At 41.9% G+C, this 71,304-nt stretch overlaps 2 protein-coding genes and 2 long non-coding RNA genes across 6 annotated transcripts; 2 read left to right on the top strand and 2 right to left on the bottom strand.

Moving 5' to 3' along the window:
• Nucleotides 1-12,961: 12,961 nt before the first annotated feature.
• Nucleotides 12,962-20,549, bottom strand: LOC114030567 (ly-6/neurotoxin-like protein 1). Of its 2 annotated transcripts, XM_027845437.1 has the most exons (5): nucleotides 20,428-20,549; nucleotides 18,194-18,364; nucleotides 15,673-15,816; nucleotides 14,885-14,986; nucleotides 12,962-13,343 (listed from the first exon to the last, which is right to left on the bottom strand). In XM_027845437.1, exons 3-5 carry the CDS (start codon nucleotides 15,725-15,727, stop codon nucleotides 13,147-13,149), a joined length of 354 nt encoding a protein of 117 aa, XP_027701238.1. In that variant the 5' UTR covers nucleotides 15,728-15,816; nucleotides 18,194-18,364; nucleotides 20,428-20,549; the 3' UTR covers nucleotides 12,962-13,146. The 2 variants fall into 2 exon arrangements, with proteins under 2 accessions (XP_027701238.1, XP_027701230.1); XM_027845429.1 differs by lacking the exon at nucleotides 18,194-18,364 and having other exon boundaries at nucleotides 20,428-20,548.
• LOC114030580 lies at nucleotides 19,648-38,108 on the top strand. Of its 2 annotated transcripts, none has more exons than XR_003567635.1 (4): nucleotides 19,648-19,912; nucleotides 35,327-35,412; nucleotides 37,225-37,345; nucleotides 37,965-38,108. It is a non-coding gene; the product is annotated as an uncharacterized LOC114030580 (long non-coding RNA). The 2 variants fall into 2 exon arrangements; XR_003567632.1 differs by lacking the exon at nucleotides 19,648-19,912 and adding an exon at nucleotides 19,923-20,115.
• Nucleotides 38,109-38,371: 263 nt separating this feature from the next.
• Nucleotides 38,372-39,587, top strand: LOC114030599. Its single transcript, XR_003567637.1, has 3 exons — nucleotides 38,372-38,471; nucleotides 39,123-39,237; nucleotides 39,439-39,587. It is a non-coding gene; the product is annotated as an uncharacterized LOC114030599 (long non-coding RNA).
• A 27-nt stretch (nucleotides 39,588-39,614) lies between these two features.
• LY6D (lymphocyte antigen 6 family member D) lies at nucleotides 39,615-49,111 on the bottom strand. Its single transcript, XM_027845453.1, has 3 exons — nucleotides 49,003-49,111; nucleotides 41,201-41,299; nucleotides 39,615-40,538 (listed from the first exon to the last, which is right to left on the bottom strand). The coding sequence occupies exons 1-3, from the start codon at nucleotides 49,052-49,054 to the stop codon at nucleotides 40,324-40,326; spliced, it is 366 nt and encodes a 121-aa protein (XP_027701254.1). The 5' UTR covers nucleotides 49,055-49,111; the 3' UTR covers nucleotides 39,615-40,323.
• Nucleotides 49,112-71,304: the final 22,193 nt, after the last annotated feature.

Genomic DNA, 71,304 nt, shown 5'->3' with positions numbered 1-71,304 from the left:
GGCCATAGATTTAAAAAGAAACAGAGGCCACCCAGTCTTCGTCCCTTCTTCCATTTGCAGATGAGAAAACTGAGGCAGAGAGGTCAAGTCACTGGCTATGACCAAATAAAACATGGCCCCATCTCTACTCTCTAGTCTTACAGTTTACATCCCTCCACCCACACCACCATCCATACACCGGCCTCCTTGCTGTTTTTGACACATGACACTCCATTTTCCATCTCCGTGACTTTGTGCGGCTTAGAATCCCCACCTCCTTCTCTTAATTCCCTTTGTGTCTTTCAAGACTCAGACCAAATCCCATCCTCTTGAAGAGGTCTTCTCCTCTAAGATCACCTCCCATCTATCCTGCATACATTTTGCAAGTCCTCACTAGGATATGGGCTTCTTGAGGAAAGAGACTGTGTTTCTGTCTTTCTTTTTATCCCCAGGGCTTGAGATAGTGACTGGCATACATCCAGTGCTTAATAAATGCTTATTAACTGACTGATTGGAGCATGGGTGGGGAACCTGCGGCCTCAAGGCCACATGTGGCCTTCTAGGTCCTTGGGTACGGCCTGTTGACTGAGTCCAAGTTTTACACAACAAATCCTTTTATTAAGGGGATTTGTTCTGTGAAGTTTGGATTCAGTCAAAGGGCTGCACTTGAGGACCTAGAGGGCCACACGTGGCCTCAAGGCTGCAGGTTCCCCACTCCTGGACTAGATGATCTGAGGCAGAATTTAAGCTCACTAGCACTTACTTCATGCGACTTTACAAGTTTTCTCCTGTGAAGAAACTTCTCTGGACCCCACTGATTCCAAAAATAGGACCCCAAATTCAAATTCAATGCATCCACTTGAGAGAGCCCAAAACTGGGGTAGGCACCGCAATCTGCCGGGAATGAGGCCCCACCCCAACAGCAAGGAGATGATGAATTCCATCACCACAGTGGACATGGATCCTTCGTGGCCAGGCTTAATTTGGGTCAGTCTGCTGCTGAGTGGGGGTTAAGGGTGGAGTTTGATGCTGGGACTGAGGCTGTCCCAGCTGAGTCACTTTGGTGACTTGTTTTTAATCACTCTAATAGTCTTATTTAAGATGAGTATGCAAGCATCCCTTTACGGGAAACCAGCAGGGTAAGGAATGAAGAGGGAGGAGGTCAGGAAGCAGCTAGGTGGTTCAGTGGATAGAGTCCCCAGCATGTAGTCAGGATAAGACCTGAGTTCAAATCCAATTTCAGACACTTACTAGCTGTGTGATCCTGGGCAAGTCACTTAATCCTGTTTACCTCAGTTTCCTCCAGTATAAAATGAACCGGAGAAGGAAATGGCAAACCACTCCAATATCTTTGCCAAGAAAATTTCAAATGGGGTCACAACCCAAAACTGAACAATAGCAACACCAGATCTAATAATACTTTTAAAATCTAATAATAGCTAGAATACTTTAAAATACTTAAATACCTTAAAAATCTATTAATAGCTACAATACCTTATTTAAATATTCTAAAAATCTAATTATAGCTAGAATTGAAATAGAGGTTTAAAGTTTGCAAAGCACTTTTTCAGTTCCATAAATATTTAAAAGTGCCTTCTATGTGCCAGGTACTGTGCTAAGCTCTGGGGATACAAATAAGAAAAAGAGACAGTCCCTGTCCTCAAGGAGCTTACAATCTAGTGGAGGAAAACAACATACAAAAGGAAGCTTTACAAATATTATCTCATCTGATTCTCATTACAACCCATGAGAAGGAAGTGCTATTATTAGTTACATTTTACAGAATGGGAAATTTAGGCTATGAAAGCTAGCAGCTTATCCCAGCTCACATGGGTAGAAATTGTTTGAGGTAGGATTTGAACTCAGATCTTGACTCCAAGTCCAGGACTGTGTTTACCACACCATCTCTGTTTTTCTGGGACAATGTTTATAGAATCTAGATTCCTTTTCCCTTCCTAAGGGACCCGCTAAAATTCAGTCCCTTGGATTGCCTCTCATCTAGGTTATTAAAAAGCAATGGAAAGGCAACAGTGTTTTGGAGTCTTAGGACGTGGGTTTGGATTTTGGCTCTGCTACTCCAAGCAAGTCACTTCCCCACACTGGGCCTCAGTTTCTTTTTCTGTAACTAATTATATTTAGGAAGCTAGGTGTTGCAGCCTATAGTTATGGACTTGGAGTTTGGAAAATTTGAGTTTGATTCTTACCTCATGAGGGAATTAGAGAGGATTCGGACAGCAAGGGGTTAATTGTGGGAATTTCGTGAGCCACACTGTCTATATCTTGTGACTCAATTCTGGAGTTAGCTCAGTTCCCTTTGTATTCAATTATGGATCTAGTCCAATTTCTGTCTTATGAGAAAACTATTTAATTATGGGAATTATGAGAAAACCTTATTGCATTGTTTGAACCTAGCTTTGTGTGGCTGGGAAGCCGGACCACCTCTACCGGCTGCTTAGAGACCCTTAACTGAGGACCTGGGTTACACTGACCAGAAACTCAGTCAGACCCAAGATCCATGCAAGGAGTTTCCTCACAGTTGTACATCTCAAGCACCCATATGTCTTCTCTGAAAACTGGCTCTGGGCTCATCAATCAGTTATCGTTTCTATGTTCCTTTAATTGTTTACAGACACTTGGGGGAAGTGGAACACTTCCTTTCTTGAACTCAGGGAAAATTGCACCTGTTGGCTTTCCTCCCAACTCCCAATTTGGAAAGTCCCTAATCTTTCATCCAATTAGAAATCAGATTACCTAATGTTGTAGTGTTTCCTTTTAGTTAATTGGCCTTATTTGATTAATTATTTGTAATATATAAAACTCTGCCTTCCCCTGTATTCAGGATCCATTGCCAAGGCTGAGAAAGGCCCCTGGTCTTGATTTGTTTGGCAGTTGGCAAGCATTACTTAACAAATCGAAATGCTGGGAAGCTTGAACCATTTTTTCCTCCATCATTTCATCTTTCACCCATCATACTTAGACATACGCTAGCTGTGTGACCCTCTTAATCTCTTTCTGCCTCAGTTTCACCATCTGTCATATGGAGATAATAATGAAAGCACACGCTTCACAGGGTCATTGTGAAAATCTAAAGAGTTAACATATGTAAAGTACTTTGCAAAACTTAAGACTCTATATAAATGCTAGGTGTTGTTGTAGTTATCATTATTAAACTGAGATACAGCATTACATAGAAGTCAGAAAGCCCTAGGTAGGAGTCTTATCTTTGGGTGATGGGGCAAGTCACTGAGTCTCTCAGAGTTAGGGCAATTTTCTAAGACTATAATTTTCAGAGGGGATATCCATCCATTAGGAAAGGGAATTTCCTTGCCAGGAGTTCCCTACCAAAGAAATCATAGGTTGGGCTCTGCCCAACTCCCAAACCATTAATTAATTGATGTTACTAGTAATCTTTAGTCTTTCTCAGATTGGAAATATCTCTTCCACTAAAGTTCTCCATTGATGCCTCCCCCATTATGGGGGGGTGACTCTGGGTTCTCCAAGGGTCTGTCCCCTGAGAACATGTTCAGGCAGGCCCTGCCCTATTGGAAAGACTCCATGGATAGGCCTGGCCACTGACTGTGTCTGCTCAGTGCAGAGCACCTCCTCATGTGGCTAGTGACCACAAGGGACTCTGGCCGCAGGGACTCTAGAAGGCTTCACCAATTCACCCAAGAGTGGTGACCTGCATTTGTGGAGTTAGTAAGTGGACTAACATCTATTAAGCACCTACTATGTGCCAGGCACTGTGCTAACCTCAGATGGAAAGGCATAAAAAAGGAGCTACCAACCCCATGACACAAATCACAGACCCTCAAAGACCTCTGCCATTGATCACCTGTGTGACCTTAGTCTGGCACACTGTTCACTTAGTCTGGGCCTCAGTTTCCTTATCTGTGAAATGAAGAGGTTAAGCCAAAAGACATCTGAGGACTTTCTTGCTCTCTGTGTTCTATGATCCCACTTTGTAACTGAATCAATGATTATTTGTCAATAAAGACAGTATTATTATTAATAAGGATTTGGAGGAGTTGCCACCTTGAAGGTGAATACTCCTTACAGGGGTTCTAAAATGTGTTTTGTGTCACGGATCCCTCTGACAGTCGGAAAGAGCCTATGGACACTACTCAGCATCATGGTTTTTAAATGTACAATTTAAATACACTGGATCAGAAAGGAAACCAATTACATTGAAATGCAGTTATCAAAATATTTTATTTTGACTAGGCAATGGGGTTAAGTGACTTGCCCAGGGTCACACAACTAGTAAGTGTTATGTGTCTGAGGTCGGATTTGAACTCAGGTCCTCCTGAATCCAGGGCCAATGCTCTATCCACTCTATCCCTGCCACCACCACCCCCCCCCCCGTCTCCTTACAGAAGCCTTGAAGTCTCCTGCCCTGCCTCCCCACACTTTGCCTTGTTTCACTCCTTCCCTCCCCAGACCTCATCGGGGAATGAATGAGAAGCAGGCACCAGTGGAGTCCAGGAAGGGCTGATACAAATGTGAGCCTTGTCTGTTTCCTGGAGCCAGCCAGGGCTGCTTCCTTCTATATGGCGCCTCTCGTGACTACATTGGCGCCCTTTGGTCACTGGAGTTGGCTTCTCTTTCTGGAAACTTAAAACTATTGCATCATTGATTTAGGACTGGGAGGAACTTTGTGGAGGTGGGAGGGTCATAGAACCACAAATTTGAGAATTTGAGTACAACCCACAGTCAAAGTGATCCCCATAATAACAACAGTCATCAAATCCAGCCATATAGCATTTAAGGAAACAGAGAGGTTAAGTGATTTGCTTAGGGCTACACAGTTAGCCAAAGCAAGATTCAAACCTAGATTTTCCTGATACCAAGTCCAACGCTCTATCCACTATACCAGACTGCCTCACTGCTCTATAACTGAGTAATTAATAGATTTCAGGATTCTCTATCCAGCCAGCCAGCCAGCCATTCCTCCATCAATTCTTCCTTCCTTCTTTCCATCTATCCATCCTCCCAGTATTCCTTCATCTATCCACCCACCCACTCTTTCTTCTTTCCATCTATCATCCATCCACCCATTTGTCCATCGATCACTCCATCAATTCCTTCACTCATGTGTCCTTCTTTCCAATTTTCCATTCATCAGCCATCCATCCATCCATCCATCCATCCATCCATCCATCCATCCGTCCATTTTTGGCAACTCTCTAATGCACTTATCATGTAATATCATGTATTACATGTTGGTCTGTGAATATCTGTCATCCTTCAACAACTGTTAGCTTTGTGAACACTGTGAATGAATGAATGAATGAATGAAAAAGCAATTATTAAGTGCTTGTTATGTACCAAGAACTGTCCTAAGTGCTGGGGACCCAAAAACAAAAGCAAGACAGTCCCTGTCCATAGTTCAGCACAGTTCCTGGCACATAGTAGGTACTTGATAAATGATTGTTGATTGATTGAATGTTCCCAAGGAGTTTACATTCTAATAGGGTAAAGGCATAAGGAAACAGTGGCAGCCAAAGAGGGATGTTTTGGTTTGGGAAATCACAGGAATGATGAAGAAAGCCATAAGGGACTTGTGAATTCCCTTACCACCAACAAAAGCAAAATTGATTTGATTACTTTTCAAGAGGTGAAAAGCTAGAGGGTGAGGTGGAGGGCAAACATGTCATAAGGCAAAAGGCAAGAAGTGGACCAGAGTGGGATATAAAGCATAACAAAGATAGCTTAATGAGTGAGTAATATGATTGATGCACTTATCAGTCAGGTAACTGGAGGCCCTATGATGGGGGTTTCTGAGCTGACAGCATATAATCCCAGAGGGTAAGGTCTCTGGAAAGCCCATGGTTGAGAGGGTATGGCAAGGCAGACTGCAAAATCTTTGAATCTGGAGAGTGCAGTGATTAGATCCTATCTAAAATCTCTCTCTCCAGCACCAAAAGATGGTCTGCACTCTTAATAAATGTTTGTTGAATGAGTGAATGATTTAATCTTGACTTTTCAGAGATGCTGTAGAGGAAGTCCTCATTCAGATGAGTTTTGGATGAAAGCCTTGTCCTTGAGGTCTCTTTTTACTCTGAGATTCAATCATTCTTCCCAACTCTCCACAGTAGAATGGATCTCTTCCACAGGGAATAAGTTGGTTGTCAACGAGCATTTAACGGAAGCTCGGTGACCACTTTTTGGTGAAGCTGCAGGGGAAACTTGTGCAAATATTTGAGCTGGAAACCCTCTGAGCTCCTTCTGATTATGAATTTCCATGATTCTATGAAAGGCATAAAATAAACCTTTATATAGCAGAATATAAACTCCTTGAAGGTAGGATATTTTTTGGTTTTGCCTTTGTATCCCCAGCCCTATCACAATACATGGCACATATTGGTGTTTAATAAAAGCAGAGTTGAAAGGTGGAGAAAAGTGCTGAATGTAGAGAACCTGAAGCCAAATCCCAGATCTGACAGTACCTAGGACACCTTGAGCAAGTCACAAACTGTTTGGGCCTAAGGCCTCATTATTTTTTTAATGAGTTTGGCCTCTTAGGTACCTTCTTCCTCTAGACCTATGATCCTCTAAATCAATTACTTTCCTGTGAACTGAATTTAAAGTGTTTCAGAAGTTTTGTAGTAGTAGTAGTAGTAGTAGTAGTAGTAGTAGTAGTAGTTCTTCTCCTTCTTCTTTGTGCTTTGTTTTCAAAGAGGACCAATGCCATCACAGGGTGATGTCTTAACTTGTGAATGAATTGGATTTAAGTGAGGCAGAGTTGCACAAAGTCGTCTAAAAAATGGCAGACCACTTCTGATTGGGGTTGTCATATCATAATCCTAACAATAAAGATAATAACTCGCATTTCTCTAATGTTCTCAGGTTTATAAAAAGCTTTCTTTTTAACAATCCTGAGACAGATAGTGCAAGTGTTATTATCCTCATTTTATAAAATAGGAAACTGAGGCTTGCAGAGGCTCAAGTGCCTGTTCAATTGTTACACGGTTTAGGAAGCATTGGAACTAGGCTATGAAGCACGGGATTTGGGAATTATTTTGTTTAACCCTCTTATTTTAAGGCAGCGGTTTCTCAACTTTATGTAGTAACAAATTGTGATACTTTTCATAAAGCCATCTACAAAAGCCATATTCTTAGTTTATATTTTATTCAAATAAAAGTCATTATTCATCACAATTTTCTAACAGATTTTTAAAATAGAATAGGAGTAATGTAAGAGATATCATACAATTGATAAAATCCCTTAAAATGTTTATATTTATAACAGACAGGTCACAAAAAGAGTTTTATTTCACTCAAAATATTTAAATATAATTATTGAAACATTCTAATGATATGACTCCTGAGTCACTTTAATTTTTTAAAAGTTGCAAGGTTTCTCTGTGTGTGTGTGTATGTATTTTAAAGAAACTGGCTTATTTTTCTATGCTTACCAAAATAAATGACATTGAGAAATACAACAGATTTTTCCATGACTTGACTTTTTGGAAATGCTATGAGGCGAAGGGGTGGAGGGAGGGATGAGCAGGAGGGGAGCCCCATTCAAGTCAAGTTTAGACTGGATGCCAGGGAGCATTTTCTCACAAAGATTGTGTAACCTTCAGGTTCACATCCTTCACACTCAGTTACAAAACAACACAACTCATCAGTCTCACAAGTGCCCACATCAGTGAGCTCTGATGGATCAAAGTTACCTGGAGATGAACTGGCCTCACCTCCAATGTGACCTTGTTTGAGTATGCCTTATTAAACACTCACTGTACCACTGTCAGTTGGAGATAATTTACTCTATTAGCCTTGGTTTTGTTGACTTGGATTTGCACCTTTTTCTCATGGACAAAAATGGATGTATTTAGTTTATTTATGCAAGAGTTGAGCTCAGTAGTCCAATCATATGGGCCATTTCTTCACACCCCACCCAAGTTGCTCTTACATCGAGGGGTGGGGGTGGACAGTGTATTCCCAAGACTAGGAATCTATTTCCAGGTGAGTAAACTATAATGCCAAGGACCTTAAAGACAAATCCCAAGTGATCCCATTTGCTCATTGTTATAGAAGAGAAGTGACTTAATAATAGCTAATATTTAAATAGCATTTTAAGGTTTGCATTGTACTTTTAACATATTGTCTCATTCAATCCTCACAATAATCCTGGAAGGTAGGTGTTATTTTTATCTTCCCCATTTTATAGTTGAGGAAACTGAGGCAAACAAAAGTTTAGTGACTTGCCCAGGATCACAAAGCTAGTAAGTGTTTGAGGTTGGATCTGAACTCAGGCCTTGCTGATTCCAAGTCCAGCACTCTCTCCACTGTACCACCTGGCTACAGGTCATGGAGTAGTTAGTAGCAGAGACCAAATTTGAACTGAGGCCTTCTGACTTCAAAGCCAATACTCTTCCCATTATACACTGCCCGAACAAGTATGGGTGATAAATCAGACATAGAAAGATGTTTCTTTGAATTCAGTAAATATTTATTTATCACTTCATGTATGAAGAACATTACAATAGATATTCAGAGTAATACAAACTTTAGATAATATTTTACATTTTTATAAGCTTAAAGGTTTACAAAATGCTTGTTATATGTTTTATTTGATCCTTATAATGGCTTTGTGAGGTAGGCAGTGCAAGGGTTATTATCCCCATTTTACAGATGAGGATACTGAGGCTAAGAAAGACAAGCCAGCAGTGAAGAGTCAGATAAATAAAGCAGCCAGAGTGGCAAGTACAGTACCTGGGGTGACATCCAGGTCTTCTGACTCCAAAACCAAGAGCTCTCTCTGATACACAGTATTGCAAGACAGAGTGCCTGTCCTCATGGAGCCTACAGTCTAGTATAGGATATGCTAAAGTAGTAGATAACTGGTAAACTCAATAATCATTGGCATACTTAGCTCATGGATGAGCTAGGTGTCCCAGCATCCCCTAGGGAGGCCCTCCTAATGGTTCTTCTCTTTCTCCTGAGGAGAAGGCCCAATGAGAATGCTCAGCTAGGATATACTCATACACTTACATCAATAATTCATGGTAGATCTATAAGAAGGTGCACCAAAAAATGTTTGGTGGGCCCCCAGGGTAGATCAAAGAAACTGAAGAAATGAGAAACCTTCTGAGAGGAAGTGGCAGTTAAACTGCTTTAAATTATGATGAGGAAGTACTAGTCTCTCCAAGAAATCCCCCATACATACATAACTCTGAGTTTATCCAAATACAAAATCTCTCAAATTTGTCTAGCTTTATTTTGGTTGTAGTATCTACAATGCCCATCTGAGCTCCAGTTTGGGACAGGGATGGGCCAGAAGTCTGGGAGACAGGCTGAGATTGTACCTGCAGGCACCCAGGTTGGTTGCTCCTCCCTTAATGGGATTAATAGATTTCTACCTTGGGAGAGAGATAATTGGGGCTGGTCTGCCATTCTCTTCCATTTAGGTGCCAATTCAGGCACTAGAGAGTGGAGAGACAGGGAAAGAAAGAGGACTGTCAGGGACAACACGTGACCTAGGTGAAGGGTGGGTGGGTGGGTGGGCATTCAGGGAAGAGGATGCATCTGAATTGGACCACAAAAAATGAAAGGAGAGGGTCTTCACCAGATGGAGATGGGATGGAGGAGAATGGAATGGACAAACACACAGAGATGAGGATGGTCAGGTTATGAACAAGGGATGAAGGATTGTCCAGTTTGTCTGGAACAGAGAGCTAGGGAAGAGAAGTAAAAGGAGATCTGGCAGGACAGGTAGATGGGAGCCAACTGGTGGGTGAACCTTGAATGACATTGGGAGTCTATACTTTATCCTGTCCATAATGGGAAGTCATTAGAGGTTTCTGAATAAAGGTCGTGATCAGAGAAGCTCATTAGGAGAAGGATGAGCAGAAAAAGAGGATGTGGCTGCCAACAAATGATCAGGGAAGTGAGGGCATCTCCAGATTCCTCATTCAGTACTCTTTCTACTACACCCTGTTTCCTCTCAAACATATGAATTATTATTTTAACATTATTATGATTATCATACTCAACAGGATTTTTGGAGAGTTCTGAAGTGGGTAGGAGCACTTTGGACTGGGTAGGTTTCAGGTTAGTGGCCAACAATGGACCATACAGATTTAGGATGACTAGATCTCCCCATTCCTGAGAGTATTCAGGCAGAAGAAGGAAGTCTATCTTTCAGGGATGCTTTTGCCAGGGAAGCGGCTTCTTTCCTGGGCATTCTATCTCAACTTAACAAACATATTAAGCATCTATCATGCACAAATCATGATGTGGGTACAAAGATGAAGACCTGAGGCATGCCTGACCTGAAGGCAACCCTCAGTTTACTGAGGGGGACATAAGAGGTACACAAAGGAACAGAAGGGGATGGAGGGAAAGGAGAGAGGCAAAATGCTCCAGGAGAAATCGGTGGGGGGGCACAATACTTTCAGCTGAGGGGGGGAGGGGGGTTAAAGTTGAGGATGGGGTAGGGGAAGAACCTGGGAACAATCTCACTTGGAATGTCACAGATAAAAGAGATCTAGTCCATTCTCTTCATTTTTACAGGGAAGGCAACCAAGGCCCAGAAAATTGAAGGGATTTCCCCAGGCTCACACAGCATGCAATGTCGCTGTTACTGAGTACAATGTTTTCCTGGTTCTGCTATTTCACTTTGCATCACTTCATACAAGTCTTTCCAAGTACCTGGGCTCACACAGATCTCATGCAATAGAGCCAGGAGAATGCATCTCCATCTTGGCCTTGAGTGACAAGGATTTCCCCTGGAGAACACGGAGGGTCTGTGCATTCCAAGCATGAGGAATGAATGGCCTGTGTGAATGCTGAGTTTATAGAAACAGGAGAGGGTGGAATGAGAGAGGATGAAGGGTAGGATGGTTGAGCTGGCATAAACATGATTTAGATATCAGGGATAGGGTTAAGAGGTAGGGGACAGACTTCTTAGAGCTATGCCACTGATAAAAGAGAATGGTTCCTCTACAAGCCTTGGCCACAGAACCTCAGAGTTGTTGGGGGAAAGAGTATTGATTCTAGGATTGGAGGCCCCTGGGTTCAAAACCTGTCTTTGGTGCTGACTGCCTGAAAGGTACTGACCTCTAGGGGAATCAGTTTCCTCATGTGTAAAAGGAAAGGGTTGTAAAAGATGTTTTTTCAGGTTCTTTCCTGCTCTATGATGATCCTGTGATCAGTGTACCTAGTTCAACCTGTACCTGACAAGAGGTTCTCAGCTCTTCTGACATGATTGCCTTTAAAGGCATCCCACTCTACATTTGGTTGGATCTGATTATTAGGACCTCCCCTCCCTAATTTATGTCAGCCAGACCTCTGGAGGATGCATCATTGACCTCAATAAATGGTGTGTGTGGGGAGTGAGGGGAGCCTTATATATGACCACTAAGTTCCTTTCCAGGAATAAAAGACAAAGTGCAGAGAATCTTGAATTTGGGGGTCAGAAGGAAAGAAACAAGCATTTATATAGTGCCTACTATAAACCAGGCACTGTGTTAAGTGATTTACAAATCTGATATCATTTGATCCTCACAATAACCCTGGGAGGCAAGTGCTATTATTACCCCCATTTTACAGGTGAAAAAAACTGAGGCAGACAGAGGTGAAGTGACTTGCCCGGGTTCATACAGTGAGTATCTGAGGCAAGATTCAAACTCAGGTCTTCCTGACTCCAGGCCTAGCACTCTATCCATTGCTTCACCTAGGTTCTGGTCCATGCTCTATTTATTATTTACTGTTTAGCTGTACGTAAACTTGGGCAAGCCTCTTTTCTTCTTTGGACCTCAGTTTCCTCAGCTATAAAAAAAAAAAAAGATGAGGGGGTCTTTGACTCCAGAGGATGGACGATGAAACATGTTACCTACATCCCCACAGGTAGGTGATAGCAAGGGGGGCAGCTGATCCCTTAGACCCTCAGATCTGTAGCCAAAGAGTGGTAGGTCTGCCAGTAGTATGACTGGGCTGTTTTAGCCGGCCTCCTCTTCCTACAATCTCAGTCTCTCCTATTTCCCTTGGAAGAGGTAACTGGAGTAAACAGTCATATCTGCCCTTTCACAATGGAAGGAGGGGCAGGGAGAGATGCCTTGAGGGTAGAGGCCATGTTTTCCCAGTCCAGGGTTGTATAGGGCAGCTAAAAAAAGCCCAAACGGTTCTGTTCCCTCCAGAGATTCTCTTTCAGGGCCAATGCCAGCCTGGCTGCTTTCCCTCTGCTTTCCCTTTTGTAGAAATAGCCTGGGGTGACATCTGCCAGACCAATAAGCATTTGAGACTGCGGGGGTAGAGCCACTCCAAGAGCAGCTATTGGAGTTCTGTATTTATCGCCCCCTTCCCCTCCCCACAAGGGGCAGGAGGGATCCAAGAGATCTTTCTTCTCATTCCCCTCAGGCATTCTTTAAGACAGTCCTGAAACCTCAAAGTAACTGGAAAGCCACCCTGGAAGGGGGTCAGAGACTGGGACTTTTTCCACAGAGAACAAACTGTGATGTAGTAGAAAGACTCCTAGATTTGAAGCCAAAGAACCCGGGTTCAAATCTTACCTTTGTCACTTCCTACCTGTGTTAGACAAGCAGGGATTTTCTACAGAGGAGAGGCTAAAATAAGATGATCTATGAGGTCCCCTGCCATACAAGGACTGGTTGAAGGGACTGGGGAGGGGCGTTGGGGTGTATTGTAGCTTATAAAAGAGAAGATTTACAGGGGCAGAGGAAGAAGGGAAATAATAGCTGTCTTCAAACATGTGAAGGCCATAGTTTCGAGTTGGTTGGCTTGGTCCTGGAGAGCAAAATTAGGAAGCAGGCCTAGAAATTGCATAGAGGGGATTGCTGCTCAAATGAAGGTTGCATGGGATGCTGTCTGGGGTCCCTTCCAAGTCTGGGATTCTGGGATTCCCTTCCAAATCAAGATCTTATCATAAGAGTCATCCTCCACCCTCACCCCCAGGTATCAGGAAGATTGCCAGGTCTCTTCTACTGATAGGAAAATCAGGACCCAAACAGAGACATACCAGTAAGGGGGTGGAACGTGATGGAGGTGGGGCTGGAAGCTGCCCAGTGCTCTGTGTGGGGTCTAGTGACAAAGGGAGGATGGGAACAGTCTCGCTCTCTCACCTGGGAGCCAGGCTGAGCTATAAGTCCAAAGGAGGGGAGGAAAGTTCATTTATCCACCTGTGTGACGGCTAGTTATAGCTCAGAAGCCAAGAGTAAAGAGACCCCAGAAGATGCTGAGGAGCCCAGTGAGGATGAGACCTGAGGAGCGGGAGGCAGCCCCATTACACAGGTCTGTCTGGCAACAGGACACCTTGGCATTTTGTTTTATCTGGATTTCCTCCACGCCATCTTTGGTGCAGCTGGCCGCACAGGATTTGTAGACCACAACTGGAGAGTCTGAACACAACCAGAGAGGGAGGAAAGTCAATAAGCGAACAGATCCCTTATTTGATAGCCTCAACATTGCATTCTTCGTATCAAATATAGTTGTGCACACATTCCCTCTCTGCCTTTTAGACTGCCGACTACTTGAAAGCAGAGGTTGTATCATTTTTCATCCCTGATGTACTAGGGCAGAGCTCATGATCCAGAACATGGTAGGCGTTTAATAAATGCTTGTTACATTGAGTTGAGTCATTGGCTTTTGCTTTTAGCCACTACCTTTCCTTTCCCTCACTGCCACTTTGGTCCTCCCTGGTATTCTATCCACTGACCAATCTCGGGATCCTTGGGACACATAACCCTCAGACTAGAGCTCATGTCTTTTCTCTCAGGCTCAACCCCTTCCTGGGCCTCCCCTCCCTGGCTCCCCGCCTGTCCATAGAGTAAATTTCCAAACCCCCTGCTCACTGTTCAGGATCTTCCAATCTGGCACATTGAACTAGAATCTCATTAGTGAGGACCTTAAAAGTCACTGAATCCAACCACTATACAAACCATGAATTTTTCAAGTCAAGAGAACCTGGATCTGAACCCAGGCAAATGAGAGCAGGAATTAGGGTCTTTGAGACCATTTGGTCCAAACCTCACATTTTATAGGGCCTAGGGACCTTAAGTGACTTGGGCAAGGTCACAGAGCCAGTAAGTAACAAGCCCAGATCTTAGAATTCTAAATCCAGAGCTTACCCCATTATGTCCAGCAATCCTCATCTGCAACACGGGGCTATGACAAGCCTTTACTCACTTTAGAAATCAGGGGTGGGGAACCTGAGGCCTTGAGGCCATATGTGGCCTTCTAAATCTTTAAATGCAGTCTTTTGACTGAATCCAATTAAGGCAAACTTAAGGATCTAGAAGGCCACATGTGGCCTCAAGGCCTCAAGTTCCCCACCCCTGCTTTAGATAATATCATTAGTATTATAATTAATAATATTCTTGATTTCTTAGAACATTTTTTTTTTAGTGAGACAATCAGAATTAAGTGACTTGCCCAGGATCACACAGCTAGTAAGTGTTATGTGTCTGAGGCCACATTTGAACTCAGGTCCTCCTGATTACAGGACTGGTGCTCTATCCTCTGTGCCACCTAGCTGCCCCTGACAGAACATTCCTTCAAAAATCACATTCACTCTCTTCTCATTATCTACTGTTCTCTCCCCATCCTTCCTTCCACTGCTTTGCCTCATCTCATCAAGGAAGCTTCTGTTTTATCTCTCCCTGTTCATTAGCTCATTCAGCCTAATTTCTTAACCTGTCTCAGATACTAGAAGCTGTGTGACCCTGGGCAAGTCACTTAACCTGTTTGCTTCAGTTTCTTCAGCTGTAAAATGGACATTATAAGAACACCTACCTCACAGGGTTGTCATGAAGATCAAAGGTGATAACATTTGTAAAAGTGCTTAGCACAGTGCCTGGCACATAGTAGGTACTATATCAATGTCTATTCTCATTATCTCTACCCTCCAACTTTCCTAAGGGGAATCCAGGAGCTAACTTACAGGCCCGAATGGTCTTGCAGTAGATGGATAGTCCTGGACAGTGCACTGGGTTTGAGCAGTCATTGTCATTAGCTGTACAGACATGGCAATCCAGAGCTTGCGCTGAAAGAGGTCAGATAGAAACCACAGTGTTACAGATGATCCGTCATTGGAAGCCATTCTGCCCAGTATCCCCATCTCACCTTCTTTCTGCCTGGAGACCCAGCCAGACCTGAGAAGGGGAAAGATGCTCCCTTCTAATGAGCCTTCAAGGGTACTGTAGGGCTCTGACCACAGCTGTTCTCATCAGAGAGAAGGCCCCTGGGCAGACTTTTTTTCCATCGCAATCCCCAATATCTCCAGTCAAATGGCAGCACCCATCTTGTGTTCTCTGCCACTCCCCACCCTCCCACCCCATCAAGGACTTAGAACTGGTACTTCTCCCATAGTTAAAAAACAAAACAAACAAAACATCGAATCTCAAAGTTGAGACTTCAGAGGCATCTGGCTCAATCCCCTCCATAACATCCTTGACAAATGGTCCTCCACCTCCATGTGAACTCTAGTGATGGGGAACTCACTATTTCCTGAGGCAGCTCATTCCCCTTTGAAACTTCTCTGAAGTTTTCCCTGATGTTGATCCAAAGGAAACCACCCTAGATTCTTGGCATCCCTTTTTGAGAAGGAGTCACCAAAATGAGGTAAGATGGGAGGGATCAGAATCCTAGCATATAACCTCCTTGCCCACTTCTGAATGTCTCATTTATCCCATCTTGACCCCTGGAAGTCAAAATATCCATCCCCCTTACCAACTTGCTTGGTCATGATGATGATTACAAAGAACATGACTAAAAAGGACTTCATGATTGAAGGTGCCGGGGAGTGTAGAGGGTGGTGTTGAGCTGGGGCAGGAGGTGGTAGCCACAGGCAAGATTGTTTCAGCCTAGGGGATGCTGTAGGGAACAAGAAGAAGGAGTTGATAGGGAACTTAAGGACTGTTCACCAACCCTAATGCATTCCCACTTCCGTTCATACCCTTTCCCATTTTCCCCATGTCTATCAAAATCCTCCTTCAAGGCCCCAAACCTACAGGTAGGTTTTCTTTGAACATTCCAGGCAAGAGTTACGACATTTAGGGATAGAAAGGATCCTTTCATTTTATGGATGAGGAAATTGAGCTCCAGAGAAGTTAAGCAATTTGCCCAAGCAAATCACCCAAGGCAATAAGTAGTGAGCCAGACTTTGAAGCAAGGTCCTAAATCTCCACTGTTGCTGTTTAGTCATTTCAGTCATGTCTGACTCTTTGTGATCCCATTTGGGGTTTTCTTGGCAAAGATATGGAGTGGTTTTCCATTTCCTTCTCCAGCACATTTTACAGATGAGGAAACTGAGGCAAAGAGGGTTAAGTGACTTGCCCAGGGTCACACAGCTAGTAAGTGTCTGAGGCAGGATTTGAACTCAGAAAGATGAGTCTTCCTGACTCTAGACCTGGCATTCTATCCACTTGCACCAGCTAGCTTTCCAGTGTAATCCATATCTGAACTGATAGTGGGTTTCCCACCATTCCATGTCTTCAAGTGAAGACTGACTGACTATTGATTATGTTCCTTGTTCAATGGCCAATCAGTCTTCTCTTGAAGATACAGAATGGTGGAAGTTTCCTATCTCCCCTATATTCCCAAGGAAGATCATTTGGACAGCTCTAATCATTAGGAATATTTCCTAACATTAAGCCTAAGTCTGCTTCTTCAGGTTCTATCCATCTTCTCTCTTAGTTCTGCCCTTTGGGGCTAGGCTGAGCAAGTCTATTCCCTTTTCCATATGATATCCCTTCAGATACTTGAAAATAGCTCTCATGCCCCACCCCCAATGATTCTTCTTTTCTTCAGGCTAAATATTTCCAGTTCCTTCAACCAATTTTCATAAAGTATGACCTTGAGACCTCTTACCTTCCTTTGGACATTCTCCAGATTATAGATGACCTCCCTAAAGTATGGCACCCAGAACCAAGTACAATAACTTCAAATATGGTCTGATCCAGGCACAGTATGTGACTATCACCTCCCTAGTCCTGCATTCTGTTCCTCTCAGTATTGCTTAAAATTAAATTAATTTTTTGGTGGGGTGGGAAATACATCATATTATTGATTCATATTGGATTTGTAATCCACTAGACAAATGATTCTCTACCCTACCTCCTCCATCTTGTACTTATAAAGTTTATTTTGGAACCTGAGTATAATGCTTTATATTTATGTCATGTTAGTATTTGATAATACCGATCAGTAGTCTTTTTCAGTATTATCAGACTGACCTGTAATCTCTTTGGGGCAGCTGGGTAGCATAGTAGACAGAGTGCCAGGCCTGGAGTCAGAAAGACCTGAGTTCAAATCTGGCCTCAAACATTTACTAGTTTTGTGACCCTGGGCAAGTCACCTAACCTGTTTGCCTCAGTTTCTTACTTTGTAAAATGAGCTGGAGAAGGAAATGGTAAAGCATTCTAGTATTTCTGCCAAATGGGGTCACAAAGAATTGGACATGACTGAAAAATGGCTAAAAGAACAAGGTAGGCTCTTTGGGGGTTATGCACATGGATTGAAATCTGTTCATAATTGAGTAAATACATGTTCAAGGCTAAGCCTGAGTCCCATGGAGGTTAAGTGACTTGCCCATGTTCACAAAGCTAACAAATGTCAGAAGTGGGATTTGAATCCCTGTCTGCCTTACTCTAAGTCCACCAAGCTATCCTCCACTCTAAACTGTCTCTCTAAGGGCTTATCATTTAGATTTAATCACTTTAGGTTTGGTCTAGTCTTCTAGCCTTTGTAGAATGTTTTATGCCCTGACTGTCATCTGTCAAGATAGCAATACCCTCAACCTTGTGTTATCTGCAAATTTTGTAAGTATGTTATCTATGCCTTCATCAAAGTAATTGAAAATAAAATCAAACAGTAAGGGCCAAGAACAGATGTTGAAAGCATTCCAGAAGTTTCCTCTCAAGTTCACATGGAATCATCATCCCTTTGTGTCTAGCTTTTTAACTGCTTTTGAATTCACTTAATTACACTGTCTGTCATCCCATATCTTTCCATCTTGTGTACAATAATAACTTGATAGACTTGGTCAAATGGGTGTTGGAAATCCAGACAAACTGTATCTAAAAAACTCCCCTGATTTACCAGTCTACCCTAGAAGAAAATGGAAATTAGGTTCATCTGGCATAACTTGTGTTTGATGAAGTCAGACTGGCTCTTTGTAATTACTTCTTTTTCAAATCATCCCTTTAATAATATGTTTTAGAACTTAGCCAGGAATCAAAGCCACGCTCACTTGCTTAGAGTTTACAGATGACAATCTCTATGCTTTTTGAAATTTGGAACATTGGCAGTTTCCCAGCCCTGCCATACATCTCCTGTTAACAGGGATCCTTGGATGGTCACTGGAAGTGGCTCCCCAAATCTGTCCACCAACTCATTCCTCTGGGATGTCATCCATGTAGACCTAGAGACTCATAAAAAAAAGCTTTCTTACTATTTCCCCACTTATCTGGGGCATCAACTCCCAACTGGCCATTTTTGTCCTCCTCTTTCCATTCCAGAGGTCATTCACCTTGGTAGAGATATCAGAAGCAAAATAAAAGTTGAATTATTCTGCCTTCTTCCTACTGTTGGTTTTCATTGCCCCACCCTTCCTTCTGCCTTTCCCTGATATGTGGATTTATTTTACTTTTTATTTATTTAGCTTTTTGGTGAGACAATCAGGGTCAAGTGACTTGCCCAGGGTCACACAGCTAGTACGTGTCAAGTGTCTGAGGCTGGATTTGAACTCAGGTCCTCTTGACTCCAAGTCCAGGGCTCTATCCACTGAGCTATCTAGCTGCCCCACCGATACATGTTTTTTAAAAACCTCCAAAATATCACTTTTATTGTCCTTAGTGCTCACTTTGCCAGTTATTATTACTGATATTAGGACCACGGTTTTATTACCCATCCTTGCCTCCATCTCCTGTGTCTTTCAAACAACTGAGTGGGCTAATTAGCAATTTGTGCATCCATAACAGTATCTGTAGACCATGGATGCTTAACCTTTTTTGTGTCATTGACCCCTGTGGCTGTCTAGTGAAGCTTATAGATCCTTAGTCAGAATCACACTTTTAAATGTATAAAATAAAATACTTAAGACAACAAAGGAAACATTAAAATAGTTATAAAAGTCTTTTTTTTAAAAAATAGAATCACAGACCTTCTGAAATCTACCCAAGTTTAGAAACCTGCTTTAGATATTTCCCCTTTTTCTTCTTCATCAGAATAGTGTGTCTTTCTTCATATCTCACCAACTCTTTCTGGGCTGACTTTCCCTGTGGGTTCCTACTCAACCTTTCTCCACACCCTTTGAAATCTGCTCTCCCAATCTGCCGGGCACACAACATTCTATTTCTAGTTTTCTCTTCTTTCTCTTTCAGAAACTTTGAGATGAGGGTTACATGACGTTCTCTCCCCAAACACACACACACACACACACACACACACACACACATACACACACCCCCCCCCACACACACACAAAACCTCCCATTTCCCATGATTTCCATTATTCTAGTTCTCAGTTCTTTTGGGGTGAGAATCAGATCCAGAATAATAGTTCCCCTCAAACTCTAAGAAGACAGCACTATCATTAATGAAAACTAAGAAATTATTTCTGTCTCCACTCAGGAAAAGGAACTCCAATACATCAAGAGAGATTACAGTTAAATACAAGGAATAATATCTTAAGTGTGTAGTGAAGAAAAACCTGGTCTATGCCCTTCACTGTTTGTCTAAATCTTGTATTGGTACCCTCACTTGGAGTCTTGGTTGAGCTACTTTCATGGGAATTTCAAAAGGGATACTGGACTGTAGGGATAAATCATGGAGGACTTCAGCTGGGTGTGGCTAGGTGGATGTTTTTCCAATCTGGAAACATTAAGAATTCATAGGGATCATCTCATCAGGATGAGTCACCCTCTTGACACTCAAAAACCTAGCCCAGCCTCCAGATACTGAAGAGAAGGTGAGAAGAGGAGGACTGAGTTGGGAGGGGGGGACTGAAAAGGAGAGCTCCTGGGAAGACTGGAGAAATGTTGGTTGGGAAGAGTCCTTGAGGGGGCTAGAGGAAGATAAGGTGGACACTGAAGGAGGAGAGAAAATCCTGTGGAAGGGAGATCTTTGGTGGAAGGAGAAGGATGCTGGGAGAGGAGCATGCTGGAGGTGGAGGTGAAATTGAAAAGAGTGAGGAGCTGTAGGGGAAAGGGTGATACTAGGGGAAGAGGGAGGAAGGGGCATTAGATTGGGAGCCAGTGAAAAGGCTAATCTGGGCAGCAGAAGAGACCAGGTAGTTTAGATCACATGATTCTTTTGGCAGCCTCCCCCCTACCCTTGCCTGGCCTGGACACTCTTTCCCTCCCTGCTACCCCTCTCTCCCCATCCCAGCCCCATGCGGATGAACCCACTGCCCACCTCAGTTCCCCAGCTGCCAGTGGGCCCAGACCTGAGCTCCATTTCCCCTCCCCAGCCTCCCCCACTCACGTCCTGCTCTGTTGCTGCAGGAGTTACTGCAGTCCCTATGAACGCTGTGATTCCCTTCCGGAGATCTGACTCCTCTGGACAGCGATCAGAGTTTGGAGACTTTAAGGCACCCCACACTGGCCCGAGCACTTGCCCCTGCCCATCCCCACACCCCTAGAGGTCTGGGCGGGGCCACAGGATCCGAATGACAGCTGGGGGCGGGCAGAGAAGGGAGACAGTGTATGGGAGAAACAGGGCTTTAAGACTTTATAGGCTTCAAGCCTGTGCTTATCAACGTCACCCCAATCTTTACTGTTCGGTAATAAAGCCTTAGAAACAGCATCAGAGCTGAGCTGAGGGGAAAGGGTGGTGGAGCACAAGACGGGTGTCAGAGCTTTGGAGACCCCTAAAGCACTTGTGTCTACTACTTGCCAGGCACCGTGCTAAGTGCTTCTACGAATATTACCTCATCCGAGCCCCACAACAAACCTGTGAAGTAGATGCTATTATTATCCCACTGTCTTTCCTCTAAAGATAGCTCATATCTCTTCTTTAAGTCCCCAGCGCTGGCAAGCAAGAACATCTGAGTTTGAATTTTGCCTCCGATACTTGTTTGCTTTGCTCCGATACTTGATACTGTGTGCTCCTGGGCCAGTCACCGAACCTCTCCCAGTTTCCGTTTTCTCATCTATAAAATGGGGATAATAATAATACCTGCCCCCACCCCCCAAGGATTTTTTATGAGGATCAAATGAGATAAGACACGCAAAGCGCTGTGCGAACCTTAAAGCGCTGTATAAATGCTGGCTGGTATTATTACTGCTTTAGCTAAGTTTATAGGAAGCTGGAGGTTCTACTCAGTTGTTGGGAGGGAGAGCAATCCGGCACGGGGTGGGGCTGGGGGACAGCCAATGCTGAATTTAAAAAATCCCTCATGGCATTTTCCAGTATTTGATTGTACAACTCTGCCATTTTTTTTTTTTACAGTGTATTACATACCTCTTCTTACATCATTTTTCAAATGAAATAATATATTATTCTTCTTATTCTTTTCATGAATTCAAGGACTCAACTAAGCTTGTAGGCATTGAAATCAAGCAGGTAAAATCTCATCTATTTGGAAGTTACCTCCAATAATTAATCAATCAATCAATATTCATTTGTTATACACCTCATATGTGCCCAATAGTGTATTTACTAGGTGCTGGGCATATAAAGACAAAAATGAAATTGACTCTGCCCTCATGGAGCTTATGTTCTTATGGGGTAGAAGAATATAAATATATGCATAGATGCGTATTATAACTATATGCATATATGTATATAATATCTATGTGCACATATGTATAAGTATGTGCATGTGTGTATATTATAAACATATGCATATATGTATTTTACAAATATATGTGTATACTTATGTTATAGATATATATTTATATTATAAATATATGTATATGTTTATATTATAAATATATGTGTGTTTATATTATAAATATATGTATATGTTTATGTTATAAATAACTCTATTCGCATAATATGTTTTTATATATACATATATACATATATATACATATATACATACATATATATATATACATATAAGCTAATTTGGGAAGGGAAGACACTGGTGGTTTAGAGGCATGGAAAGACTTCATGCAGAAGTGGTGCTTGATCTGACCTGTGAAGGAAACAGAAGAGTCCAGGAGGCAGAGGTGGGAAAGGAGTGCCTTTCAGGCATGGGGGCCAGCTAAGGTGAATCATGGAAACTAGCAAGTCCAAAGGCAAGAATGCATGATAGCGTGTTGTTTACAAGGTCCAGTTTTGCTGAAAAATAGTAAAAGAGTCTAAGACTCTCTAAGATAGAGTGAGACCAGGCTGCCAAAGTTTTTAAATACCAAACAGATGAGTTCCTGGGAACTTGATAGAATTTACTGGAGTAGGCAAGTGGTGTAATCAGCACCCGTGTTTTAGGAAAATCACACGGGTGGCTGTAGGGAGGATTGTTTGGAGAAGGAGTACACTGGAGGGGGGAGATGATCCATTAGGAGACTCTTGCAATAGTCGTGGTGAGAGGTGCTGAGAGCCAGAACCATGGATATGAGCAGTGAGGAGGGGACAGATGCAAGAGATGTCTTGGAAGTGGTAAAACAAAATTTGGCAACAGATTGGTTGTGATGGGGGAGGGGGAGGGAGAGCGAAGAGTTGAGGATGACATCAGAGTTATTAACTTGGGTGACTGGAAGAATAGTTGTGTTCTCTAGAGAGAAGAGGTAAGTTCAGAAGACGGATGAGTTTAGATAGAAAGAGAATGAGATCTGCAGTGTCTATAACAACGCATCCATTCCTGCTCATCCTGTGTGACTCAGTCCATCCTACTGAAAATGAAAAAGGGTGAGGGTCTTGCCCTTTCTTCTCGCTGGCCATTGCCCTGGAGCCCAGAGCCAGCCCAGGGGTGCTTGTTACAGCATGAGGTAATGCAGAGGATAGGTTAAGGGGAGGCTGGGACAGGGGAGGAGTTTTCCTAGTGGCACCTGCACTGAGATCACCTGGGTCATGGGTTAGGTCCTAACAACCCAAGGAACTGATGCCTGGGAAAGACAGGGCACATTTAGGAGATGGCATAGTAAGGTAATAGATGAAGGAATTGTGTTGGAGTAAGTAGTTGTGGCCTGCTATGTATGTAAACCAAATGTGTGATAAATATATATGTATGTATATATCTTCCTCCCTTCTTTGCTTCCTCCCTCCTTTCCTTTCTTCCTTTTTCCTTCCCTCCCTATATCCCTCTTTTTCTTTTCCTTTTATACTTCCTTCCTCCCTTTCTCTCTCTCTTCTCTCTTCTCTCTCTCTCTCTCCCTCTTTGTCTCTCTCTCTCTCACCTCTATTCTCTCTCTCTCTGTGTCTCTCTCCCCCACCTCTCTCTGTCTCTGTCTTTCTCTTTCTCTTTCTGTCTCTCTCATCCCTATTCTTTCTCCAATCTCTCTCTCTCCTCTTTTCTTTCATATAGCAAATATCCAGGGTCTTTCTTGGACCAAATCTATTATGTCATTTGATATAAGGACTTCCCAGTGAGGAAACTCCTCCTAACAGTACAGATTGACCCTTGGGGCAATGAGAGGCGGTGACTGGTTGGTGTTCACACAACCAGTATATATGAAAGAAGAGGCTTGCAGCAGATCCTTCTGACTCTGGGACTAACAGTGTTTTTACTACACCAGAAATCTACAGCTGCTTCTCCTCCTTCCCCGGCATACATCCCTACATCTATTAAACACACACATGCTTATGTGCTTACGTATCAAAGGTGTGATCCCACACATAGTGGGTGTGAGCAGATTGCAACATATGACCAACAAGGAACTCTGAGCAAGAGTGGGACTAAGGATGTTATATCAAAGATCTGTATGGAAGGAGGCCGGTCTTGTGGGAAAAGTGAGAGATAGATAGCCAGAGTGCTTCATTAGTACCCTGGTGATGTCAGGAGAAAGTGATGAAGACTTCCAGCATATTAGGTGGAACTCCTATGGTGAAGTTTTGGGAGGGCATGGATGAGAGTCATGCAAGACTGTCAGGCATGGATGAGTTGTATTCAGCATTGCAGCAGGGTGAAGCTTCTGGAATGAATAGATCATGTATCCATTTGAATACACATACATATAAATGTATTTATGTAAACATATGTATAAACATATATTTATATTTATATGTATATCTGTAAATACACATTTATTCACATGTATGTGTCTGTTCATCCCTCGGTGGCAAACTGGAGCTGAGCTTTTCCTCAGTTAGGTTGGTCTTCAGAAAGCAGACACATTCAATTACCTTCCTAGAAGTCTTTTCATCTTCGTAGGACTTGCCAGAGATTGGATTGTTCTCAACTGTTTAGTCTTCTAGAAGAATCCTTCCTCCTTTCCCCCTACCCCACCCTCTCTCTCTCTCCTCTTCTCTTCTCTTTCACCTACTTTATATCCGGGGTCTTTTTTGGACCAAATCTATTATGGCATTCGCTCTAAGGACCTCCCAGTGAGGAAATTCCTTCTAACAACGCATATTTGTTCTTGGGGCAAAGATAATGCATACTAATACTAAGTGGGCTTCAATTAGATAAGGTCTCTATACATACTCTTTCTCTCTGCTTCTGTGTCTCTGTTTTTGTCTATCTCTCTCCATCTCCATCTTTTTGTCTCTGTTTCTGTCTTTTTGTCTCTTTCTGTCTCTATCTCTATTTCTCTGTCTGCCTTTATCTCTGTGTTTCTGTCTCCATCTCTCTTTTCTGTCTTTCTTTCTCCTATCAACAATTCAACTTCCAGTAACCTTTTCTACCCCTCCAAACATGCCTATGTACCATCATCCTCAAAAAACCAGTTGATCTATATGCCTCGGGTAGCTTTGTTCCATATGTCTCTTCCTTTTTGTGGCTAAACTCCTGGAGAAGGTGCTCTACAAGCAATACCCTCACTCTCTTTCCTCTCACTCTTAATTCTCTACAGTCTGGCTGCTGACCCAATTTTTCAGCCAAAACTACCCTTTCTAATATTACCAATGATCTCTTACTTACCAAATCCACTGTCCTCTTTAAAATCCTCATCATTCTTGACCTTGTTGCAGCCTTTGACATTGTAGATCACCTCTCTTCTCCTTAAAACTCTCTTCTCTCTAAGTTTTTGTGACTGTGCTCTCCCCTGGTTCTCTTCCTATCAATTTTTCCACACTGCTTCTTACTATTCAGTCCTAGTTCTTCATCTAGGTCATGCTCACTAACTTTGGGAATCCCCCAAATCTCTATCCAAGTCCCTCTATTCTTCTTCCTCTGTACTATTTCTCTTGGTGATGCTATGGATTAAATAGTTTTCTGTGCCAAAAATGCTCAGATCTATTTATCCAGTTCTAACACCACTAGTAAATGTCTTAGCCTGGATTTGAACTCAGATCTTCCTGACTTTAGATCCAGCACTCTATGCACTGCACCGCCGAGCTGCCATGGAAAACCACAGAAAACTGAACTCCCCTTACAGCAGAGACCAATGTCCTTAAAGTCCACTTGGAGATACTCTTGAGTTCTAAGTTGAATATAGATAGTCACTGTGCTCTAAAGAAAGCTGTAGCAGAAGAAGGTCAATAATTTCTGGAGCTTATTGTATCTTATAAATCAGAAGGACTGAAGGACATGGAGTAAATGATTGAGAGTCAATGGAAGAGACTATGGAGGCAAATCAACCAGCAACACAGCTGGATTCTCAGGGCTCTCGAAATCCTCAAAGCAGAGATACTGGATACCTATGTGCCTGTGGAGGATAAGGAAGGGCCTGGAAGTCCCAGGGCTGAGATTCAGCTATGTATGCCTCCGAGAAGCAGAGATTGACGCCATGGAATGGATGTTCTGCAAGTTGTGCACTGGGCAGTATGCCAACAGTAGCAAGCAAACAGGAGAATTTGCTGATATGTCAAAAGTTGCCACAGTAGAAGTAATTTGATTCAGAATATCAGGAGCTCTGGGATTGGCTGACTGATGTGGAATCTGACCCGAAGAGGTCAGAGTAGCAGCATCAACATCTTTACAAGGGCTTTCTTTGTGGCAGAGGTGGGCCATATGACTGTGATTAATCACGACCGAAGACCTAGCTTAGAACTCAATGACATGTTTTCCTTAGCACTTCAATAAACAGGGGGAAAAGAGTCAGTAGGAAATGAATACATTAATTTTAAAGTGAAAAGATAATTAACACTTGAAGTACTAATGCTATACCTGTGGAATTACTATTCAAATTAAACTTGTTATTGAAAATGTAAAAAATAAAAATAAATTATAGTACCCTCAAAAGTAATAGGGAAGTTCAGAAGAAGGGAGGGTTTGGGGGGTGTAAAGATAATGAGTTCAGTTTTGACATGTTGAGTATAAGATGTCTATTGGACATCCATTTTGATATATGCAAGAGGCAGTTGTAGACTGGGTAAATAGTTCTGAGAATTATCGTCAGAAGTGACCATTTAATCCATCAGATCATCAAGAGAAATAGTATAGAAGAAGAGTAGAGGGACCAGGATAATGCCTTTGGGAACATTCAATTAGATGGTGAAGTTGTTAGAGTGCTGGACCACCTGGAATGAGGAAGATTCATCTTCATGAGTTCAAATCTGGCCTCATATACTTACTAGCTATGTGACCCTGGACACGTCAATTAACCCCCTTTGCCTCAGTTTCCTTATCTGTAAAATGAGCTGGTGAAGGAAATGGCAAACCATTCCAGTATCTTTGCCAAGAAAACCCCAAATGGAGTCACAAAGAGTTGTGTGTGTGTGTGTGTGTGTGTGTGTGGTTTCTCCTTCATTCTTGAAGAGGACCATGACATCAGGGAAATGATGACATGACTTGCAATTGACTTTGATTTGAGTGAGGGAGGGCTGTGTAAGGTCACCAGCCTCACTTTCTCTTCCAGAACCATCTGGATCCAAGTGGCCAGATATCGATCAAGATAACTGGAGATGGTTAGGATACATTGGGAGACCTTGACCCTTTTAAGTTAAGGCCTTTTCAGGTTCTCACTTTGAGAGAGGAAATACTCATTCAGTGAATTGGTCTCTTTAAGAAGTGAGTCAAGGGATGGTCATTTAAAAAAAAATCAAACCAGGAGGGAAAGACCATCAGGGTTGCTGGCCAGAAAAGAAACAGTTACTATTTACATTAAATAAATAATTTTTCTTTATTAAAGGGGCCATCCCTTGATTCACTTCTTAAAAAGGACCATTCACTGAAGGGGCATTGCCTCACTCAAAGAGAAGACTCAGAAATACCTTAGTTTAAAAAGGCCAAGGTCTCCCACTGCATCCTGGGCCATCTTCAGTCATCCTGATTGATATCTGGCCACTGAACCCAGAGGGCTCTTGAGGAGAAAGTGAAGCTGGTGACCTTGACAAGCCCTCCCTCACTCAAATCAAAGACAATTGCAAGTCATGTCATCATCTACCTGATATCATGGTCCCCTTCGAAAAAGAACACAACTGAAAAACGCCTCAACAACAACACCAGTTAATTGGCATGACCTGGATGAAGACCCATCAAAGAACAATGAGAAAGAACAGTCAGATAGCTAGGAGGAGAACCTAGGAAGAGCACCACTATGAAAATTTAGAGAGTTTTGGGAAAAAGAGGGTCATCAACAGTGTCAAAAGCTACAAAGTAGTCAAGAAGGGTAGGAGATGAGCTGAGATTTGAATGAAGCCGTAGAGGCCAGAAGGCAGAGATGAGGAGAGAGAGAGGATTCCAGGCATGGGGGACAGTCAATGTGTGGTGTGATCAGAAAATTTCTGGCTTAACTTTCTTACCACCATTTGCTGAAGACGAAGATATCGCATAGTTATCTAGAATCAGCAAAAATCAAGCTTGAAGTAACAACTATATCTCTGGAGTTAAACAGGTTAGTTTCCTATTTTACCTGATAGAGTTCTTCCCCTTCGGCTGCCCATTCTTTGATGTGTAAATCACTGTCTTCCCTTATTTGCTCTTTGAAATTCCCTTTTATCGTCCTGCTTATATAGCATAGCTTACATCAGGAGCAAGGCGTTCACTTACTTTATGTTCAGTGAAGCCTGTGCTCTGAGCATAAAAAAACAGAACAAAACAAAACAAAAGAAATTACTGGTTGTTTTTTTTTTCCTTCCCTATCTCTGCATCATTGATTGTATGATTGGCGGCAGCACCTAATCAATAGATCCTCAAACATTTTCTGTCACTGTGGAGTCTTATGAGGAATAAGAATCAAAAAAGGGAAAAGACCTACCATGTGCAACATGCACATGAACTCACCCAATGATATGTAAAGGAGAAAGGAATGAGAATTTATAGAGCACCTACTATTCTCCAGGCACTTTGCCAAGCAAATACTAACTCATAAATTTGCAAGTATTAACTCATTCAATCCTCACCGCAACCCTGTGAGGTGCTATTATCGGCTCTCTAAGTCACTGCACCACCAGCTGCCTCTAGAATAAGCAAAGGAAAAAACGTCTGAGTCATGCGGATTTGCTCCTGGAAAAAGAGTTTATGACAGCAATTTAGGACCAGAAACTAAAGAAGTGTTAGCTTATCTTTAAGAGCCTGGACTTAGTAATCAAGGTAGATTATCCAAGGAAATGGTAGAAACTACACAACGTATCACTGTAAAAATTAGCATCTACCAAATGTCTTGTGGGACATGACCTGATGGCTAGAATTATGCATCAGAAGCTCTTTGTGTTTTATGGACTGACAAATGGCATTATCTGTCAACTCAACAAGTCTCAAATAGAATTAATTATCTTTCTCTTTGCACTGTTCCACCCTCTCAACTTCCCTATTACTACTGAGGGCAGCACCATCCTCTCATTCCCTCAGACTCCCAGCCTGGAAGTCATCCTGGATTCCCCACTATCTCTTACACCCCATATCCAAGCTGTTGCCAAGGCTTATCTATTTCACCTTTGCAGGGTCTCTCAAATATGCTTCTTGGAGGTTTCCATAACAACCGTTCTTGATATTTATGATTAGTAAATACCTTTTTTTAAAAAAGTAAGCAACTCTGGATGATAATCAATAGGGAACACACCAGCTGGAGCTCATGATAAACAGTATTAGAAACTGCAGAAGGTTTTCCCCTTAAACCCTGAGGGAAAAGTCTACTTTCTGGGGACCTGGCCCACCAGTGCAAGTGGAAGGTAGGGAAGTATCCTTACAGTAGGTGCTACATGAATGTATTCTGTATATATTATTTTGGTATAAATTGCCTCCACCAACAGAATGTAAGCCCCTTGAGGGTAGGAACCATTATTATTTTTTCTTTTTTATCCTTAGCATCAAGCACAACTCATCTCATATAGAAGACTCAATCCATTCTTGTTGATTGATTGCTTATTGGAGGGAATTTCCAAATTGAAGAAGTTTTTTTCCCATCTTTGCTCCCAAACCCCTCTTTATCACAGATTCTTTTCCTGCCTCTTGTCCTTCCTTCCTTCCTTCCTTTCTTCTTTCCTCCCTCCTTCCCTTTCTTCCTTTTTTGCCCTTCCTTCCTTCTTTTTTTCTTTCTCTCTTTCTAAACTCTTCTTCACAATCTTCTCTTCAAAATCAGGATTTGCTTTGCTCATGACTAATTCTTTCCTAAATCTGCTCTCCTTTATGTTCCCTCCTTTCCCTTCTTCCTCTTCCCCCCTGTTTCTCTGGTGAGTTGAATGTATTTCTTCATCAAATTCTTTGTGTGTGCGTGAGTGCTTGTACAAGGTTGTGAGTTCTTCTTTCCTTTAACTCATTCAAATGAAAGTGAAGTTCAAGAGAGACTTATTTCACACACCACTTCCCCATATGTATAGACTTTTATTTGTGCCTTCTGCTTATGTAAGAAAAGTTCCCCTAGTTTTCCTCTCCCTTCTTCCTCTAGTGTATCCTTTCACCTTTTTTTCTTTCAAGATTATAAAAATATTGAAAAAAAACTACATTCCCAGGATCTCTGTCTAATTTGATCTCTTCTATGCCCCTGATGACATTAGGACTCTAAAGAGATCTTATATTATCCTCCTCTCCACGAGAATGTAAACAATTCATCCTTATAAAGCCACTTCTGATTGCTCATTTGTATTTACCTTTTTATGTTTCTTTTGATTTGTGCTTCAATTTCTAAGTTTCTATGTAGCTCTGTTTTTTTTTTTTATCATGAATGCTTGAAACTCCTCTATTTCATTGAAGGTATATTTTGCTTGAAACTCCTCTATTTCATTGAAGGTCTATTTTCTTCTGTAGGATTATGTTTACATTTGTTGAGTAAGTTGTTCTTGGTTGTAGGCCTACATCCTTTTCATTTTGCAACATTTCTTTCCATACTTTCTACTTCTTCATAATCATAGGCAGTAAATCTTATGTGATCCTGACTTTGGTTCCTTGGAAGTTGAATTCTTTTTTTTCTGGCTGCTCATGGTGTGTTTGTTTTTTTTAAAGAAAAATTTTATTTTTTGACTTAGTAACTGAATTTTGGCTTTGAGACTCCTGAGAGTTTTCATTTTATAGTTCCTTTCAGGAGGTGAATGGTGATTTCTATTTTTACTTTTCACTCTTATACTAATATATCTGGGTAGTTTTCTTTCCTAGTTTCTTGGCATATGATATCTAGGCTTTTATTTTTTGGTCCTGGCTTTTAGGTAGTCCAAATGATCTCTCTTTGATCTGTTTTCAAGCTCCAATTGTTTTTCACATGAGATACCTTAATTTTTCTTTTAATTTTTCAATCATATGTCTATTTTTTAATATTTACTATTATCTCATGGAGTCACTAATTTCTATTTGGGCCATTCTAATTTTCAAAGAGTCTGTTACTTGGGTAAAGTAGCATACCTTTTCTGATAAGCTGTTAGTTCTCTTTCTAAGTCTTTCTATAGCTCTCATTTATTTTCCCAATTCTTTCTTCTATCACTCTTATTTAATTTATAACATTTTAGCTCTTTTTAAAATTCTTAAGAATTCTAATTATGGGCAAACTATATTTTTCTTTGAGGCTTTAATTGTAGGCCTTTTAGAGTTATTCTACTCTTCTGGATCTAAGTCTTAGGTATCTCTAGCATCATAACAGTGCACTCTGTCTCTCTCTTTCTCTCTCTCTCTCTCTCTCTCTCTCTCTCTCTCTCTCTCTCTGACTGTACTAAGGTCCTTCTCATGGGCTAGGGATCAAGTTTTATGTTTTTCTCTGGAAATTAAGATCAGAGAAATTTTTTTCCAACTTATTTATTTTTAGTTTTCAACATTCACTTCCACAAGATTTTGAGTTCCAAATTTTCTCCCTATCCCTCCCCTCCCCCATCCCATGATGATGTGCATTCTGATTACCCCTTTCCCCAATCTGCTCTCCCTTCTATCAGCCCCCCCTTCTCTTACCCCTTTCCCCTTCTGTTTTCCTGTAGGGTAAGATAGGTTTCTATACCCCATTACCTGTGTATCTTATTTTCCAGTTGCACGTAGAAACAATTTTTAACATTCATTTTTAAAACTTTGAGTTCCAAATTCTCTCCCCTCCTCCCTCCCCACCCACCCTCATTGAGAAGGAAAGCAATTTGATATAGGCTATACATATGTAGTAATGCAAAACACTCCAATAATAGTCATGTTGTGAAAGACTAACTATATTTACCTCCAACCTATCCCATCGCTCATTTATTTTTTTCTCTCCTTTGTTCCTGTCTCTCCTCAAAAGTGTTTGCTTCTGACTACCCTTTTCCCTAACCTGCCATCGCTTCTATCACCCCTCCCTCTCTTATCTCCTTTGCCCCTACTTTCCTGTAGGGTAAGATAGATTTCCATACCCTATTGAGTGTGTATGTTATCCCCTCCTCAAGCCAAATCTGATGAGAGTAAAGTTCACTCATTCCCTCTCACCTCCCCCCTCTTTTCCTCCACTGTAAAAGCTTTTTCTTGACTCTTTTATATGAGACAATTTATCCCATCTTACCTCTCCCTTTCTTCTTCTCCCAGTACTTTCCTTTCTCACTCCTTAATTTTATTTTTTAGATATCATCCCTTCATATTCAACTCACCCTGTGCCCTCTGTCTATATATATTTCCTCCAACTACCCTAATAATGAGAAAGGTTTCATGAGTTACAAATATCATCTTTCCATGGAGGAATGTAAACAATTCAACTTTAATAAGTCCCTTATGATTTCTCTTTCCTGTTTACCTCTCCGTGCTTCTCTTGAGTCTTGTATTTGAAAGTCAATTTTTCTATTTAGCTCTGGCTTCTCTAGAATGCATTAAATTCCTCTACATCATTGAATATCAAATTTTTCCCCTCATTGATTATACTCAGATTTGCTGAGTAGGTGATTCTTGATTTTAATCCTAACTCCTTTGACCTCCAGAATATCATATTCCAAGCCCTCTAATCCCTCCAATCCCTTAATGTAGAAGCTGCTAAATCTTGTGTTATCCTGATTGTGTTTCCACAATATTTGAATTGTTTCTTTATGGCTGTTTGCAATATTTTCTCCTTGACCTGGAAATTCTGGAATTTAGCTATAATATTCCTGGGAGTTTTTGTTTTGGGATCTCTTTCAGGAGGTGATTGGTGAATTCTTTCAATTTCTATTTTGCCCTCTGGTTCTAGAATATCAGGGCAGTTTTCCTTGATAATTTCTTGAAAGATGATGTCTAGGTTCTTTTTTTGATCATGGCTTTCAGGTAGTCCAATAATTTTTAAATTATCTCTCCTGGATCTATTTTCCAGGTCAGTTGTTTTTCCAATGAAATATTTTACATTGTCTTCTATTTTTTCATTCTTTTGGTTTTGTTTTTTAATTTCTTGATTTCTCATGGAGTTGTTAGCTTCCATTTGTTCCATTCTAATTTTTAAGAAATTATTTTCCTCAGTGAACTTTTGGGCCTTTTCCATTTGGCCAATTCTGCTTTTTAAGACATTCCTCTCCTCATTGGCTTTTTAGACCTCTTTTACCATTTGGGTTAGGCTATTTTTTAAGGTGTTATTTTCTTCAGTGTTTTTTGGTCTCCTTTATCAAGCTATTGACTCATTTTTCATGATTTTCTTGTATCACTCTCATTTCTCTTCCCAATTTTTTCTCTACTTCTCTTATTTGATTTTCAAAATCCTCTTTGAGTTCTTCCATGGCCTAAGATCAATTCATATTTTTCTTGGAGGCTTTGGATATAGGAGCTTTGACTTTGTTATCTTCTTCTTATTGTATGTTTTGATCTTCTTTGTCACCAAAGTAAGATTCTATAGTGTGAGTTTTTTCCCCCTGCTGTTTGCTTATCTTCCCAGACAATTACTTAAGTTATAAACTCTTTGTTAAGGTAGGGGTCTGCTTCCAGTGTGGAGAATGTCCTGTCCCAAGCTTCAGGGGTTTTGTGCAACTGTTTTCAGAGATACTTCTAGGGACCTGTAAGTTTTCAGTTCTTCCAAAGTGATATGATCTAAGGAGAGGTGCTTACTCCTCTCCTGGCATGTGCTGTGGTCTGTGAGTAACCACAAGTACTCTTTTCTGCCCTAGAACTTTGAAGAGGGTCCCCGCTACACTGCTGCTACAATCTCTGCTATGCTAGTGCTCCTCCTCACCCCAGAACTGCCACCCAGGACTGTGACCCAGACCCAAGTATGGGAAAATCAACAGAATCCTGCCTCAGTGCCAGCAAAGAGATCCCTGTAATCTCCTTCTGATCAGTTGTTTGAGCCCCTTACCACCTGTGGACTGAGAGCTCTGGAAGCAGCCATTGCTGCTGTGGCCACCACCCCTATGCTAAGGCCAGGGCTGGACCATGCTCCTCCTCACCCAGGTCCAACAGACCTTTCCCACTGATCTTCTAAGTTGTCTTTGGCATTTGTGGTTTGAGAAGTCTGGAAACTGCCACAGCTGCCTGTGATTCAAACCCCTACTCTAGGTTTGCTCTGGCCCCATCTTTACCTGTGCAGCCCATGCTGAACTGTGCTCCTCTCCCAGACCGGCACAACAGACCATTCCTGTTGACCATTCAGGCTGTCTTGGGCTGGAAATTTGTTTCACTCTGTATTTTTGTGGGTTCTGCTGCTCTAGAATTTGTTTAGAGTCATTTTTTACTGATATTGGGAGGGGTTTGGGAGAGAGATCAAGCTAGTCCCTACTTTTACTCTGCCATCTTGGCTCTGCCCTCCAAAGCAATTTTTCCTGGGGGCTATCTGAGTTCCCTCCTTATTCTCTAAAAATAAGGATAGGGGGGACAACTAGGTGGTACAGTGCACAGAGCACTGGCCCTGAAGTCAGGAGGACCTGAGTTCAAATCTGGCTTCAGACACATAACACTTAGTAGCTGTGTGACTCTGGGCAAGTCACTTAACCCCAGTTACTTCATTCCCCCCCCCCCAAAAAAGAATAAAAATAGGAGTATCAGAGTTTTAGCCCCTTTACTAGAAGCTGAAAAATGGAAACATAAGCACATATGTACAACACACATGCACACACAAGCAAGCCCACATGTGTCCCCTTCCTCCATTCTCTTATGGGAGAAGGAAGTGGGTTACACTGCTTCCTCCTACTCTACCATCTTGAGTGGTCTTTTTTCTCATCACTATTAAGTACTGACCTCTCCAGATCTCTACTTAGAAATATCCTAGGAGGAACAGAAATGTCTTCAAAGTCCAATATACCTGGTAGCATACCTTTTTGGTGAAAGTACAATAAGACCTTTGATATAAGGAGTTAATAGTTTTTAATTGATACACTTCTAGTCAATGGATGCCAAATTCATGACAGTATAGGGAGTTTTAAAAGGCCTAAATGACAGATGTATCCTTGCAAACATTATAGAAAGGGACAAAGTACTATAAGCTAGATGTTATAGAATATATTGTGGCAGTCATAGTTTCACTGGAAGCAATAAAATGTCCAAAGCAATTGGATTAACTCTCAGATTTAAGTACTAGTGTGCCAATCTTTCCACACCCCCTGCCAACACTGACTGCTCTCATTTCTGTTACCTTTGCCAATTTAATACAGAACCTTTATGCACTAGATCTCAAAGTTCTTCAGAGATACCTTGAAAGTGTCCTTGTATCACTTCTGACCTCCGTGTGAGCTCTTGACTTGTGTAGGTTCTTTGTAAAATAGTCTTTTAGACAAATGGACATTTGGCTGTCGAACATGTGCTCAGTCCATCAGAGTTACACTCTTTACAGTAGAGTTTGAATGCTTAGCAGGTCAGATCCAGAAAAGACCTCAGTGTCTGGTATCTTATCTGGCCAGGTGATCTTCAAAATCTTCTTAGGATAATTCAAATGAAAGCAATTACATTTCCTGGCATGGCACCTGGCATGTCCAGGTTTCACAGGCATATGACAAAGAGGTCAGCATGATGGCTCTGTAGACCTACAGTTTGGTAGGCAGCCTAATACCTTTTCTTTCCCACACTTTCCTTTAGAGCTTCTCAAACACTGAGCTAGCCTTGGCAGTGCCTGCATCAACCTCATCATCTGTATGAACATCCCTGGAAATTATACTGCCAAAGTAAGTGAACTTATTCATAACATTCACAATTTTTCCATTTGCTGTAACCAATTGTTCCATATATGGATGGTATGGTGCTGGCTGGTGGAGAATCTGTGTTTTCTTGGTGTTAATTGTTAGGCAAAATTAGCAGAAACAGCAGAGAATCAGTCCATACTTTGGTGCATCTCAGCCTCAGAGGCTACATTGAGTGCACAATCACCTGCGAACAACAACAAAAAAATCATGCACCAATTCCTCCTCTACTTTAGTCTTGGCTTGCAGCTTTTTCAAGTTAAATAATTTACCATCAGTGTAGTAGCTACCTTTGATGCCATTTTCATCCTTTAAGGCATCTGGCAACATTGCTGAAAATATCATGCTAAAAAGCACAGGAGCAAGTGCACGGCCTTGCTTTATTTCATTGGTGGCTGGAAAAGTGTGAGAACATCATCCATTATCCAGAACCTATGTAAACATGCCGTCATGAAATTGATGTACAATACAGGCAACCAAATTTTGACATAATTTTCCACAAGCCCTCATGACTTGACAGTATTAAAGGGCTTGGTCAGGTGAATAAACCTTGTGTATAGACCTCTGTTCTGCTCCTGGCATTTCTCTTGGAGTTGTTAGCAGCAAACACCATATCAACTGTTCTTTGTCCCTCTCTGAAGCTGCACTGGCTCTTAGGTAGATAACCATCTTCTAGGTGAAGGATCAGTCTATTAAGGAGGACCCTGGCAAGAATTTTGTCAGCAATGACTAAGAAAGAGACCCCCTTGTGTTTGTCACAGGACAATCTGTTTCCTTTTCCTTTATAGAGATGGACAATGGAAGCATCCTTGAGCTCCTGGGGGATAGCCTCCTCTTGCCATATAACCTGGAAAACTTCCATCCACTGTATGAGCAGTGGAGCCCCTGCTTTGTAAATCTCAGCTGGAATAGAATTAGCACCAGGGGCTTTGCTACATGAGAGGAGCCTAATGACATTCAAAGCCTCTTCCTCAGTTGGAAATTCAACTAGAGAGGCATTGACTTCAACCTGAGGAAAAGGTCAATGACTTCAGCATTGATTGATGATGGTCTGTTGAGAACACTATTAAATAGTGTTCAGCCTATCTCTCTAGGATCATGTCTTTATCACTAAACAATGTGGCCCCCTTGGCACTGAGTAGTTAAGATGCATCATAGGTCTTTGGCCCATAAATAGCCTTCAGGGTGTGATAAAAGTGCTCTGGATTGTTGCTATCAGCATAAAACCGAATTTCATCTGCCTTCTTACTGAGCTAAGAACCCAGTATCTCTCTAAGCTTTCCTTGTACTTTACTTTTGATGGAGTTAAATGTTGCTGTCTTAGAGACAGATGAACTGTCCTGCTGGTAAGCACTGTGGAGTTCTCATTTTTCTTTTAGCAGCTTCTGAATTTCCCCATCATTTTCATCAAACTAATCTTGATGTTTGCAAGTGTTCTGGCCCAGATGGGTAAATGTAATGCTGTATACCAAATCTCTGAAAGTTGCCCACTCCTTTTCTGTTCCACTGGCTCAGCTGTCCCTCCAAGTTAGCAATGAGTTGTTCCTACTTGGAGAAGTGCTCTTATTTATTAACATTAAGTCTTCTAGAAGTCATCTTGTCTTGGGTTCACAGCTTTTGCTGAATACAAATATTTAGCTTGGGGATGATAAGTCTAAGGTCAGTTTAGCACTCTGCACCACACAATGCATTTGTCAATCTCACATCCTGTCTGTCTCTTCTCCTTACAATGACATAGTCTATTAAATGCCAGTGTTTGCTGTGAGGGTGCATTCACAAAGCTTTTATTGTGTTTAGGTAAATGAAAGACAGTGCTGGTGATGAGAAGATAACATGATGCAGAAGTCTTCAGTAGTAAGTGACCATTGCTGTTGCTGTTTCAGACTCCATTCCTTCTAAGGACTCCCTGCCATGTCTGGTAATCTATGCCTACTCTTGCATTAAAGTCATCCAGAATTATAAGCTTGTCTTCTTTCAGCACATTGATGATGAAGGTCTCCAGGTCTTCATAAAATGTTTCTTTGACCTCATTGGGATTCATCATGGTGATAGCATATGGACTGATGATGGTGGTAGGACATTTTCCTGCAAGTGGCAAGGTCTGTTGTTCACTCCTTTGGGGAGGCATACAAGCTTCTTGACTAGATTAGTTTTGGTTGCAAAACCTATGCCAGCTTCACGGTGCTCACCTTTGTTGTGGCCATTCCTGTAAAATGTGTATCAAGCTTTGACTTCAGTAAGCTGGCCTTCATTTGCCAGCCTTATTTCAGTCAGGACTGCTATTTGGATGTGATACTTGCTGAATTCTCTTGTAACAAGAGCTGTTCATCTTTCACATTTATTGGATTTTGTGTTATCCATAAGTGTACATACATTCCATGTACTAATGGTGAGTAGAATCATCTTTGCAAAAGTTTTTGTACATTTTTTTGTTTTGATCACAGGGTGGGATTCCCCACTTGCCATGGTAAGCAGGCCAAGGTTGGGTGAAGCAAACAATATTTAGGGCACCTTTTCTCACTGCTTTCTTACACCAGGAGGTGAGTGGTATGGTCCTTAAAAAAGACTGTTCAGACACACAGGAAGCTACCAAATCCCACTGCTCCTTCAGTCCAGTGAGAAGATGATCCTATGGCCTGGGCCACCTGTGTGCAAGATTGTGACTACAGCTCCCAATGTATCTCCACCTGCTGCTTCATCACTTGCCTGTCACCACAGGACTTTGAGGTAGATAAAAATGGCAAATGGTATGGGTGATGTCTTTTGATTTGTGATCAATTGGATTTAATAGAGGCAGAGTTGTGCAAAGTCACTGGCTTCACTCTCTCTTCTAGAGTCATCAAAGCCCAGAGGCAAGACAAAGTCAAGATGACTGGTGATAGCCGATGATCTTGGTATCTTTGATGTCTGACCAAGCTCTCCATGTTACACAGTGCCTACTTCAGCTGCCTTCATGCCATTGGAACAAATTGTTCTCATCTGTCCATTCCACCTGGGGAAGTCTTCATATGCTTGGATTAGACACCCTCCTAATTCACTGAAAGGTTTGAGACACCTTGGTTACCCTCAACCTGGTTTAGCCCACTGCTGAAACAGTTTATTGTGGTGTGGCCTCTGTGCATACTAAAGCTTTTTAGAAAAGAAAGAAAGAAAGAAAGAAAGAAAGAAAGAAAGAAAGAAAGAAAAGAAAGAAAGAAAGAAGAAAGAGAAAGAAAGGAAGGAAGGAAGGAAGTTATGGTGAATCAGGTGGACACAAAGGTGGAAAGTAGCCCTCTCCCCAGAGGTACTAGTCTTCCATGAACATACACCACACCTCTCATGGAAAGGTAGTTTTAGGACAAAGGAGCTTGAGGGATGTGGGAGGGAATGGGTCAGTGGGCATGTACTTGCCAACTAAACAAGTCTCCAAACACAATCCTCAAGCATAGATAATGATCTAAGATGAGAATTACAGGAAAAGGGCATACGTATGTTTGTTGGTGAGTATGTGCATGTTATACATATGTGCTTATGTTTCCATTTGTTTTACTTTTATATGCCTGGTTTATTTTTATGTGCATCTCTATGTACATACATGCAGGTGTGGCTTGGGTTAGACACTCAAACTCCTGAGGGATAGGGATTACATCTGATTTAAATTTTGTTTAGCTCTTAACTGTGCAGAGGCTTGATAAGTGTTTATCATCCTGTTGTAGGAACATGGATTTAGTGCTGGATGGAACCCTAAAGGTCCCCAATCTGACCTCTTCATTTTGTTGATAAGAAAAGTTTGGCCCAGAGTGCTTCAGTGATGTAGCCAAAGTTCCACAGGTAATAAATATCCAAATCAGAATCTGAACCCAGTATTCCCAGATTTCCAAGTCCAACCCTCTACTATGATGTCATACTATGGTATATGCAACATGTGTTCATATGTGTTTTTTTTTCTGGGTGTACATATATTTGAAGGTTTTATTCTGGGGTTTGTATTTGTGTGTATATACGCACACACCTTCCTCCTTGCTCTTCCAGGGTTCTGAGTATTCGCCGATAGACTCCAGAGGGGTTGAATGGGGCTCTAACTCTTCATCTAACACTGCTGAGCCCCTGCCCAGAGTGGGTCCCAGAGAGCCTTCCCAGCCCATCCCAGGACTGCCTCCTCCCTTCTCCCTCCCACACCCAATAAATAAAGACATGACTTTGGTGTCTTCTTTTCAGTCATTTGTTATTATTGAGTAGAAAATAAAAATCTGAGCTAACAGAAACAATATGAAAGTTGGTGGGATTGAAATGATCTCCCCATCTCTGTCCTCCTGCTCATCCCAATACCTCTTAGAGAACACAGGATTTTGGAGCTGGAGGGAACCCTAAAGATTGTTTGAGTCTGCTCCTTTCATTGTACAGATGAGGGAACTGAGACCCATTGAAGTAACTTACCCAGGATCGTACAACCAGTAAATGACAGAATCAGGATTCAGACTTTCAAAATGTCCACTACACCATGCGGTGATCTTCCCTCCTCCCCTTTCTTCCTCCCCACCCCCAGGGGAAATCCAAGGGTCTGCTGAGAAGTGATCCTGATTAATGGGGCCAGGATCTCTGAGTCCCTGGATGGATCTGGCAGGAGTGCCTAGTGAGGGTGACTCTCTGAGTGGCCAGTTGAGATGTTTATATTCTGAAGGAAGTAAGGAGCAGAACTGACCTCCTGGACCCCTGGGAGCAGAAGGAGACCCCCTTCCTTATGTTCCCCTTATCCTGGGAGACTAAGAAGAGTTTGGAGAGAAAGTTAATGGATTGAGGAGGGACATGGAGCTGGGCTGGAGTTGTGTGGAGAGAAGGTTCAGAACCTTCCAGGACAGGCTTGGGGTGGGGAGTGGGTTGTGGCCTGGCTAAGGGTCCCATAGGTTACAGTCTGGGTCAGTAGAGGATAGAGACCAGGGCCAGGGTAAGGCTGAGGGCCAGGACAGCAAGGCTGAGGAGCGTGTGGACAGGAGCTGAGTTCTCAATTCCAGCATTGCACAGGTCTGTTGTACAGCACCGGACCTGGGGTTGGGTCTGACCCGCATCGCTATTCTGTGCAACACAGTAGTTAGCACATTCCTTCTTCACAAGGTTCCCTGACAATCGCTGGACTGGAGGAGACAGGAAGAGAAGAGGCTGTTACACAAATATCATCTACACACACCCTTAGGAGTCTTCCCACCAACTCTTTAATTCCCCAAATCAAATCCTCCATTCTCTGAAACTTAATCCCTCTCCAATCCCAGACCTCAGCCCATCTCCAACACTTTTCTGCAAGCTCTGGCTACTATGGGCAGTGCTTTCAAATGAGCCCACATTTTAGAAGTCGTCATCACCATCATCATCATCATCATCACTACCACCACCACCACCACTTTACCATCCCCCCATTACAAACACAACCATCCTCACCATTACTATCCCACCATTACCATTATCACCATTACAGTCCTGACCATCACCGTCACCACCATTGCTATCATTGTCTTCATACCATCACCATAATCATCAATATCAACCATCTCCACTATCACCATCTCTGTCACCAATAGTCAAATACTCCCATTTAGTTCTGGCTGGCAGTATCCGCCCCGGACTAGGATTTCTACTCCACCAGTCCTAGGTGATCCCCATAGTGGGTGAGGTCTCCTCTGTGCTAGGTCTGCTGCCTCCAAGGATCTCCAAGGATTTCCTATCTCTGTCTTAGACTGGGTGATGAAGGGGATGAGGAGTATGGAAGGAAACACCTCTCCACCTTTTCTCAGATACTCACAGTTGATGGTTGTTTTGCAGAACTGAGAAGGACCAGGACAGTAGCGTGCTTCCTTGCAATTGTCAGCGCTTTCACAGATGTGACATTGGAGAGCTTGGGCTGTAGGTACAAGAGAGACATGTCAGATGGGCCGGGGCTCAATGGGTTCATAAAGCTCTTGGGTTGTGAGGGGTTAGCTCAGGGATCCTTTCTGGGCTCAGTCTTCAATATCCTGACTCCCCCTTCTTTCCTGTCCCCTTGGTTTGGAGTAGGGGTGGGGGTAGGATTGGAGAAACCACAGCTTCTCTGCCTGGCCCCAATAACCCCATCTCTCCCACCCTAAAAAGGGAACAGACATGAGCTCTGCCCTGGAGACAGGGGCAGACACAGAGTATTACTGTGCATGGCTTCAAAAACACATTGTGAGCTAGAGGCTTCTTTCCAGCTTCTCCTATCACCCACTGCTCTTTCTTGGCCTCTCCTTGGCTTTTTTTGGGGGGGGGCAATGGGAGGTAAGTGACTTGCCCAGGGTCACACAGCTAGTAAGTGTTATGTGTCTGAGACCGGATTTGAACTCAGGTCCTCCTGAATCCAAAGCCAGTGCTCTATCCACCATGACACCTAGCTGCCCCTCTCCTTGGCTTTTTCCTGGACTCCCAGACTCACAGGATATCAAAGATGCACTGGACCCCAGAGGCCATCTAATCCAACCCATACCTGAGCAAGAATCCCCCTATAGATCCCTAGCAAGTGTTTCTCCAAACGGCTTCAATGATTCTCAAGAATCAGCCTTCTCTTTCTGATTTACCAATCAAAGCGAGCAGTTATTAAGCACATACTATGTGCTAGGGATACAAAGACAGTAGTAAAATACTCTCTGCCCCAAAAAAGCTCATATTTTGTCAGAGGAGACAATATGTATGTATATACAGATCTATGTACACATATATATATATATGTCATATATTGTGTGTATATACACATATATGTGTGTACATGTGTGTGTGTGTGTGTGTGTGTGTGTGTGTATCCAGCTAGGTGCCATAGTAGGTAAGAGTGTTGGATTTAGAATCATGAAGACATGAGTTCAAATCCCACCTCAGATACTTACTAGCTACCTGTGACCGGAGGCTAGTCACTTGGGAGCCCAAGACCCAAGATTCAAAGACTGTAAGGATAGATAACATGTTTGATGATAGATTCAGGAGCAAAAAACATCTCATCAAGCTAGGATGTTCAGTTAAATCTAGTAAAATGGAATTTAAATAGGAGTCTTCAAATGGGTTAAAAAAAATCAGCTTCCCAAGTACAAGCCATGTGAAGTGTGGGTAGACAGCAATTCATCTGGAAAAAACAAATTGAGGTTTTAGTGGACTGCAAGCTCCATCTGAACAATAATATGATATGTCAATCAAAAAAAATGTAATCTTTGGCTACTCCCAGAGAGGTGTAGCGTCTGAGGCCAGGGAAGTGATGGTCCCGCGGCATGTTGCCCTGGTAAGAGCACAGATGAAGCATTGTTTTCAGTTGTGACTGTTGCATTTTAGGAAGGGTATTGGTGATTGGGAGAGGACAGTTCTCTAGAGTAAGGTAGCTGGGGTAGTGAAGGAGCTTCAAGTTAAGCTTTGTGAAAAGCAATTAGACAAAGTACTGTAGATGTTCAGTCTAGAGAGGGAAAAAAAAACAAAACTTGGTGGAGTTAAGTGGGTGATAGTTGAATTTTCCCCTAGAATTCTTAGTTACAACTTTTGGGATTCCCTTCCACTGAAGGTTTTCAGGCATTTGTAGGAAGTGTATTAGGAAGGATTTTGGGAGGTGGTATGAGTTAAATCAGGAGGCTTTCCAACTCAGATTTTGTGTTTCAATGATTTTTAGATTGTATTTATAACCTAAAGAAGGGACTTGCTTTCTGCTCTTCCTTCCCCCGTCTTCTCTTTGTCTGTGTAGTCTCCACTCAACCCTACCATTTTCCTCTGATTGACTATAGCTTTGCCTTTTTGCACAGACCAGGCTTGCACTGAATAGGGTTGGACTTTTGGATTTATGAGGCTATTCCAAGGGTGTGCTGGTAAATAAATTTAATAATTGGTCACCAGGAAGAAAAAAAAACACATACATATTAACACACTTTTAAGTTTTATCTTCATTTTTAACATATTCTCCACCACTATCTTAAGTCTCAACAATAAACAAAACAGTAAATCTAGCCTTGACTTATAGTGTCCTCTAGTTCCTGAGGTGTAAATGTTCATGCTGAAAATTCAACAATCCAGTCCCTGGAACTGGTCAGACTGGCTCCACGGCAGCCTTGGACCATTGCCACCGAGTGTTTGAGGCAGTGTGGTATGGTGGAAAGTATGGGAACTAGGTTAGAATGAGACCTGGAATCTAGTCTGACCTCCTGGATTTAGCAGCATTATGACCAAGGGCAAGCCACTTAACCCCTCTTTACCTTTATCTTTAAAATGGAGGTAGTAATAGTCATAGTGGGGAATGAGATAAAGCCTTCAGTAAACTTTAAAGCTTATGTTCCTGTTGTTATTGTCGAATTATGTTAAACTCTTTGTGACCCCATTTGGGGTTTTCTTGGCAAAGATACTGGAGTGGTTTGCCATTTCCTTCTCGGGCTCATTTTACAGATGAGGAAACTGAGGCAAACAGGGTTAAGTGACTTGCCCAGGGTTACCAAGTCAGTTAGTGTCTGAGGCCAGATTTGAACTCAGGAAGGGGAGTTTTCCTGATGATTCCAGGCCCAGCTCTCTATCCATCGCACCACCTAGCTACCCTACATAAATGCTGGCTGTGATTAGGGCTGGCAGGGGGACACTTAGAGCATTGAATGGGAGAGCTAGAAGAAATCTTAGGAATCATTAAATACCAATCACTTATTTTACAGATGGGAAACTGAGACCCTGAGAAGGGAAGAGAGTTGTACAAGGTCACATAGCAAGCCATTGGCATAGCCAAGAGGAAGAGCGTACTGAAAGAGTCCTTGGAGATATCTTCATTTTACAGATAAAGAAACTGAGGACTAGAGAGTTTTTTTGACTCAAGACCACAGTAAGTAGTAAACTGAGGTTTGAATCCAGGTCTTCTGACTCTGAATCATCTTCTCTTTCTACTACAGCATAGTATAGAACTCAGGTATCCTGAGTCCCTAGTTGTGAGAAATGAAAGAGTTAAGTTTCCGCATAAGCAGATAAGAAATCTGCACAGACAGGCTAACTTCTCGGGGGTGAGGGGGTGGAAGAGTAGGGGGGGGGGTGATAACACAATTCTAGGCACATAATGTATGTTGGGGTGGGGCATATAAGGAAGATTGTAACCCAGAAGGATCAGGACCAATCCTAATCCAGAAGGGAAGAGTTAGGCAATTACTAACTATAAAGGTTGCCCTGGCTTCTTTTACCCAGTGCATTTTCTCTCCTCCCAAGGAAGTGCACCCGCTTCTCGCAAGAATCGAAATGGCACACTTCAACCTCTTTAATAAAAAGTCTTTGAGACACCAGTCTTTGGAACTGAGTCTGGGGTCATCTTTATAACACTAGTCCAGTCCAATCCACTTTTCTCCCTCCCTGTCTCTCTATCTGTCTGTCTCTTTTTCTGTCTTTGTCTGTCTATGTCTGTCTGTGTCTGTCTGTGTCTGTCTGTGTGTCCTTGTCTCTGTCTCTCTGTGTGTCTCTATCTTTCTCTGTCTTTCTCCATCTTTCTTTCCTTTCCTCTTTTCTCCCAGACCTGTGATTTCATTGACATAGGGAATTTCAGTAGGGACAACACTCCCTTCTGACTGGGTCTACCAAAAGGTTAAGTGACTTGCCCAAGGTCACACAGCTAGTATGTGTCAAAGGACTTGTACCCAGGTCTTTCTGACTCTGAGGCCAGCTTCCTATGACTTCATCTGCCACCCCACCCCTCCTCTCCCCATGCTTAGTTGGCTTGAAATTTGGGTATTCTGCCACCCTCTGGCTCCCATGTTATATATAGCCTCATAATCCAAAAGTAAAGTTTCGCAGAAATGTGTTTCACTATGTCTCAGGGTAAATCCATGATCCCGCCTAGTTACCCATTTTCTATGACAAAGCAGCTGTAGGTTTCAGTTCACAGACAAACATGCCTCTCACTGTTAAAGGGTTCTACCCTCTTTTCCACAGGGTGAGCCCTCTAGATCTGGCGCTGCCTTTGGCAAAGTAAATGTTTGTGCTTTTAAAATACGGTTTCTTTACTATCTATTATTTTAGCACCCCGCCCTCAACACACAACATTCAGGATTGCCCCCCAACTTGCCGGTGCCTTGGACCAGTCCTTCTTCTTGGCTTCCTCCAAGTCTCAGGTGAAATCCCTGCTTTTTTAAGAGGCTTTTAATCTCCTTTAAAACTAATGCCTTTTTCTCTGAAATTATCCCCAGTTTGTTCGTTATCTATCTCATCTATACTGGCGTACATTTTGTCTCTCTTGTTAGAATTTGAGCTTCCCATGGGCAGGGACCATTTTTGCTTTTCAGTGCCTGGTGCACAGTAAGGGCTTAATAAATATTTGCTTGTTGATTGAATAACTAAAAGATATTTTCAAAAATACCTCTAGGCAAGAGTACATCTCAAAACATTCAAAAAATATCGTACTCATATGCACTCCAGCTTTTAATTACAAACTGCTGCTTTGCAAAGCAGTGTTGACCTATGTTCCAGTTCTGACTTTAACACTATTTTCTACGTGATCTTCCCTGTCTGGGCTTAAGTTTCCTCATCTGGAAAATCAGTAGCCTATAATAATAACAACAGTAAATATTAGACAGTGTTAAGGTTGATAAAATATTTTCTATCCAATCTGTCAGCTCTGATCAAATGAGATAATATTTGTAAATTAGCACAGCATAATACCTGGCACATAGTAGGTACTTAATAAATATTTGTTTCCCTCTTCTTTTGATTCTCACAATTACTTTGAGAGGTCAGCAGTACAAGTATTATTAATGCCACTTCACCTCTAAAAGTGGGACTCTATCTTCTTCCTCCCTCATAGCCCTGATCATCAATGTCCTGAGATAAATCAAGTTCAACTGAAATGAGTTGAGTTGAAATGAATTGAACTGAACTGACTTTCATTCCATTAAATAGAAACATTGAATTGTGTTGAGTTGACTGGTAATAAATGGAGAAAGGTCAATTGAATTGAATAGAATAGAATTCATTTGAATTTTATTCCATTGACTTTAATTTTGTTGCATTGGATTGAATTGAGTTTGGGTTGAATTGAATTCAGTTGAACAGGATTGAAATGAATGTATGTTGTAATTGAATTGAATTGAGTTGAGTTAAAATGACTCCAGGTCACCCATTTCCCCCAAAGATTCTCTTTTTCCACTGCTATCTTACACTACAGAAAAGGCACTGCCTGGAGCCTGAGGACCTGAGTTTAACTTTCCCCTCTATACTTATAACCTGTGGGATCTTGGGAGAGTTACTTTGCATCTCTGGGTCTCAATTTCTTTATCTATAAACCTGGGAGGGAGGCAGTGAGCTGGACAGCTTCTGAGGTCCATTGGAGATCGGTCTCTTCTCAGCTCTCTCTGTTTCTGTCTCTCTCCTTCCTTCTCCACTGAACTCTCTATGACAAATCCTTTATCCAACCTTCCCCTCCTTATCAGATAGGATGATCTCAATAGTAACAGGAGGGCAAGAGGAGCTGGCATATGGTAAATATAAGGAGGGTTTCAGGAATAGAGAGAGTCTCAGGAATGAACTGATAGAAAGGAGATGAAAGAAGTCTTGTAGAAGTGGAGGGATCCCCTGAGAGCCTCCATGCTGCCAGGTATGAGGTTGGAAGGAGAGCGATGTTGGAGAGGCCAGCCAGGAGAGAAGACCTCTCCTCCATGTTTGGCCAGTGATAGCTTACCTTTGTCCACACTTGTACACTACCCCAAACACTATCATGCATAATCAAGTAGATTTACTAAGATTCTACACTAAGATCCAATCCCACACTCATCCACATATGGTCATACAGACACCCCCACAGATACACCCAGAACCATACTCATTCTTGCACCATCACCATAACCACATAGACATAGACAACTATGGGGTCAGATAAGCTCACCCACTACCAGTTACCCACAGCCACATACATACTTATTAATCAAACACAAACGATCCTCATTCCTGAAATCATAGTTGAAATCAATACTAACTGGGTATAGATGTTGTAGATGGGGGGAGGGGGGAGAGGAGGGAGGGACCAGAGAGAGAAATCTCTGTTCTTGGTCTCCAGGGGGCAGCAGGGGTCACTGGAGCAGGGTGTGTGAAGTGGGCAAGAGAGAATATTAGCGGTCATTGGAGAGAGGGACTGAGCTGGGCCTGAGGTTCAAATAATCAAGTTCCAATGGAGGTCAAAATAATTGTATACCCTCTACCCCTGCACGCACCCCTCACCCTAATTCCATAATGTGCTTTTAAAAGCTGATCTTTAATAGGGTCTACACGTGGGGAAACTGAGGTTTAGAAAGTGAGAGTTACTTGTCTAAGGCCACATGGTGAGTGATAGAGATAAGACTAGAAATCAATCGATATATCTAGAATGTCACACTCTTGGTAAATGCCCTCCCCAAGAAAAAGCTATTCACTTGAGAGAAATCATGTTGAATAATAAAGAGAACATTAAACCTATAGTCAGAAATCCTGGATTCTAGATCCCCCTCTGATATTGTTTCAATTACATTGAATTGAAAATGAATGAAATTGAATTTTAACCCCCCCCCCCATTCAACCAAATTGCAATGCATTGAATTGTGTTGAATTGAGTTGGATAAAGAGAGGTCAGAATTCAATTCAATTCAATTCTTTATTAGCTTTGTAACCCTGGACAAATCACACATCCTCTTTGACCCTCAGTCTCTTTATCTGTAAGATGGAGATAATTGTCTTTATACTATCTATTTCTTAGAATTTTCTCATGAGACCAGTAAACTGTGAAGTTTCATAGGTATGGGAATTAACATTAATATTAATTCCTGAAAAGATACTATTGTATAGATACTATGGGAGAGAGAGAGAGAGAGAGAGAGAGTATAGACACTATAGTATCTATATATCATAGATACCGTAGCATAGTATCTATAGTACCATAGTAAAGACATTATATGAAGAGGTAGTTATCTATAGCTGTTTCTACACAGGCAAGTCAGTTTCTATTTCTGGTCCTTCATTTCCATCATTCTTAAGAAAAAGAGGTTGAGCGTGGTGACCTCTAAGTTTCCACCTCACTCTGGCTTTCTGTGTCCTAAGAACTCACCCAGTAATAATACTCAATATCCAGTAATATGTTTTATGTTCTAAGTCTCCTCTTGGCTCTGACATGCTGTAATATTGTCAAACTCTTAATCTTTTCATTTTATGATTCAATCACTCCTTATGCTATGGGGATGACCCTGGACTTTGACAAGCTATTCAATTGACCCCAATCCCTGGCAGATTCTGTCAAATCAGAAAACATGGACCTAGTGATGGACTCCGTGTCTGTCATCTACAAACCAGCCTAGGTAAGTGAAGATGGCCCTATCACCATAAACTGGCTACCAGATGATGAATTTTTCATCTACTACAATAATTTATGAAACTTTTTGCTAAAGTATGGAAGAATTAAGATTTACATTTTTAAAAATGCTCATACCAATGAAATCATAGGTTTAGAGGAGTATGATTCTATGGCCCAATGAGAAAGCAGGGTTCAAGGGCCGAGGCAAAAATCACTATCTCCACCCCCCCAACCCGAGAAGCCCAAGCCCCATAGGGTAGTCCTTCCACCTCCCCAGACTTTCACCCCCTCACCTTGCCCTATGGTGATAGCTGCCACTGCCAGGAGCATCAGGAGAGACTTCATGTTGCTGAGATCACACCCAAAGTGGAGTGAGGGCCCCTCCTCTCCCCACAGAGGTCTTATAGCATCATCTGGGGACAGGCTACTAGGAAGAGGTGGTGGTGAGGCTTCAGGCACAGGTCCAGCTAATCAGCAGTAGGATCTAGGATCACCGAATCATCCCAGGAATGTGCCTCAACCTGCTCATGCCCCTGCCATACCCAACCTCTTGGTTTTCCTTGCCCATTGACAGCCTCCTAGGGTTGGTATGGATCCCATGGATAGAGGGAAAATCTGTTCTTTCACCAAGAATATCAAATAGTACATTGGATTTGGAGTGAGACAACTCAAACTTGAATTCTGGATAACTCTCCTTATGATATACGTGATGTTAGAGAAATCACCTCTCCCCTCCAAACTTCTTGGCATGAAATGTTTGAACTAACTTCTGTTGTTGTTCAGTTGTTTCAGTCATTCAACTCTTTGTTATTCCATTTGGGGTTTTCTTGGCAAAGATACTGGAGTGTTTGCCATTTCCTTCTCCAGATCATTTTACAAATGAGGAAACTGAGGCAAACAGGGTAAAGTGACTTGCCCAGGGTCACACAATTAGTAAGTGTTTGAAGCTGAATTTAAATTCAGGTCTTCTTGACTCAAGGTCCGGCACTATATCCACTGCATCACCTAGCTTCTCCAAATAACTTCTAATTTTCTTTAAAACTCTAAAATCTTATTATAGTGCCCTTGGACATCTCCTTCAATCAATCACTGAAGCTTTGCTGAACTTCCTGCACACTCAATCTGGGCTCCATATACTCCAGGGGAGCCCAGAGGAGAAGGAGAAAGTTCTCCAGTCTTTACTTTCAGAGCTTCCAGTCTCATTGAGGAACCAAGATTTCCTCCTACAAATGTGGTAATCATAAAATAATGTAAAGTAAAAAGAGTAAGATCTTGGTTGTAGGTGTCGATGGGAAACCCTATTGGAATGGTAATATAAGAAGAGATCTTGTGAAACTGAAGCATTCAAAGAAGGTTCCATTGAGGCAGTGGACCTCACAGGGTAGACAGAGAGTTCTGTGTGTATTTTCTCTTGCTTTCTTTCCTTTTATTCCTAAAACCAGCCAAGAAGGTATCCCTCTCTTTGCCCAGTAACTCCTTAGATAAACTATCTACCTGGACCTGTATTGACAAAGAAAGAAGGAGAGAAAGAAAGAAAAAGAAGGAAAGAAGGAAGAAGGGAAGGAAGGAAGGAAAAAAGAAAGAAGGAAGGAAAGAAGGAAGGGAGGGAGGGAGAGAGAGAAAGGAAGGAAGGAAGAAAAAAGAAAGGAAGGAAGGAAGAAGGAAGGGAGAAAGGGAGGAAGGGAGAGAGAGAAAGAAAGGAAGAAAGGAAGGAAGGAAAAAAGAAAGGAAGAAAGAAAGAAAAGAGGGAGGAAGGAAAGAAAGAAGAGAAAGAAGGAAAAAAGAAAGGAAGAGAGAGAGGGAGAGAAAGAAAGGAAGGAAGCAAAGAAGAAGGGAGGAAAGGAGGAAAGAGAGAAAAAAAGATAAAGAAGGAATAAAATTAAAAAGATAACTATGTTTAAGGATTTCTAAGGGCTGTCATGTACAAAAAGCTGCTCTGCTTGGCCCCAGAGGGCAGAACTGGGAGCAACGGGTGCAGGTTGTAAAGAGGCCCTCAAGTTTGATGTCTGGAAGGATTTCCTAACAACTAGAACGGTTTCAAAGGTCTTAAGTGAAGTGGAGAACATCTACCTATTAAGGGTGATGTCGAATGTAGAAGAGATTCTTGTTCCAGGATGGGTTGGACTACCTCTGTGGATTCTTTCAACAAATGTTACGGCAAAAGCTCCCTCAGGGTAAGGAGTGTCCGAGGTCCAGGGAAAAGCTGGCTAATTAGTTGTTCACTGAGTTCTCTGAAGCAATGCCTGTGAGCCTTGAGCCTCAGATCTGGGGAAAAAAAATGTGGGGCAGCAAGCCAAAGGCCCATCCCCTGGGAAACTCAGGGACTTTCCTATAATTAGTCCTGGTTCCCCACATCTCCTCCTGGATGTTCTATCAACCCCATCAGCTTGACATCACTAGACTTGGAGAAAGGAAGGTCTGGCTAATTCCGGCCTCAGACACTAACTAGCTGTGTGACCCTGGGCAAGTCACTTAATACCTCTAAGTCTCAGTTTCCTCCTTTGTGAAACTGGCATAATAAGAGCAACTACCTCACAGGTCAAATCAAATGCATTAATTTATGTAAAGTACTTTGCAAACCTTAAAGCACTATATAAATGCTAGAGATGATGATGATGATGATGATGATGATGATGATGGTGATGATGATGATGATGTCTAGAGTAAGCCTTTCTACTTTTCAGCACTCTAATTGTTAGAAGTTTTTCCTGACATCATGCCTCTTTGAATCTTCTCCCCAGTGCTCCAAGTTCTTTCTTCTGGGGCCAAGCAAGAGCAAGTCTAATCTATTTTTCACATGGCAGTTTCTCGACAACTTCAAGACAGCTATCATGTGCCTCTTAAACCTTCTCTTTCCCAGGCCAAGCATTCCCATTTCTCCAGTTTCTCTCATGTGCATCCTGACCTCCATCTTGGTCTCTATTCTCTGAGCAAGCCCCAGTTATCAATGTCCGTTCTAACATGAGACACTATGATCTGGAGCTAGACTGTGTGTCAGACCCTGAGAGGTTCTGACAGTCAAGAGACAAAGACCAGTAAAAGTTAGGGTCTTTCAGGAAGCCATTGCTGATGCACCCCCAAGAGGCTGAATTTGAAAAGGCAGAGAAGAAGCAAGAGAGAATTCAATTCCATGAAGAAGAAATGGGGTAAACTGAGTCAGAAAGGAGGGGAAGAGAATAAAAACCAAGTTGAGGTCAACAATGGAGCAATCTTAGATATTTCTACTGCCATTCAGTCACCTAATATAATAGTCCAGTACTTAAAAAAAAAAACCCTGTAATTCTGCTCATACCAACTCCTCTTCTATGATTTACTATTACTGTGACTGAAAAACATATCAATGTATGGCCAATCCCATAAGGAAATGAACTTGCCAAAGCTAATTCTAGAATGATGGAATATGGTCTGTCATCTGGCCTAATGACACATTCATTCCCCACATCAACATGATGAGGTAAATAATGCCAGTATTACTTTTCTCATTTTATAGGTGAGGAAACTGAGGCTCAGAGAACTTGTTGTTGCCAGGCCCATATATGAAGTCTTTCTAATTTGGTTGGACCTACTAGAGCTTTGAGTAGGTGAATACGAGTAAATATTTAGCAACCAGCTCTCTGGAAAAACTGTAAGCATGCATGACACACATTTAAGTTTAGTCTGCATTATTAATTATTATTAATCTAACAGTTTGTTTATTAATAACTATTAATTATCTGCATTACTAACACTTTCTTAAGTCTAGAGAATTAACAAAATGAATCAAGACCTGATTTGTAGCGTTTGCCCAATTTCTACAGCATAAATGATTACGCTAAAAAGTTAGCAATCAGCTCTCAAGTTGGCTCCAGCACGCCCCTATTTAAGCTCCACTGGGATAGACCTCCAGAACCATGGTCACCTCCACACCCCACAAAGGAACTGGAGAAGGACTTCAGCAGAGTGGAATGCTAATTAAGCATAATTTTGCAAATGTCTACAATGTTTTGACATTTCAAAAGCATGTTTTTTCTCTTGACAACAACCCTGTGAGTCAGAGTACATGTGTTATTAGACTCACTTTTAGAGATGAGATAATAGAGATGTATGGTCATACAGATAGTAAGTGTTGACTTGGAATCTCGAACTTTCTTATTCTACTTGAAATACTCTTAATTCTCAGTAGGGGAGGGAGGGATATAAGGAAGGGTCCTGGTCTGGTAGAAGTTTGCTTTGGAGCCTTTGCCCAGAGGAGAGAGGGATCTGGTGGCATTTAATGGGAAAAAAAAAAGAGATGGACTTGAAGTCAGAAGATCTGGGTTCAAATACCAGCTCTGCTACATATTACCAGTGTGACCTTGGACAAGTCTCTTTCTCTTGCTGGGCCTTAATTTCCTTAATTAATGAGGGGGTTGGACTGAGTCTTTCCTACCCTTTCAACTCAAAAATCCTATGATCCTAAGTTTTTGGACTGGCTCCTATTTGGTTGGAATTTCCATACTTCTATGGATGAATGGGAAGGAGTTGTCCCCCATCCTTGTCCCCAAGGAGTATATTATATTATATTACATTACATTATGTTACGTTGTGTTGTTTTGTGTTGTATTGGGTCATATTGTATTGTATCGTAGCATATCATAGCATATGATATCATATCATACCATATCAGATCATGTCATGTCATGTCCTATCCTATCATATTATATCAAATTATATCATATCATACTGTATCATGTTATGTCATGTTATGTTATATTATATTATGTATATCTATATCTATGTATCTATCTATCTATCTATGTCTGTCTATCTATCTATCTATCTATCTATCTATCTATCTATCTATCTATCTATATATCTATCTATCTATATATTCCTGAGCCAGTTTCTCTACCTGACCCCACCTGATGAGTCCACAGAGAACTCCAAGAACAAGTTCAGACAAAAGATAGAGATCCATAGCCCTTGGGGGAGGGGAGTCCATTGAAAAGCCAGACTGCCTGGTTTCTAACTTCCCCCAACCCTTCCCACATCCTTCTCCTTCAGGCCCTCTTATGCATGGAAGGGAAGCAATAATTATTTCTATAACTTTTTCAAACTTCTAAAGCATAGGAAATGTGAAGGAGTATGTAAAGGGGATGAGGTGTCACTAAGCTGTAGATAGAGTGTTGGGAAGCCTTGGGTTCAAACCCCATCTCAGATACTTTCTAGCACAAGTGTGACCCTGTGCATGTCAATTAAGCTCTTGCCTCGACTGTGCGATCTGTCAAAAGAAGGGTTTGGATAACCCTAAATTCGCACTTCCAACGAACCTTCCATCTCTAAATCTATGCTCCTTAGGGGAACAATAGGCTATGAAAACCTGGATTTTCTTCATAAGGGTCCCTCCCACTACACCACATGCTTCAGTACTAATGGACATGGTACTGGTCTTCAGATCAAGAAACCTCAGGTGCAGTCCTAGCTCTGTCACTTAACAGTTGCATTATCCTGGGCAAGTCATCTGCACTCTTTAGACTTTAATTCCCTCACCCTTGGACTAGATGACTTATAAAATTCCTCCTGGCTCTTAACAGTCTTTGCTTCAGTGAAAGAGCTATGTGTTCACATGAAGACAGATTTGATGCCCAGTGGATGTAAGGCCCAATAAGACTTCCCTGCTCCCTCCCTCTGCCCCATATGGATCTCCCCCTTTGTCTTATCTAAACTTCGAATCTCTCTCAACAAGAAGCAATGGGTTCTGTACACTATTTGTTTATAGATATCAAGCAGGAAAGGGCCTTTATCCAGACCAATCTTCTCATAGTATAACTGAGATAAGTCAGGCCTACTGAAATAAGGTGCAAGAGGGTGCTGGTAAATGTTCAATAACCATTTCTTGGGAGCAGGGTGAGGGGTGAAATATAACCAGGACATACTTTTAAGCTTAATCTGCACTATTAACACTTAAGCCTAGGCAATCAATTAAATGATAGATCAAGCCCTGAGTTGTAGTGCTTACCAGTTTCTAAGGTTTAAATGCTCATACTAGAAATTTAACAGTTGGGCCCTTGCCTTTCCATTTTGAGCTGGTTCCAGTTCACCTCTGGTAAGTGATTTGTTCAAGGTCACCCAAATCAAGTGGAAGAACTAGGATTTTCATCCAGGCAGCCAGACTCCACATCCAGTGCTCTTTGCAAATGGCAGTAAATCAATAAACATTAATTAAGTACCTACTAAGTGCCAGGCACTGTGCTAAGCATTGGGGGATACAAAAAGAGACAAAAAGATAGTTCCTACCCTCAAGGAGCTTACAATCTAATGGCACTTAACAAACACTTCTTGAATGGTAGCAGGTAGCCCACACCTCCCTTTCTGGTATGTTGGTGATTCTTCGAAGACCTGGCTCTAGCTCCTCTTACTTTTCCAGTTATTTCAGGAACTATCTTTAAGAAATTATAATAACCCACTCAGCTACCATGTAAGAAGGTGGAAAATGGAAGATCAGTCAGAGAGAGAGAGAGAGAAGAGTGCTTCTCCTCTCCCTTGAGTCAATAAGAAAGGCTACCATGGGTAGGAGTGCTGAGGGAGGGAGCAAATAGTATCCTACAACTTTGAGTTCATGTGGCATTAGAGAGAAGGGCCTATTGTGAGGTGAAAAGAAACAATGAGAGACCTTTGATGCATAAGTTAGCATTTATATTGAGAAATCATGGTGAATTGAGAAATCATCACCACCAGCAGCAACTGTTGGCCTACTTCCACCAAAGTGATTAAGTACAAGAGTAGCAATATTGGAACAGTTCTGCTTCCAGCCCATCCCTAACAGTCATTGTCAAGGGACTGATCCTGACATGGTTTCAGCCCAAGTCGAGATCCTCACCCCTTGCCCCAAAGGGAATCTGGCTCTACAGGCCCCAGCTCCTTATTTCCCTTCGAAAGCCTTAGCCTTACCTTTTGATCTTATTCAGATGCACCTTCCTCCCTATCCCTAAAAAGAATCTGGCTCCCGTTTGTCTACGGGTCCCAGAACACCCTTAAAATTTTAAGTTCCTTATCTACTCCCCTTATCTCTCTTTGAAAGCCCTGGCCCAACCTTTTGATCTTATTCAGATGCCTTTCAAACTTCCTCCTTCCATTCCCTTCATTTTCTATTCCCATTGTCTATCCAATCCCTCAAACCTTCCAAACAGAATTCTCATCTAGACCCTTTTCCCAACCACCCCCCCCTTCCTCTGGCCACCCAAAGTTACTTTAGTGTATAAAAGATCCACCCTGGCCCCCATTTAAATGCTGAGATTTTCTCATGCCCAAAAGGCTGAGACTGTCTCATGCCAGCTCGTCCCTATGGGCGTTACTAATCTTCAGGTTCCTTAAGAGTCTGGCCTATATGTTTTATCTCTAATAAACTTTTTCTCTGGCTGGAAGAATATTTGAGTTGAATTCTTTCAGGCAGGGCCTGGTGCCGCTATCTTGGGGTCCGAACGAGCACCCTAAAACCTCTAGACCTCTTCAATCCCATCAACTGCCAGCCAGTAGCCATGGAGGGGGGAGGGGAAGGGGGAAGGGAATAAGCATTTATTAAAGTACCTGCTATGTGCCAGGCACTCTGCTAAGCACTTTACAAAGACAATCTCATTTGATGCTTACAACAACCTTGGGAGGTAGATATTATGATATCTGGGAGGGGAGCTATTATGATCCCCATTTTATAGTTGAGAAAACTGAGTCAGACCAGGAAAGCCAGTCAAACTAGTTGAAGCAGCAAGGTACCTTAAGGAAGATACAGGAGGCAGCATGTAACAGGTGAGTTAAACCACCATCTCAACTGCCATTTCCCTTGAGACTGTGATGGAGATAGCCTAGGACCTCAAGCCCAAGAGCCTTAAGAATAGCAATGTTGCCAGCCCAATTTTTAATGATTCAACATTAGGAACTGATATGATTTTATCAGTGGAAATGACATTAAAGAAAAGGTATGAGGTCTGCTTTGTTGCTGCACCCTAAGGACAATCTAAGGACCTTGGGATTGTTCCACCTGCCCTGCAGCTAAAACCTTCCCTATGTGTTCTCTCCCCCTTTAGAATGTGAGCTTCTCAAAGGCAGGGGTTGTCTTTTCTATTTGGGTCTGTCCCCAGGGTTTAATACAGTGCTTTGCACATAATGGGGACTTAATAAATGCTTTATTCATTGATTAAATGTCAACTAAAGTTTGCAAAGCATTACAAATATCATCTCTTTGATTTGAGCCAAACACCAACCTGGGGAGGTAGATGCTTTTATTATCCCCATTTTACAGATGGGGAAGCAGCTGGAGAGAAGTTAAATGAGTTACTCAGGGTCATTCAGTTTGTTCATGTGTGAGACAGAGTTTGAATTCAGGACTTCCTGACTCCAGCAATCTATCCACTGTACCACCTCGATGTTTCTGTAATATTAACCTCGGTCTGTGAGGACTAGTATGAAAAAAAAAAAAGCTTGAGAAAAATGGAAGTATGTTTTTTGAACTACCAATCACACCCAAAGTGTTCTCCTGTACAGGTCAGTTGTTAGAAGGTTGGTTCCCTGGGAAAGAGAAATGGTGACTGAAGAGAGCACAGAACTTTGGAGGATGATGAATGGGGTCCTTCGTAAAATGACCTTGGAGCTGAGAAGAGTTACAGCAGATCAGTGGAGATCAGCGGCAAAGGACAGCAATAGGGGGACAGCCTCTGAGAGTAGTTGGATGAGAGCAATGCTGTCTGTACACAGGGGTTACAGAAGAGGGCACTGATGTGGTGGAGCAAAGCCTTGTTGACTCCTGTAGCAGCTATACCCAGGGCAGTGCTCCTGTACAGGTCTCTGAGGGTGCAGAGAGCCCTGCTTACCTGTAGGTATTGCTTTTATAGGATTTGAGGTGAATCTTAGCTGCTTTTGTTAGTTTTTAAAATAAAACTGTTCATAGGACTTAACTGTTTTGTACCTTGAGTACCTATGCACTTGTAAGGGGAATTCAAAGAGAGGGTGGGGTGGGGTGGGTGCAAAGAAGGTTGCCAGCAGGAGAATGCTGGTAAAGTTTTAACAAGTGGCTTTCTAGAATAAAAATATACACAGGACACACTTTTATGTTTAATCTTCATTACTAACATTTTCTCCATCACTTTCTTAAGGCTAGACAATCAATGAAAGAATAAAGCAAACCCTGATTTGTACATTTCCAGGGTGTAAATGCTCATACTGAACACTGAACAATCAGCAAGTTCCAGCTGACTCCAGTACCTTCTTCATTGTCAGATATTGAAGTTTCCAGATCATATGGATAAGGCCAATGAGTTAGAGAAGTAAGATCCCCAAAATGTACCTGGGACCTTTGTGTCACAAGAGATCCTCTGACACAAGATTACATAGGAAAAGAATGAACGTCTCTGAATGCCTCCCTTTTTTTCCTTCAGCCCCCACATCTCTTGCACAATCTCACCTTTTTCACCCCTACCTTCGACTTGCTCAGTGATAGTCATGCTGACTCACTAAGCCACACAGTTCAAGGTCATTCTCTTCTATTTATGCTTCCCAGAGAATTTGCTTTCCCCTCTGGTTTTGCCCACTTTTTATGATTGGCCTTCCCTGCCCTGAATAGGACCACCATGCTGAGTTAAGAACCCTTCAACCCATACCTTATTGGTGCTCTGTATCCCAGGTCCCCAACATGTCCTACCATGGAGTCTGTGGTAATGATAATGACAATAATGGTGATGATAATGATGATTTTGGTGGTGATGATGATGATTGTAATCATGATGATGATGATGATGATAGTAATGATGATGATGATGATCATCATCATCATCTTAATAGTTAGCATTTGCATAGTACCTACTATGTGCCAGACATTTTGCTAAGTGCTTTATAAATACCTCATTTGATCCTTACAACAATCCTATGAACTAGAGACTATTATTATCCCCACTTTACAAATGAGGAAACTGAGACAAATAGAGGTTCAGTGATTTGTCCAGGTCACACATCCAATAAGATTCTGAGGCCAGATTTGATCACAGGTGTTCCTGACTCCATGCCCAGTGCTCTATCCACAGTAACACCTAGCTAGAAGCATTTATTAAGTACCTATTAAGTGTCAATGAGCTAGGTGCTGAGGATATAAAGAGAGATAATGAAACAATCCCACTCATATATACAGAACAAATATATACATATAAAATAAAGGCAAAATAAGCACAAGTCAGTTAAATTCAAGGTTGCTATGGAGGGACACCAACAGTTAGGAGCAATCACGAAAGGCTTTCAGTAGAAGGTGCTTGATCTGAATCTTGAAAGAAGAAATGGACACTATGAAGCAGAGATAAAGAGGGAATGTATTCCGGGCACAGGGGATAGTCAATGCAAGACATGAAAGTAGGAGGTGGAGGAACGTGTGAGGATCAGAAAGGCTAGTCTGGTCAAACTGTACAGTTCAGGAATGGAAGTATTATACAATGAGGCTGGATAGATAGATTGGAGCCCGGTTGAAAAGGGCTTTCAAAGCCAAACAGACGAATTTATATTTTACCCTAGAGGCCATAGGGAGCCAAATGGAGTTGGACTGCACAAGGAACCAGGAAACCCCAGTTCTGACTTGGCCACTAAAGTGCCTGCTGTGTGACATTGAGCAAATCGCTTCTCCTCTTGGCCTTCAGTTTTCCTATCTGTTAAATAAGAGGATGAGCTGAAATGGGCTCTAAAGTACTTTCCAACTCTGGCATTATAGTTCTAGGGGAGTCATTGAAAGAAACTCACACAACACTTTGCCCTCTTTCAAATATACTTAATTTATCATCTTCATTCCTTTCCTGGCTGCTCTCCAGACTCCCTGGACTTTCTCCATGATGTCATAGAAACTCTTCATCCCGGAAGCTCACTACTCCTCACACTGGAATACCCTCTGAAGCCCCTGTGGCCTCTCCCTCAGGTTCCTCCCAGAACCTCTGTTTTAAGGAGAAGGCTTAGGCCAACCATACCTTCATTCTTCTACAAACTATACTCCTGACTCTCTGGACTTTCCCTACCATGCCCCCATGCCAGTTACCTGTATCTCTTTTCCTTACCTCCTTTTTTCAGCTCCTGTCTTCTCCCATTAGAATATAAGTTCCTTGAGGGCAAAAGACTATTTTTCTTTCTGCATTGATTTGTATTCCCGGAGTTTACCTCAATGCCTGCCATGTAAAAGCCCTGAATAAATGCTTGGTTTTTGAGGGTACTTAATCATGTACTTTTGTGAATTGGAGTTATGTATTTCTTACCCTTTATAAGACTGTTAGGTTCAGGAAGACAAAGACCTCATTATTTAAAATGTGGATCTCTCCTAGGTCCTAGCATAGTGCATTAGACACAGTTGGTGCTTAATAAATGTTCATTGAATAAATCAATTAACTTTCTAGTACTCCATGATTCTTTGACATTGGAGAGACTAGGGTCATCCTTTTGAGCTCATGAGAGAATTCAGCGCCTCTCTGAACCCTGAGAGGTCTACCACCTCTCCATTCTTTTTTCCCATACTTCCTTAGATCCTTGATAATGCTCTCCTCTATATTTCCTGGATACCTCTAGGTTCATTATTGTCATCCAATTGTCCTTCCTGAAAGAATCTCTGCCCCCACTCCCCACTGCCATCCCTTCAACTGTTCATGAGCTCTGCATTCTCAAAGACCATTTCAAACCTTATTTCTTCCTGAAGGTTTTATCTGATTATCCCAAGACAACAGGAATCTCTCCTTCCTAGATTCAGACTCTTGAGAATTGGCATAAGATCTTCAAAATCACCTACCAGGGTTCTTAACTTGAAATCCATGAACTTGACTTTTTAAAATATATTTTGATAACTATATTTTAATGTAGTAGGGTTGTGGGTTTTGTTTTGTTTTTAGTGATACTATGTATCTTATTTGATGCACTTCAAAGCATTATTTTGTTTTGTTTTTTCTTTTCTTTTTTTTTTTTTTTTAGGCAGTTGGGGTTAAGTGACTTGCCCAGGGTCACACAGCTAGTAAGTGTCAAGTGTTTGGTCTGAGGCTGGATTTGAACTCAGGTACTCCTGACTTCAGGACCAGCGCTCTATCCACTGTGCCACCTAGCTGCCCCCAAAGCATTATTTTGAAAAGGGGTCCATAGGCTTCACCAAAAGGGCCCAAGACACAAGGAAGGTTAAGACTCCTTGATTTAATCCTACTCTTCTATATAGAAGAGGAAATGAAAACCCAGAGAAAGGAAGTGACTAACTGAAATCATACAGACTTACTGGCACAATCAGGATATGCAACTAGCTTTTCTTTTTCTGACTCCTAGCCTTGGTCTCCTTTAATAGTCTACATTGCCCTCAGCTTGTGTGTGTGTGGGTGTGTGTGTTTTTCTCTGTAATAACCCCTGGTCAAGTGCTGGCTGGCCACAAAAGAAAAGCGAGGAGTGTTTTTTGTCCCATGACTGCCACTATTCTGGTCTGCAAGAGACCAGAGCAGCATCTGGTGCCTGCTACATCTATAGGTCCCTTTATAAGACCATGAGAGATAACTGCCATTTGAATGAATAAGATAGCAAGAACATGTGATTGTGTATCTTTTAACTCTGGTGCTCTCTCACCCAGATGCCCAGAAAGTAAGAAGCAGCCAAGTCTGCTAAAAGGAACATCAGGTGAGCCCTATCCTGCCTCAGCCTTACATAAGTTTGTATTTTCTTAAATTGTGTTAAAGAATATATTTGCTGAATTTAATATTATTTCTCATAAACACCTGCGGTTAATCCTGTCCTTATGATGCTGGTGTCCCTTTGCTTACGGCATGAGAGGGGGATGGGAGCCATACAGAAGAGAGGGACCTTTCCTAACATAAGGCTAGACACTTACATTAGAGAGTTTTGCTCTTTAACTGGGGCCAGAAATGTGAGCTATTTCACAACTACCTTTCTAACTGCAGAATCACTCTGAAATCTGGACCTCTTGTAGAAATCTGCCTCATAGACCAGAGTCATGGTTACACCTCACACGGTACAGTTGTCTCTATCTCATTTGGCATTGTCTCATGTGGTTATAAAATTTCTCCTGGGTATGCGTTTTATATCCCCTGTGAGACCGTGAAGTACAAGCAACAGGAGAACTTTTTGCTGGTTCTGGGGAGGGCTGCAGTCAGCCCTTTGTTAGCACAGAACCAAAAGTGAGGACCTCCTCACAGTCACAGAGAATCACAGAGTCTCAGAATTGAGAGGAACTTCAGAGGCCTTCTGGAGAAGAATATCCCCTTCTACAAGATCTATGACAAGCAGTCATCCAGTCTTTACTGAAACACATCCAGTAATGGGGAACTCATCACCTCTTTAGGTAGCTCATTCCATTCTTGGATAGTTATACTTTTTAGGAGACATTTCCTGATATAAACCTAAGTTTTTTTCATTGTAACTTCTACCAAGTGTATAAATAAGCATTTATTAAGTGTCTAGCTATGTGTCAGGCACTGTGGCTGGGGATTCAAATACAAGTAAAAAGACAGAAAGTTCCCTGCCCTCAAGGAGCTTACATTCTAATGGAGGAAAGATAACACATAAAATGGGAGCTGAAGATCTGGTGGGGGGTAAGGAGAGAAGATGCTTGGTGGCCAAATCTAGAGAATGAGGGATGTTCTGGAACCCCTCCCCAAAATGGAGGCTCCAGAGAGAATCTACCAGTGAGTAAAGGGGAGAAGAACAGAGCCAAAAGGCATCCAAAACATGGTGACCAAATTTAGAGAATGAGGGATAGCTGGTCTGCGATTCTTTCCCAAAATGAAAGTTCTGGGACTAACCCACCAATTGGAGAAGGAGCCCTCAGGAACAGAGCCAGGAGTCAACTGAGGCATGGTGGCTAAGTCTTGTTCTAGACTCTGGGTTCAATTAGAACAAATGTAAGTCTTCTTCCAAGTGACAATCAGTCAAATATTTGATAGCTACTGTGGTCCCATTGGGCCTTCTCTTCTCTAATCTAAATAGCCTCAGTTTTCTCAACTGCTCTTCATATGGCAGGATAGGAGAGGTAGTGGGGGGGGCACAGCATATGGTGTTTTGGACTTGGAGTCAGAGGGAGCTGGAAACAAATTCCACCTCGGGCATTTATTAGCCACATGACACTGGGCAAGTGTTGCTTTCATCTCTCTTGAATCATAATTTTCTCATCTTAAAATGGGGATAAAAATAATCATACTACTTGCCTCATAGGAGTATTGTTGAAGAAAGTGTTTGACAAACCTTAATGTTCCATAGAAATGTTAATTGCCATTTTATCTATCCTTCTTTGGGCAAGCTTCAGTCTACAGAACTTTCTGTGGAAGAAGACATCTTACTAGGTCAGAGGCCAGTATTATCACTCCACAGGCAAAATCTACAGAACAAAATATGGAAAAGCCCCCAAAAAGGAAACAATCTCAATGACTAAGGGTTCATGAAAGAAGAAGGGCAAAAGAATAGGATTGGGGAGAGAGATAGAGACAGAGAGAGGCAGAGAAAGATAGAAATGTAGAGACAGAGACAGAAAGAGACAGAGATAGAGGCAAAGAGAAACAGAGTGATAGAGACAGAGATAGAGACAAAGACACATAGAAATAGAGACAGAGGGACAGAAGTGGATAGAGACAAAACAGAGAGAAAGAGAAAGAGAGAGTTTGAATTCTGTTATTCTATCCCCTGGAGGAAGAGTAGATCAGAATGAATAAATGAATGAAAAAACATTTTATGTTTATTATCTGCCAAGCACTGTGTTAATTGTTGGGGATATAAGAAAGCAGAACAGTCCTTGCCTTTAGACACTTACATTCTAATAGAGAAAGAAAATATAAATGGGGCGGTGGTGGCCAGGAAGGAGTGTTTTGACCAGGGAAGTCAGAGGGATGGTGACTGGAGTCTTAGGGCAAATAACTGATGTGTCCTCTACAGGAATGGTAGTGTTCTCAGAACTAGAGTTGGAAAGCAAGTTGGAGAAGGTGGAGGAGAGAAAAAGGTAAATCCACAACAACATAACCTGAAGGTGGCCAGGAAGCAGCATACCAGTACTGGAGTTCTGGCAAGATAAGATGAATGAATTCTCACAGATCAGAAGAAAGGGATTCCAAGGTGGGAGCTTGAGTTCCTGGTCAGAGATGGGCCACAGGGGGATGGCAGCTTGAAGATGGCTTGGGGGAGAGAGAGAGAGACAGAGACAAAGACAGAGACAGAGAGACAGTGAGAGAGAGAAAAAAAGATTCTCAGGGACCTTTGAGAGACAATGACCTGAACTCAGCAGAGGATGGGCTAGAGAGGTGGTCAGAAGCTCTCAGCCTAGAGAGGGCTCCTAAATTGGCTCTAACTAGACTGTCTTTCTTGGTCATAGCATAGCCCTTGGAGAGGGGGACCTAGCTTGATTTCTTCTGTCAAAAGAAAAGGGGTCCTTGGTACTCCCAGAGGCCAACCTAAGGGTGTACGACTATTACTGACTTACCCTTTCCCCAAGACAGTAGAGCGCAGCAGTAGAAGGGGATCATCCCAGAAGCCTAGGAAATATCTCCGATTCCTTAAAGGGTTGTGCAGCATGGAAGGGCACAACGAGTTGGAAAGACTAAAAATTTCACAAGGAGTAAATGGCAGAGCCCAGATTTGAAATCCAGTCTACTAACTTCCACCCCAGGCTCTTCCCACTAACCTGAGCCAGACATTCTAATGCTCATATCTCAGCTCTGGTATTACCTCTGTGACCTGGACAAAGTCAAGGGACCTCCCTGAGCCTTAGTTTCCCCCCACTGTAAAATGAAGGAGCTGCCCTAGATGATCTTCAGGGTCCTTCCCAGCTCCAAGTCTTTGAATACTATATGAGCCTAAAAATGAATTAGGGAGCCAGGTGTTTCATCATACCTTTCACCCCTCCCCCACCCCCTGCTCTGGGTGTGGGTCCTACTCCAGGGCAAGGTGGGGACAAAAAGCAGAGATGCTGGACTCTGCCAGGGAATTCATTAACTGATTTAAGTCATCTTAAAGGGATTATAGATTTGTACAGAGAGAGCATTCCCAGTGATTTCTAAAAGTTATATAAGGAGAGGATGGGGGCAGGGCAGAACCTGTCTGGGGCTGAACCCTGGGAGAGATCATTCACTGCTCCAGAGTGAGCTATAGGGACAAGGTTCAAAGAGTAGCATCTATTGGGAGTAGATTCCCTGACCACAGACAGAGGGAAAGAGAAGGCATTCATCAGCAAGGGCCTGTGTGCAACTCTAGACACTCAGGATATGCTAGAACCAGCTCAAATCTGAGCAGATGGGTAAATTTTCAGCGTGAGCATTCACACCTAAGAAAAACCCTACACATCAGGGCTTGACACTGCTTTGGTGATCTTCTGGATTCAAGAAAACAATGAAGTATTAATAATACAAATTAAACTTAAAAGTGTGTCCAGCATAGACTGGTCATTTTGTAGAGCCAGTCATTGAATGTTTACCAGTGCACTCCAGCTCAGGGTCACCTTCTCCAGGTTCTGGGCTAAATCTGCATCTGGAGTATTGTTTCTAGTTCTGTGTCAAGTCTCAGGGCACTCTGGACAAAGTGGCCTGAGGAGAGTAAGTTGGATGATTCCCCCAGTGGAAGGAAAAGGGGATGTTTGACTTAGTCAGGAGAACAACCAAAGACTATTGAAAACAGCACCATATCTGAAGTCGAAGGATCTGGCTTCAAATCTCAGCTCTGCTGCTGATGTCCTGTGAGACTGTGTGCTATTGCTACTTCTCCCCTTTCCCCTTCTAGGTTTCAAGTTTCTTTCATCTGCACAATGAAGGAGGGGAGAAGTGAACTAGATGTCTGATAAGGTTCTTCTATAAATTTTATGGTTCTATGAATTAGGAGGAGATGATAGCTTTTGCTATCATTCAATTTTTATTTTTTTTCTCAATTAGCATTTGTTTTTAAAAATTTTGAGTTCCAAATTCTCTACTTCCCTTCCTGTTCTCCACCTTCCTTGAAAACGCAAGCAATTTGATATCAATTATACATGTGCAGTCATGCAAAATATTTCCATATTAGTCAAGTTTTTACCAAGTATTTGAAAGTCTATGTAGAAGTGAGTATATAGATTTGTTCTGTTCAGTCCAGAATGAAGAATAAAGAGCAGCAAATAGAAATGTCAGACTTTTGTTAAAATTTAATTTATTTTTTGGTTACATTTCAAGTTCCAAGATTTTGACTTTAAAGGGCCTGTACCTTTAGGAGGGAGCCTCCAGTAAGCTATGATCAGTCATTAACATCTGACTTAAATGCAGAACTTCATATCTCCCCCTGTTAAATTTTGTCATAACCAAGGCAGCAAGGCACAGTGTATAGAAAGCTGGTCTTAGACCCAAGAAAACCTGGGTTCAAGTCTTGTTCCTGATGCATGCTGGCTCTGTGACCAAATCACTGAATCTCTCAGAGCTTTGGGCCACTCTCTAAGACCATAACTTACATTGAAGATGCTGACCTGCTCTGGTGCAAAGAGTTTCCTCACCTGGTGTTCCCAGATTCATACATCCAGTTCCTCTTCCTTAAAAAATTTGGCCAATTACATTTTTCAGCTCACTGAAATCTTGGTCTTTAAAAAAGAATGGGTTTTTTTTGCTTTTAAAAGAAAAACAGGACAAGAAGATAAGTCTTCCAAAAGTGGGATGGGCCACCTCCAGAGATAGGAAGCTTCCTGTCACTGGACATACTATAAGCAAGCCCAGATGACTTCTTGTTGGGGATGGTATAAAGAGGATTTTTGTTCAAGTCAGAGATCATTGGGATAAAAGGGAAAAGAACAAGAATGTATTAAATGCCAAGCATGGTTCTGTATGTTACCTCATTTGAACTTCACAATAAATCTGGGACATAGGTGCTATTATGATCCCCATTTCACAGGTGAGGAAACTGAGCTGGAGAGAGGTCTAGTGACTTGCCCAGGGTCACACAGCTAGTAAGTGTCTGAAGCTGAATTTGAACTTTGGTCTCCCTGACTCCAGGCCCAGAGCTCTTTTCACTTTTCTGGGGCAGGACGGGGCAGGGCAGGGCTGGTTTTATCTTTAAAAGGAGTTCTTTTTGCCCACTTAGGCAGCCTGACTCAGTGTCTAAATCTTATAGATTGGTATATCCTGCCTTGGGGTAGCTCTCCCAATGCTGCTGATTAAAAGGGCCAATCCCCTGGAGGGAAGAATACTGTAAGTCAAGGCCAGTCATTAATATCTAGCCTTAATTCAAGACTTTTATTTATCAATATTCAATTTTACTCTAATTGATTCGAACCAATTCTCTAGTTCACTGAGATCTTAGTGTTTTGTTTTTGGTGTTTAAAGGGTATTAACTTAATATCCTTTTACTTTTAAACATTTAATAAATGATGAGAATGATGGACTATTTCTCTCATGGGAGGTTTCTTTTGCAGGTCTATTCTGCAGTTTAAAACAGAAACCTCCATTTATCATGGTGCTAATGGGTGCACTGCTTTAATAGCTGGTAGTCTTTAAAAAACAAACAAACAAACAAACAAACTTTTATTGATATTTTTTCTTTGTTTTTTTTTAATCTCCCGAAAGTCCCTTATAAGAAAAAGTTAACCAAAATCAATATCTTAGGTCCTCCCATATAGGGCAATCACACAGTGATAACAATAGCCACCATATACATAGAACTTTACAAATATTATCTTGTTTTATCCTTAAAATAACCTTGGGGGAGGGAGTGGAGTAAAAGCAGTGACTTGCTTGAGCTCTCCCCCAAACCCCTCCAATACATGTAAAAAATGGCTCCAAAAAATTCTAGAGGAGCAGAACCCACAAAAAGAAAGAGTGAAACAAATTTCCAGCCCAAGACAACCTGGATGGTTGAATGGAAAGGTCTATTGCACTGGGCTGGGAGAGGAACATAGTTCAGTGTGGGCACACAGGTAAAGACCAGGCCTCAGTGAACCTGGAGCAGGTCTCAGGGGACTGAATCATGGGCAGCTGTGGTGGTTTCCAGATTTCTCAACGCACAAACGCCAAAGACAACTTAGAAGGTCAGTAGGAAAAGTCTGTGACTGTGGTAAGAAAGAAGCTCAGGCCCAGCACCAGTTCTGGGGCAGCCCTGGGGCAGCAAATGCTTCCAGAGCTCTCAGCCCACAGACAGAGGGGGAATCGGGTGGCTGATCAGAGGAAGATTGCAGAGATCTCTTGGCTGGTGCTGAGGCAGGAATGTCTTGCTTTGTCTGTGCTTGGATATGGGTCACAGGTCTGGGTGGTGGTCCTGGGGTGAGGAGGAGCACTGATGTGGTGGAGATTGTAGTGGTGGGGAGAGGGAATTGTCCTCACAGTCCCAAGGCAGAAAAGAGTGCTTATGATCACTCATAGACCAGAGCCCAGGTCAGGAGAGGAGTAAACACCTCGCCCCTTATCATACCACCTTGGAAGAACTGAAAATTTACAGGTCCCTAGAAGTATCTCTGAAAACAGCTGCACAAAATCCCTGAAGCTTGGGACAGGACATTCTCTACACTGGAAGCAGACCCCTACCATAACAAAGAGTTTATAACTCAAGCAATTGGCTGGGATCATGAGCAAACAGAGGAAAAAAAGTCAGACCATAGAATCTTTCTTTGGTGACAAAGAAGATCAAAACATACAACCAGAAAAAGACAACAAAGTCAAAACTCCTACATCTAAAGCCTCCAAGAAAAACATGAATCGGTCCCAGGTCATGGAACAGCTTGAAAAGGATATTGAGAAGCAAGTAAGAGAAGAAGAGAGAAAACTGGGAAGAAAAATGAGAGTGATGCAAGAAAACCATGAAAAACAAGTCAACAGCTTGCTAAAGTTGACCCAAAAAATACTGAAGAAAGTAACACCTTAAAAAATAGCCTAACCCAAAATGGCAAAGGGGTCCAAAAAGCCAATGAGGAGAAGATTGTCTTAAAAAAGCAGAATTGGCCAAATGGAAAAGGAAGTCCAAAAGCTCACTGAAGAAAATACTTCTTTAAAAATTATGGAGCAAATGGAAGCTAGTGACTTTATGAGAAATCAAGACATTGTAAAACAAAACCAAAAGAATGAAAAAATAGAAACCAATGTGAAATATATCACTGGAAAAGCAACTGACATGAAAAACAGACCCAGGAGAGATAATTTAAAAATTATTGTTCTATCTGAAAGCCATGATTAAAAAAAAAGCCTAGACACCATCTTTCAAGAAATTATCCAGGAAAACTGCCCTGATATTCTAGAAACAGAGGGCAAAATAGAAATTGAAAGAAACCACCAATCACCTCCTAAAAGAAATCTCCAAAGGAAAACTCCTAGGAATACTTTAACCAAATTCCAGAGTTCCCAGGTAAAGGAGAAAATATTGCAAGCAGCCAGAAAGAAACAATTCAAGTATTGTAGAAACACAATCAGGATAACATAAGATTTAGCAGCTTCTACATTAAGGGATTGGAGGGCTTGGAATGTAATATTCCAGAGGTCAAAGGATATAGGATTACAGCCAAGAATCACCTACCCAGAAAAACTGAGAATAATCCTTCAGGGGAAAAGAATAGACATTCAGTGAAATAGAGGACTTTCAAGCATTCCTGATGAAAAGATCAGAGCTGAATAGAAAATTTGACTTTCAAATACAGACTCCAGAGAAACATGAAGAGGTAAAAAGGGAAGAAAAATCATAAGGGACTTATTAAAGTTGAACTGTTTACATTCCTACATGGAAAGATGATATTTGTAACTCATTAGATGTTTGTCAATATTAGGACAGCTGGAGGGGAAAAAATTATATGTATGTATAGATAGATAGATAGATAGATAGATATAGGGCACAAGGTGAGTTGAAGATGAAGGGGTAATATCTGGAGAATAAAATTAAGGGGTGAGAGTGGATTATATTTGGAGAAGGAAGAGGTAGAATTGGGTAAATTATCACATAAAACAAACAAGAAAAGGTTTTTACAGTGGAGGGGAAGTGGAGGAAGATGAGAGGGAATGAGTAATCTTATTCTCATCATATTTGGTTTAAGGAGGGAATAACATAGACATTCAATTGGGTATGGAAATCTATCTTTCCCTATGGAAAATAAGAGGGAATGGGATAAGAGAGCAGGGGGATGATAGAAGGGAGGGCAGTTTGATGAAGGGGTAATCAGAAGCAAACACTTCTGAGGAGAGACAGGGTCCAAAGAGAGAATAGAATAAATGGGGGGTGGGATAAGATGAAGGGAAATACAGTTAGTTTTTCACAATATGACTACTATGGAAGTGTTTTGCATGAGTACACATGTATAACCTGTATCGAGTTGCTTGCCTTCTCAGTGAGGGTGGTTGGAAGGGAGGAAGGGAGAAAATTTGGAACCCAAAGTTTTAAAAACAAATGTTAAAAATTGTTTTCACATGCAACTGGGAAATAAGATATACAGGTAATGGGGTATAGAAATCTATCCTGCCCTACAGGAAAACAGAAGGGGAAGGGAATAAAAGAAGGTGGGGAGATAGAAGGGAGGGCAGATTAGGGGAAGGGGTATTCAGAATGCATGCTATCTTGGGGTAGGGGGAGGGAAAAGATGGGGCAAAAATTTGAAACTCAAAATCTTGTGGAAGTGAATGTTGAAAACTAAAAATAAATAAATTAATTTAAAAAACCAACCTTGGGAAGCAGATTCTATTATGATCCTCATTTTACAGATGAGGAAACTAAGGAAGAGAGGGGTTACTCAACTTGCTAGTGAAGATCTGAGGCTAGATTTGAACTTGGGTCTTCCTGATACCAGGTCCATTACACTACCCACTCTCCTACTAGCTTCCAATATACCTACCTATATAATATCCCATATATCCACCCACCTCCCTTGATATACTCCAATTGTGACTGTTATCCAACACATCAGCTATCCCTCCCAGTTTTGCAATATCTACAGGTTTGATAAATCTTTGTCTTCATCTGAGTCATTGATAAAAATTTTGAATGACACAGTGCCAGAACAGGAAGTCCTGGCCCAATCCAATAGAGACTTTTCAATAGATTGACATTAATGCATTAATAACATTTTGGAACTGCTCATTCAAGCAGTTCTGACCCTACCCAACTTTACAGTCATCTAGGACTCACCTCTCCTTCTTGTCCATGAGGATATTTCATTTTTGACTACCCTCCCTTTCTCTACCCCTTCTCTTTGCTGCCCCCTCATATTGGGTTGTTATGTCAAGGCATCCAGCCTATGATATGTCTTTCTTTTCTCCACATTATAAACTTCACACCACCTTTATCCCTACAAGAGAATGGAATCTTACCTGAATATACCAAGTCAATTTGAGATTATGTGATCTGGGCCCCACTGTATCAAGACCATTGATTTATTCTACAATCCTCAACTCACTTTCAGTCAATCAAGACATATCCAGATTTCATTATGGATTTTTGGATGGTGGGTTCATATTCTACTAAACATTGACTATTTATGTTTCCGTGCTATCCTGAGGCAAAAAATGAGGACATATGATGAGATGCAGAGTTCTTATCACCTTAAAAACACAACCCAACTCTGCTCTTACCATACCTAAGTCTAAGCCATTCTGTTGACATTTCTGCCTCCCCTTTTTTCCTGTGGTTAAATCCATTGTTATATAGCTCTAATGATGCCTCCTACAGGAAGCCTTATC

This window comes from Vombatus ursinus, unplaced genomic scaffold (assembly GCF_900497805.2).
Source record: "Vombatus ursinus unplaced genomic scaffold, bare-nosed wombat genome assembly UNPS02005236.1, whole genome shotgun sequence".
Classification (NCBI taxonomy): domain Eukaryota; kingdom Metazoa; phylum Chordata; class Mammalia; order Diprotodontia; family Vombatidae; genus Vombatus; species Vombatus ursinus.
This window is presented reverse-complemented; position numbering and strand designations above follow the sequence as displayed.

What these genes read in the sequence shown, in the direction of transcription:
- LY6D (XM_027845453.1), bottom strand. Translation starts at nt 49,054, where the DNA reads ATGAAGTCTCTCCTGATGCTCCTGGCAGTGGCAGCTATCACCATAGGG. An exon ending in AGCTATCACCATAGGGCAAG is followed by an intron (nt 41,300 to 49,002) that starts GTGAGGGGGTGA and finishes TTGTACCTACAG; the next exon opens with CCCAAGCTCTCCAATGTCAC. An exon ending in CTGCAAAACAACCATCAACT is followed by an intron (nt 40,539 to 41,200) that starts GTGAGTATCTGA and finishes TGTCTCCTCCAG; the next exon opens with TCCAGCGATTGTCAGGGAAC.
- LOC114030567 (XM_027845437.1), bottom strand. Translation starts at nt 15,727, where the DNA reads ATGAAGTCCTTTTTAGTCATGTTCTTTGTAATCATCATCATGACCAAG. An exon ending in CATCATGACCAAGCAAGTTG is followed by an intron (nt 14,987 to 15,672) that starts GTAAGGGGGATG and finishes GACCTCTTTCAG; the next exon opens with CGCAAGCTCTGGATTGCCAT. An exon ending in CTGCAAGACCATTCGGGCCT is followed by an intron (nt 13,344 to 14,884) that starts GTAAGTTAGCTC and finishes GGTTGTGTTCAG; the next exon opens with ACTCTCCAGTTGTGGTCTAC.